The 72,089-nt window shown below is 35.1% G+C and overlaps 1 protein-coding gene, 1 long non-coding RNA gene and 2 pseudogenes across 3 annotated transcripts; all 4 read right to left on the bottom strand.

Moving 5' to 3' along the window:
- Window positions 1-13,304: 13,304 nt before the first annotated feature.
- On the bottom strand, window positions 13,305-13,844 carry LOC143575973 (uncharacterized). Its single transcript, XR_013142866.1, has 2 exons — window positions 13,757-13,844; window positions 13,305-13,416 (listed from the first exon to the last, which is right to left on the bottom strand). It is a non-coding gene; the product is annotated as an uncharacterized LOC143575973 (long non-coding RNA).
- A 17,545-nt stretch (window positions 13,845-31,389) lies between these two features.
- LOC143575962 (uncharacterized) lies at window positions 31,390-33,794 on the bottom strand. Its single transcript, XM_077060196.1, has 2 exons — window positions 33,746-33,794; window positions 31,390-32,516 (listed from the first exon to the last, which is right to left on the bottom strand). The coding sequence occupies exons 1-2, from the start codon at window positions 33,779-33,781 to the stop codon at window positions 31,827-31,829; spliced, it is 726 nt and encodes a 241-aa protein (XP_076916311.1). The 5' UTR covers window positions 33,782-33,794; the 3' UTR covers window positions 31,390-31,826.
- A 19,368-nt stretch (window positions 33,795-53,162) lies between these two features.
- On the bottom strand, window positions 53,163-55,013 carry LOC143575951 (transcription factor MYB48-like; annotated as a pseudogene). The gene is made up of 3 exons (XR_013142862.1): window positions 54,890-55,013; window positions 54,545-54,674; window positions 53,163-53,787 (listed from the first exon to the last, which is right to left on the bottom strand). The product of XR_013142862.1 is annotated as a transcription factor MYB48-like (transcript).
- A 2,980-nt stretch (window positions 55,014-57,993) lies between these two features.
- LOC143576049 (zinc finger BED domain-containing protein RICESLEEPER 1-like) lies at window positions 57,994-60,316 on the bottom strand (annotated as a pseudogene).
- Between the last annotated feature and the right edge of the window lie 11,773 nt (window positions 60,317-72,089).

Below are 72,089 nucleotides of genomic sequence, written 5' to 3'. Positions count from 1 at the left end.
AACTAAAATCCGGTTTGGGTTAAAACCGGTTCGGTTTGGTCAACAAAAGTCAAAACCAGTTTATGATCGGTTTCGGTTCGGGTTGAAACTGGTTTTTACCATGACACAATCGGTTTTCGGTTCGGGTTTTGATTGATTTCGGTTCGGGTTTTGACCAGTTTTTGCTCGGTTTTGGCCGGTTTCGGTTCAGTTAACTGGTTTGAAACGGTTTTGGTGAAGAAAATTACAAACCAGTTACGAACCTACGGTTTCAATCAGTTCTAAACCGGTTTCTACATAATCGGTTTCAAACCGGTTCGGTTCTGGTTCAGTTTTTGAGCCGGTTCGGTTAACCGGTTTATTTACCCACCTCTAGTGCATAGTATGGAAATTGGTGGCATAAGCAATCTCACGATGAATCAAGATGGACACTGAAGGGCACCAAAAGAACTAGGGTATCCGGAAGAGCACACGAATGAATTAACCTCGGCTAAAAAACTAGGGAGATGATAGGAGACTCCATCAAAATTAAAGGAGAAATTTTATAGAGTTGTGTGCCATCGACTATGCTATACGAAAGGGATTACTATTAAGAGCAAAATATAATTACGAATTACTATTTAATTCAACTTCAAAAAATAAACAAAAATGGGTTGTAACCTGTAGGGAATCTCTTGGTCTCTTAAAAATAGAATTAATTAATTAAAAGTTTAAATATGGAATATCATAAGCAATACATTAAATCAAGTTCTATAATAGGAAATTTAAAGGAAAAAATAAAATGATTTTTTTATAACTTTCTTATAAAAGTGTCTATTGATTATTTACAACACTTGAAATAAAAATAGAAAGAATATAAAATTAAAAATTAAAAAACAAAACTTAATATTTTTTATTTTTGGAATCGTTTTGACATTTCCTTCGATAGCTTCATTATGAATACGCGTTTTGAATTTCACATAATAATGAAGTAAAGTAAGTTTTCATATGGATACACAATGTTTCATGTTTTACAAAGTAGTTTTTTTTTTCTTTTTTTATTGTAAAACAAAGCGCAAATTAAATGAATGACGACCAACCTCTTGATGACTCCAAAACGATGTCAGTTCTTCCATTTATTCTCCTTCTGTCTTTGTGTGTTCAAAGAAGGCAAAAGAGGAGGTGAAGAGAGGAGCACTGGAGTATCTTATAGAACACCCTTCAACCAAAAAGACAAATTAAGAGGTAAATAAAATTATGAATTACTATTTAATTCGACTTCAAAAAATAAACAAAAATGGGTTGTAGTAGGCTGAACACGGTTCAGTTCGGTTCGTTTTTAGGTGAACCCGAAACCAAAAAGTTGATTTTTCAAATATACAAACGGATCGATTTTCGATTTTTTGGTTTTCGGTTTTTTCAATTTTTTCGGTTTTGGTTCGGTTATAATCGGTTTTTTTTGTGTGGGTAGACATTGCAAAAAATTCCAAAAAAATGAAAATACATATTAGATTCAAAACACAAAAATAGGCATTTGTAATGTGAAACCAAACGAATACAAACTTAGAAGAGTATTAGAGTTTAAAATTCAACAAAGTTCTTAATAAAAAAACATTAAAAGTTTAGTTCCAATCTCCATTCTTCATCTTATTCATCTTCAAAGTTTACTCCCAATCTTCATCTTCTTCACAATCGTCGTCACCATCAACGTTAGATCCTTTTGATGTTTTGTTTCAGGTCATATCCAAAAAACATATATAATTATAAATATTTAAGTAAAAACACATATTGGTTCTGTTCGGTTTTTTTCGGTTTTATTAAAATGGAAAACCGAACCGAAACCGAAAATTCGGTTTTTCGAAAAAACAAAGAATTAACCGTCGGTTTATGCTTCGGTTCGGTTTTTTCAGTTTGGTTTTTTTGGTTAATTCGGTTTCGGTTCGGTTAATTCGGTTTCCTGCTCACCCTAGGTTGTAGCCTGTAGGGAATCTCTTAGTCTCTTAAATATATAATTAATTAATTAATTAAAAGTTTAAATATAGTATTAATTATTTTTTTATTTTTGATAATATTTCCAGGTTTTTACAAAATAAAAATTTGTTGTTAAACTGTAAAAATTCCAGATTCTTTAGCAAGTAAAATCTAAAACTAAGATTACAAAACACTAAACAATCATCAAATTACAAAACGTTAAACTATCAAATTGGTTAGATAATTGTTATACCACAAACCATCAAATTGTTAATAACTAAGGGTAGCATAATTATGAAACATATGATATAAATATTGTGATATATATATATAATCAATTTTATAATAAGAAATTTAAAGGATAAAACAGCCTTTACACAACTTTCTTACAAAATCTAAAGTTTACGCAATTATTACTGTCTACCGATCATTTACAGCACTTGAAATAAAAAAAGAAAGAATATAAATTAAAAATTAAAAAACAAAAAGCGATATTTTTTTATTGAGTTAAGTGCCATTTTAATACCTGTGGTTTGTTTAAGTACGTAACTTTAGTACCGATTTTGAATTTTTTGCAAATGGCTACTTCACATTTCTAAAACTTGTCATTTTAATACCATTTCTGTCTATTTTTGTTCGTTAAGTCAGGGGTAAACCGGTAATTTCATTTATTTTATTATAAAAGACATTAGGTTGAAGAATATGAAGATTTAAACTCCTTTTAAAGTAGAAGGACCTTTGTGCAATTTTCAAAAAATAATAAATCCCAACCACGTTCCTTACTTCCTTTCCCGTCTTTCCGATCATATCCACCCCCTCCGGCGAGCTTGGTTACCTTTTCCGGCCAACTCCAAACGGTTAGCAAGACCAGCCCACAACATTAGTTCTTTTCTATTTCACGATCAAAACATATAACCACTATCTCCTAACCTTTGGCCCGAACTAATTCGGTTTTAAAAACTGATAATTGGTTTTATTCATGAGCTTGAAACCAACATTAAAACCATAACCAAATTAGGCATGCTATCTGTTGATTTAGCCAAATAAATACACCCAGGCTCACTCACTCGATGATTGCGAACACACTCGTACGCCTAATTCCCTCAAACATCAGCTTTGTGATCATCTTGAAACTCGCCACTGACCGGAACCTTGAACTAGTAAACCGACATCAATTCGTCCACTTATCAGGTCATTGATTCGTGCTTCCCGCACGTCCTTATGTAGAGAACAAAAGCCCTCTTCCAAATCACATTTACAGCAGACAATTATCGATCAATTTGGGGATTTCATTTCTAGGGTTTTTAGGGTATGGTGTTCTTTCAACTTAGTACTATACAAATATTCAGAACCAGTTCAGAAACAAGCTTGTTACTTGCTTGTGTGGTTTGTGCATCCTTTGTTAAGACTTTGGTTCTCCCTTAGGCACGGGTTCGAGTCCCGGCACCCCCACTTTTTATGATTATGATTTCATGATAAAAAAATTGAAATTACCGGTTTACCCCTGACTTAACGAACAAAAATAGACAGGGTTAGAAAATAGTACTAAAATGGCAAGTTTTAGAAACGTGAAGTAACCACAGGTACTAAAATGACACTTAACTCTTTTTTTTATTTTTGGAGTCGTTTTGACATTTCCTTCTATAGCTTTATTATGAATACGCGTTTTGAATTTCACATAATAATGCTTTATCTTTGGACAAGAAAATTTGTATATGAATTCTTTTTTTTTCTTTTTTACCTCTAGCCGGTAAAAGAGTATTTAACAAAAATTTTGACGAAGGGTAACATAATTATGAAACATACGATATAAATATTGAGATAGATATATATAAAATAATCAATTTTATAATAGGAAATTTAAAGAATAAAACAGCATTTTCATAACTTTCTTACAAAATCTAAAGTTTGCTTGGTTATTAGTGTCTACTGATCATTTACAGCACTTGAAAATAAAAATAGAAAGAATATAAAATAAAAATTAAAAAACAAAATGTGAATATTTTTTATTGTGGAATCGTTTTGACATTTCCTTCTATAGCTTCATTATGAATACGTTTTGAATTTCACATAATAATGCTTTATCTTTGGACAAGAAAATTTGCGTATGAATTCTTTTTTTTTTTACCTCTGACCGGTAAAAGAGTATTTAACAAAAATTTTGACAGAGGGTAACATAATTATGAAACATACGATATAAATATTGAGAGATAAATATATATATAATAATCAATTTTATAATAGGAAATTTAAAGGATAAAACAGCCTTTTCACAACTTTCTTATAAAATCTAACACTACATTCTCGAGTTTAAACTACAAGGAAAATAAATGATAAGACTAGATAAGGAAAGAAAAGAAAAGAAATTATATGCTTAAAAGGCATTTTCAAGTTAAAATAAAAAAAAAGTGTTAATTACATTCTTGAGTTAGATAGAAAGGAAAAGATAAGAAAAAAATTTGTAATTTTACAATTATGCCCTCATTCTTGAGTTAAATAGGAAGAAAAGATGGGTAAATTAGTAATAAATAAACTTTTCCTTCACAATCCGGCCATATTTGGCAAGAAAGTTTTGAAGGAAAAAAGACCTAACTTTTCTTTCCATTCTCTTACTTTACATTTAATAAAAAAAACTCAAAAATAAAACAAGAAAAATTTTCTTATCTTTTCTTTTCTAAACTCTTAAATAAAAAACTCAAGAATGCAGTGTAAAGTTTACACGGTTATTACTTTCTATTGATCATTTACAGCTCTTAAAAATAAAAACAAAAAGAATATAAAACCTAAAAAGGATGAAAGCCACTTAATTATCCAATTTAAACCCTAAAAATTTGATTCATCATGTACCACCCATCATCCGTCAAAACACATCAAACTCATTTACAAAAAGAGAAGAAAAAAAGTGCAAAAAGGGGGAAGGAAAAAACAACCTTTTTCATGACCTTATCTAAACCGTTGCCTCTTTTCAACCGGTTCAAACTTACTAGCCACCCTCCCTTGACAGTTGCTTGAATTCACATAATTAAACCTCAAAATGCCATCATCACCAATCATCTCAGAAAAACTACCAGAAGAATCCCCCCATCTGGGAAGAGGGTTTGTCACAAGTAGTGTTTCCAAAAGCGGACAGGCTTCTATAACAGTTTTTAACAAATTTCCCTTTTGTGGCAAGGCTTTTCCTTTGATCATATTCTCCATCATCAAAGTCGCGTGATCGCTATTCATTATTGGCGCGCTATGCATTGCATGAAAACCGCTGGGCAACATCTGGTAGTTTGTGTTGATGTTAATGAACTCCGGGGATGTTATGGGATCAAAAAGTGAATTGACAGGCGACAAACCGTGATTGTATGCATCTGGAAGAGTGTATGATTCTGCAATATTTGAGCTGGCTATTGAAGGTTTGATTAAAGGATACTGATGATGTTGATGACCTTGATCAATCAAAAACTTGTTGTGTAGTTTCTGTATTTGATCTCTTGCTTCATCTCTTTCGTGGCAAACGAGTTTTAAGAGCTGTAACAATTGTTTAACTGATTCAGTGTTCTTAATCATTTCTTCATTTGCTTTTGCTCTTACAGCCTCGAGTTCTAGTGCAGTGTAGTGAATCTTGAGCTTCAGTTCATCATTGTTCTACAATTTTTAATAAACACAAAGGAATTAATACATGATTGTAAGAATGGTATCTTCTGACCTATTTATAGGTTACCAAAAATCTAACTTTGGTAAATAGTTTGATCACCAAAACAGTAAGTTGAGCTTGATCAAATTACAGGAGAATGAGTACAATGAATTATGATGGTGCATAATTAATATAAGTAGACAATCAGAAAACATCACCCTTCATAAGAGCATCCACAATGCGAGACTCCAAAACCGGCTTCATTTGATCCATGCTCATCCTGGCAGGGCTTTGCCCTTTTTACAGTCAAAACCAGCTCTAAAATGGTCTAAATACGGTTCTCGCCTCACATCTCACAAAACCAGTTTTAAGCGCGCGGGGGGGGGGGGGGGGGGGGGGGGGGGTGGGGGGGGGGGGGGGGGGTTGTTCTTCAACGACCATCCTTCTCTCTTCTTCTCTATGTCATCCCTCTCCTCAAAAGCGCATATGCAGTGAAGAGAGGGATGATGTGGAGAAGAGAGAACGCATAGATTTTCTTGTTCAACAACGTTTTAAGGGTTTTGTGAGGGGCAGGAAAGAGGAGTTTAGGGAACACTTTTCCGACGTTTTAGAGCTACTTTTGACAATGAAAGAAACAAAGCCCGAGACAAGGATAGCGTGAAGTCGATTTTAAATCCTCCTACGTACGTACTGCAGATGCTCTTGTATATTACTTTACCACAATGCTTCAAACTACATTACTGTTTTCTGATTATTCAATCAATATCGGTGCCATTTAAAAAAGAAATTAACGATCAATAACAGCAGATTGAAATTGAGATAATCTTGAAAATCAGGAAGACTGATAGCACGTAGAAAGAAAAGCAAATTAAAATATTCACACACAAACAAAAGAAATTCAAGATCTTCACATATAGAGTAATCCAACAGCCATCAGAAAATAAACAGAAAAGCAAATTTGTAATTAGAAACAATATAGTGCATAATAAAGATGATGATTAGCAAACAACAAAAACAGACTAACACAAATTTGATCTTTTTATATGTGGTTTTCAACTCGCTGAAATAAAAATAGAAAACGAAAGCGTTGAGGAAACCGTATTAAAAAAACACTCCAGCCAGAAGCTGGAAGAACGAACAACAAAATAGAAAAGCAAACACCCGAAAGGATCAACCCAAAAAGCATATAGATTCTTCTTGCTACAATGAAGTAAAGCAAGTTTTCATATGGGCACACAACGTTTCATGTTTTAATAAATTTTTTTTTCATTTTTTTATTGTAACACAAAGAGCAAATTAAATGAATGATGACCAACCTCTTGATGACTCCAAAACGATGTCAGTTCGTCCATTTATTCTCCTTCCGTCTTTGTGTGTACAAAGAAGGCAAAAGAGGAGGTGAAGGGAGGAGCACTGGAGTATCTTATAGAACGCCCTTCAACTAAAAAGACAAATTAAGAGCTAAATATAGTAAAACTTGGTAATTGTATATTGTATTTGAATGTCTATGTACAAGATGAATATAGGGATATATAAGGGATTACAACTGAAACCTACATACCATCCATATCCCTTGACTCTACATATTCAGATCCCTTATGACTAAACATATTCTGTCTAATATTCCCCCGCAAGCTAAGGCCGGGAAGCGACCTGTAGCTTGGATCGTAATAGAAGAAATCTTTGTGAAGGCAGCGGCTTTGTGAATACATCAGCGATCTGATCATGTGTAGAAATAAACTGAACTGAGAGTTTCCCTTGTGCTACCTTTTCTCGAACAAAATGGAAATCAACTTCCACATGTTTGGTACGTGCATGAAAAACAGGATTCGCCGATAAGTAAGTAGCACCCAAATTATCACACCACAAAGTGGGGGCCGAGGCAACAGGAACACACAATTCCTGCAAGAGGGTTTCAAGCCAAGTGAGCTCAGCAACCGTATCTGCTAGGGCTTTATATTCGGATTCTGTTGATGACCGAGAGACAGTCTTTTGTTTTCTAGCAGACCAGGACACTAGATTGGAGCCAAGATATATTGCAAATCCCCCAGTGGATCGACGGTCATCTGGACAACCTGCCCAATCAGCATCAGAAAAGGCGCTGAGGGAGTGAAAAGTAGCATCCGTGTAAGCATGCAAGCGAGAACCAGACTTGTGTTGTAACAGAAGACCATAGTCGGTTGTGCCCTGAAGGTAACGAAGGATTCGTTTAACTGCAGACCAGTGGTTATCAGTAGGCGAGTGCATAAACTGGCAGACTTTGTTGACTGCAAATGCGATATCCGGGCATGAAAGAGTCACATATTGAAGTGCCCCAACTATCTGCCGGTATTTAACCGGATTATCAAATGGTAGACTATCACCAAGAGCCAAGTTAGCGGTGGTTGTGATGGGAGAGGGCACAGGTTTGGCATTAGATTGGCCCGCTCGATCGAGGAGTTCCATAATGTACTTCTTTTGGGAAAGAAGCATGTCAGCACCTTTGGGGCTGATTTCAATACCCAAAAAATAGGAAAGAGGGCCCATATCTTGAACAGCAAAAGACTTGCTAAGGCTGTGCACAACATTATCAATGGCTGTAGTGTTGTTACCTGTTAGAATAATGTCATCAACATACACCAGCACATATAAGAGGGTGCCTCGTGCCGAGTAAATAAAAACAGATGGGTCAGTTTTGGACCCTTTAAAACCGAGGGCATGTAAAGCCGTGGAGAGGCGATGAAACCAAGCTCTCGGGGCCTGTTTGAGCCCGTACAAAGATTTATGAAGTAGGCATACATGATCTGGTTTGTGTGGATCAACAAAACCAGGTGGTTGCTGCAAGTAAACCTTTTCTTTGAGATCACCATGAAGAAACGCATTTTGCACATCTAACTGTCGGAGTGGCCATCGTCTGGTGACAGCGAGTGAAAAAACGACATGTATAGTTGTGGATTTCACAACTGGACTAAAGGTCTCGTGATAATCAATACCCGGTTGTTGGTGAAACCCCTTGGCAACAAGACGTGCTTTGTAGCGCTTAATGGCTCCAGTTTGGTCACGTTTTAATTTGTACACCCATTTGCAAGCAACTACATTAACATTGTGACCCCGAGGAACTAAGGTCCAGGTACCATTCCTGATTAGGGCTGAGTACTCTTCAACCATAGCATGACGCCATTTAGGATCTTTGTTAGCAATGGTAAATGAGGTGGGTTCGGTAACAGAACCAATAGTGGTATAGGTGTGAAAGGAATGAGCATTATATTTGGTGGTTTGTTTAGGGTTAGACTGAAGGTTTTTAGGACGAACACGAGGTTGAGAGTGCTGGCAGAAGAGCAAACGGGAGCAGCAGGCTGCTGGTCGGAAGAGGAGACAGGGGCTGCTGGCTTGGGACGCCTGCTGTATGTGCGAAACGGCGGAGATTGGGCTGTAAGAGATGGGTTTGCAGCTTCTGGTTGTATTTGGGCTTGAGGAGAGGGTGGTGGTGTGGAAGGGGCTGAAGTAGATTGGGTTGTTGGTGTGTGAGGAGGAGTTGTTTGGGCTGGAATGAATTGATTTGTAGGTATTGCAGCTAATGGAGAAAAATCAGTTGGGTAGGACGAAACATAGGGAGATTGAGTTGGTGTAGTTGGAGGGTCGGTGTGGGTGTGGGAAGTATGGAAAGGAAAGTTTGATTCGTTAAAACGAACATGGCGAGCGACGTAGATGCGATCAGAAGTAGGATTAAAGCATCTATAGCCATGATGAGAGGTGCTATACCCAAGAAACACACAAGATGTGGAGCGGAAATCCATTTTGTGTTTGTTGTAAGGACGAAGATGAGGGTAACATTGACACCCAAAAACCCGTAGGAAAGAGAAATCAGGTTTATGATTGAACACTTGTTCAAAAGGAGAGGTGTTTGAGTTTGTACGGGATGGCATTCGATTAATTAAGTAAACAGCGGTGTCGAAAGCGTAATGCCAAAAACGTTGTGAAACATTTGATTGGGCAAGTAAGGTTAAACCGGTTTCAACCACATGTCGATGACGACGCTCTACAAAACCGTTTTGTTCACTCGTATGTGGACAAGATAATCGATGGATGATACCGAGACAGGAGAAAAACTGTGAAAGATTCCGAAATTCTCCTCCCCAATCGGTTTGAACGGATTTTAACTTAGTGTGGAATTGCCATTCAACCATCGCTAGAAAACATTTAAAGGTGGCATACACATCAGATTTAAGTTTTAACGGGAAAATCCACATAAACCGGGAAAAATGATCAGCACACAATAAAAAATAACGATGCCCATCAGAAGAGGTAACGGGAGCAGGTCCCCACACATCACAAAAAACTAAATCCAAAATACCATTGCTTTTATAAGTAGATGGTGATAGATGAAGTTTGGAAGATTTTCCAACTGGACATGAATTACAAAAAGAAACAGAACTCTTATTAGAAAGAGGTAAACAGTACTTAGAAAGCATTAATTGTAAAAGGTCTTTATGTGGATGACCAAGTCTTTGATGCCATGTGGTGGAGGAAGCACGTGTGGTTGAAAAGGCAACTTTGTGAACATGCTCAACCCTAGGAAGACAAAAGGAGTATAGCCCACCATTACTTGGACCCGTGAGGAGGGTGGTGCGTGTAAATATGTCCTTCACAGCAAAAGAAGTAGAGTGAAATCCAAAAAACACATTATTATCATGGCAGAATTTTTGAACCGAAAGAAGTTTTTGTTTAATTTCGGGAACATGAAGAATATTTGTGAGAGAAAAAGTTTTGGTTGGTGAGTAAAAACAAGAGGAACCAATATGTAGAATGGGTAACCCCTTACCATTGCCAACATGAAGATTGTCTTCGCCATGATACGGTTGTGCACCATCAAAGTCGGAGAGATCTGGTGCAACATGATTGGTGGAACCCGTGTCAGGAAGCCAAGAGGATGATGCTTGTGAGCGGTAATCAGCAAAGTTGGCTGAAGGTTGTCTTCCCCTTAGTGTGGCAGGGTCACGGTTGGGGCATAGTGAAGGAACATGAGCAATACCACACCTGGTACATGTACCATAAACGGTGTTTTGGTTTGAAGCCCAAGAGAACTGGCTACGATTTCCTCCTCCCTGGTTACGGTTGGTGTTGTAATTACCCCTACCGCGGCGATTGTATTGACCACGACCCCTATTTCCACCAGACCGATTAGAGTAAAAGACCTGTGGGGATGGTGAAACCTGCTGAGTTGCGGGTTGTAGTGTAAGGCCAAGCTGACCAACTAGTTGTTGTAGTTGTTGAAGTGCTGGTTGAGAGCGAGAGACACTAGTAGTGGAGGAGGCAGTAGATTCATGGCTGTTTGTAACAGCAGTGAACACCTGAGCAGGAGAGATCAGGTAGGGATTTCTTGACCATGTGATCATGGTCAGATAAAAGACCATGAAGTTCGGTAAATGCAGTTGGAAATTGACGAGTCAGAATAGTTGTTTTGAAACTGTTGTATTCTTCTCGAAGTCCTGATATCACAAGCAGGACAAGATCCTTTTCTTTCACAGGTTCTCCAATATTGGCCAAAGCATCTGCATATCCCTAGGCTCGGGTGAGATAGGCTGAGGAAGTTTCATCACCTTGCATCTGGATCTTAAGCAGCTGTGTTTTAAGAGTAAATTCTCTTGAGGAAGTATGAGGAGCATACGCACGTTCAAGAGAGAGCCAAAGATCTCATGAAGTACGTCCCTAAACATGCTGGAAGGACGCCTCAGAGATGGTAGATATGATCAGCATCCGAACGTGGGCATCATTGGCAGTCCATGTCGAGATATTAGGGTTTGGATTGGAAGTTGGTTCATCTTTGTCTTTTCCAGAACTAGTGGCAGAACCTATATTTTCTAGTGGACACGGTATGGTTCCGTCCACATAACCAAACAGATTATTGGTAACCAAAAAGGGTTGGATCATGGTCTTCCAATAGCCATAGTTTGTTGGTGATAAGGTGAAACCAAACTTATGAGAATTATGGGCTGTTTTCTCAGTTGTGGTAAACGCAGCAAGGAGAGCCATTGTTTGGCTGTGTCAGAAAACAAGATGAGCCGGACTGTTGTGTCGGCGATGGCGGCAGAGAGACTAGGCTCTGATACCAAGTAAAACTTGGTAATTGTATATTGTATTTGAATGTCTATGTACAAGATGAATATAGGGATATATAAAGGGATTACAACTGAAACCTACAGACCGTCCATATCCCTTGACTCTACATATTCAGATCCCTTATGACTAAACATATTCTGTCTAATAAATATAATTATGAATTACTATTTAATTCAACTTCAAAAAATAAACAAAAATGGGTTGTAGCCTGTAGGGAATCTCTTAGTCTCTTGAAAATATAATTAATTAAAAGTTTAAATATGGAATATCATAAGCCATACATTAAATCAAGTTTTATAATAGGAAATTTAAAGGATAAAACAGCCTTTTCACAACTTTCTTACAAAATCTTACTGTCTACTGATCATTTACTGCAGTTGAAAATAAAAATAGAAAGAATATAAAATTAAAAATTAAAAAACAAAAAGTGAATATTTTTTATTTTTGGAATCGTTTTGACATTTCCTTCTATAGCTTCATCATGAATACGCGTTTTCACATAATAATGAAGTAAAGCAAGTTTTCATATGGATACACAACGTTTCATGTTTTAGTAAGTAGTTTTTTTTTCTTTTTTTTATTGTAACACAAAGAGCAAATTAAATGAATGATGACCAACCTCTTGATGACTCCAAAACGATGTCAGTTCTTCCATTTATTCTCCTTCTTCTGTCTTTGTGTGTTCAAAGAAGGCAAAAGAGGAGGTGAAGGAAGGAGCACTGGAGTATCTTATAGAATACCCTTCAACCAAAAAGACAAATTAAGAGCTAAATATAATTATGAATTACTATTTAATTCAACTTCAAGAAATAAACAAAAATGGGTTGTAGCCTGTAGGGAATCTCTTAGTCTCTTAAAAATATAATTAATTAATTAAAAGTTTAAATATAATATTAATTATTTTTTTATATTTTTTTTATTTTTGATAATATTTCCAGGTTTTTACAAAATAAAAATTTGTTGTTAAACTGTAAGAATTCCAGATTCTTTTAGCAAGTAAAATCATAAACTGAAATTACAAAACGCCAAACAATCACCAATTACAAAACGTTAAACTATCAAATTGTTTAGATAATTGTTATACCACAAACCATCAAATTGTTAATAACTAATCGGTCACTACCTTCATTTTCAGCATCCATATCTTCATTATCAGCATCAATATCATCATTTTCAACATCTTTACTCAATCATCAATATTATCATTTTCAACATCTTTACTCAATTGACCTTTGTTCTTATCAATTCGATCAACATCGGCACGCAATTGACTCACCTGTTGCATGATGTTCCAATGTGATGGATCATGGCGTTGGTTCGTACATGGTCGCCACATTGGTGGACGTATTTTTCACCTATCACCCAATACCTAGTTCCCAACCACTATGTGAACCAAGTGCCCGTCTAAGACACTTGACCTCATCATCCGGCTTATCATCAGCCACACACTTTGCATCCTATTAAACTCATCTTAAATGTTGTCCTATATTAAAGAATATAAAAAAACATGTGATATATATGGCTGACATAAAAGATTGACAAGAAATGAAACATTGTACTTCTCATTTATATATACTTTCATCTATCCATATTTTTCATGCATATTTCTACAATATGTAGGTTCAGTTAAATTTGCATATGCCTTTAATACTTACAAAATATAAGGGTGACCTGGGTAGTTAGAGTTCTGCCAACCGGTCATATTCATCGGTTTTCGAATTTGAAATGGAAGCCTTGATCATGATGCTCTGGATAAATGCTATCATCTGCAAATGAACAAATTTGAAAATCTTGATACTTAATGAAGCAGTTTCAACTCATTTAGTTATAGTTAAGTTATAATTATTATTATCAATTTTTTTTTTGAATGCCATAATTCAGTCATTATTAGTGATATTTTATGGATAAATAACAAAAATGAAGTACCACGGTGAAATGGAGATAATACCAGGAAAGTCAAATGGAGTATGATCAGATAGAAATAAAGCTGCAGAAATAAAAATGTTTAGTGGATGCATTTAAATTTAAATAATTAACTATAAGAATGTGTATACTTGAGTGTTTCTTGACCTGTTAAGAGGACTGAAATCAATGGGGAGATGATACCAGCAAATGAGCATAAGCCTGTAATGCACCCTTGCGCCTTGCCCTACAAGATACAGTTAAAATAACCCAATAAGAACTTATAATGCCAAAACGCGTTGGGTCAGGTTGAACCGAAACACTTATTGTTAGAAATCACCTGCTCGCTAGGGCCAACTTGTTTGGATACAGTGCTCCGTAACTGAAACAGAGTAGAAAAATATAAAAACGATAAAATAAAATTGTCACTAGTATATAAACTAATGTAGACATGCACTCACATTTGGTCCCGCAAAAATGGATTGGATAGAATCTGCAATATTGATGCAAAATAAACAACCTATTTTCACAAAAATTTGCCGGCAAAACCGAGACATATTAGAGAATATTTTATAAATTTAAGCTTAGTAAAGATTCTATTGCTTGCTAATTGAGCATAACTGTAAGCATGTCCATGATCTCCAAGCTACAGCAAGAAGAGAAATCTGAATTTCAATCCAAATTACATATTAGATTTTATTTTTTTATGCTTAAAAAGTTGAGATAAAAATTCAGTATGTAATTAGTTGCTTACATGTATACAGTTGAAAGCAAGCCCCATTGCAAGAAGTTTTTCTTCTTTGAATTGATTATTCTAGTCAACATTGGCATGAGAATCATCTGCTGCATGTTGTAAATACAATGTATGTTAACACGGGGGTCTTGTTCGGGACAACACATACACACACGCATATACATATACATAGTGAGCCTTCTACAGATACACAGCCTATGCATGTCTACATCAGTTTTTGGCTCTTCTTAGAACAGGGTCGTGAACTCAGACCATCCGAGTAAGGGAGCGAGTATTCAGGCAAACAATTTTTCTTTAAATTTTGGTTCAAAACGAGTAAAACAAATTTTTTTAAAACCTAAAAATAACAAAATTATGCACACACAGATAAAAATTACAAAATAAAAATCCAAAAAAATAACTAAATTAAGCAGGTCAAACACTTCAAATACAAACAGTATACAAATGCATGATCTATAACTAAATTCAAATGTACTTCAAATTCACCTAGAAGTAGCCTAATTATCATTAACTTAAACCCAATTTAGACTAAATATCACTAATTTGGGAACAATAGCTCAAACAAAGAGCATTACCCAGAAATAAGGTGGCGAAGGCAGGAGGCTACGGTGGTGAAGGCGGGCGGCGACGGAGGCAGGCGGCTACGGTGGCGGGGGCATGGATGGAGCCGGCAGCGGAGGAAGGGTTTGTGAATTGTGAGACTCCCGTCGGAATTGATCAGCCAAGAGATTTGTGAAAATTGATTTATTTTATGGTCCTTAGACAAAAATAATAAAATCAGAACACAAATCATTGTAAGAAGAAAACATATTAATCTATCTATTTATTCTAATAAAAGTAAAATAAACGTAAACACTTGTCATATTTTAGTTAATTCTTATAATTTTTTCCCTCCAAAACTAATATACCCTAATAAATATAATAAATCAATAAGTATTCATTTTCTTTTTACACTATATTTATATAATATATATATATTTTTATAAATACAAATATTAACATATTATTTTACTATATACTCAAAATATGTAACATCCTAAAATTTTTATAATGTTAAATAAAAGAAAGTTATGTTTAGTGATTTCACGTTTTAGTTATTTAATGTCGAGTAAGGAACGGGTCATGGGCTTAGATTACGTAAGATGGGTTAAATGAGAATGGGCCTTGGGTCCGTGGGCTTGAGAGATATAAATACCCATCCCAAGCCCAAGATATCATTTTATTTCCATCTTTCTCTTTTACACACTCAAAAACACACACATAACCGACCGAGATCCAAAGTCGAGACCCGAGATTTTGCTGGTAGATCTGAGTTGGAAAGGTAAGAACTAATCCCGCAAAGCTAATATTACTGAAAATGGTTAGGATTTGACGGGTTAATCGGACCCGAAACACAACTGCCCAAATCGGACCCCTAAAACGTCGATTTTAGGCCGATTTGATGGTTGGGATTTGTAGGCGCCGATCATACGATTCCGTGGGTACCAAAATCGAGTTATTTGGCTAAGAAACGAAGGAGTTATGGGCAAACAGATCTGCAGCGCGACAACTTCGCCTTCATCTGGGCAACTTCGCCTTCAAGCGATGAACTTCGCCTGCAAGCTAAGTTCGCCTGATGAACTTCGCCTGCAAGCCAAGTTCGCCTGATAAGTTCGCCTGAAGCCAAGTTCGCCTGATGGCAACTTCGCCTAAATGGTAACTTCGCCTAAAAGCCAAGTTCGCCTAAGGTTTAACTTCGCCTGAAGCCAAGTTCGCCTGAGGTTTAACTTCGCCTGAAGCCAAGTTCGCCTGAGGTTTAACTTCGCCTGAAGCCAAGTTCGCCTGAGGTTTAACTTCGCCTAAAAGCCAAGTTCGCCTGAGGTTTAACTTCGCCTGAAGCCAAGTTCGCCTAAGGTTTAACTTCGCCTGAAGCCAAGTTCGCCTAAGGTTTAACTTCGCCTGAAGCTAAGTTCGCCCGAAGGGTTAACTTCGCCTAAAGCCAAGTTTGATTAGAAAATAAATTATAAAGCGATAAGTTAAAGTAAGCTAATACTAGGCCACCAGATTAGGTCAGGCGAGTATTGATACGTGTAACTTGTACAGTTAGCCGAGCTCAGTTAAAGAAGGGATTTACAGCTCTCAGAAAAAGAAGCAGTATTCAGGTGAGTTTCTAGCCCCATTCCTTGTTATGTTTTCGGGGCTGTGTGCATACTCGATGTGTTGTTAATACATTTATCCTAAGTGATAAGTGTATGTCATATGTGATATGTGTGATAGATATGAATGATTGTTTGTCGGTACGCGAACGATCTTCGGATATTGCGCGTAATGTCAGGTTAAAAATAAAGGTACGAATATTATATGTCGTAGATGTATGAATATTCAAATGAATACTTGTCGGGGCGTGAACGATCTTCGGATATTGCACGTAACGACAAGGGGTATGGTTGTTAATGGATGAGGTAAAGAATGCCTAGAGTGTTCTTATGATATAATGTAAGTATGTGTGTATAGGTACACGAATGGTATGTGATATGTGTGATATGTATGAATGATTGCTTGATGGTACGTGAACGATCTTCGGATATTGTACGTACTGTCAGGTTGTAACGTTATAAATATGGTAAGTATGATATGTATGTTTATGTATATGAACGTAATAAAGTTAATAAAAGAAGGAAATGACGGTTGTATGGTTGTATAGTCACGAAAAGGGTACCGAGCCCTAATAATACTCGAGGTAGGATGTATGGTTGTATGGTAATGAAGAGGGAATCGAACCCTACTAATATTCGAAAACCAAGGGACCAGACCCTTATAATATCTGTGATGTTAAGGACCAGACCCTTATAATATCTGTGATGTTAGGGACCAGACCCTTATAATATCTGTGATGTTAGGGACCAGACCCTTATAATATCTGTGATGTTAGGGACCAGACCCTTATAATATCTGTGATGATAGGGACCAGACCCTTATAATATCTGTGATGTTAGGGACCAGACCCTTATAATATCTGTGATGATAGGGACCAGACCCTTATAATATCTGTGATGTTAGGGAATCGAACCCTTCTAATATTCGAAAACTAGGGACCAGACCCTTATAATATCTGTGAGGTTATAGGGCGAAAGGCTCTTTAAAACGTATGATTATGAATGTAAAGAAAGTATGTAAGTAAGAAAGAAAGTATGTAAGTAAGAATGATGGTATGAGTACTTATGTGTGTATGAAAGAAAGTTATGAGGTTAAGTACGTATGTATGTAAGAAGGTATTGCATGATATTGTATGATTAACTAGAACTCACTCAGCGTAGCTGACTTTTAGTATGCACGCAGGTGAGCTGATTATAGAGTTAGCATGAGGATGACACACGGCATGGATTGAACGGCTGGCATCTGAAGAAAGAAGTAAAGATGTTTTAAATATAAAGTTTTGTGTTATGGTATCAAAGAAAAGATTTAATGTTTGGTAACAAATGATTGATGTTTTATTTTCCGCGAAAAGTTTTAATAAACTCTTATTTGAAGAACTGTGTTTATGAGTAAATCCGACGCTAAAGTAGGGTCACCGGGTTCGGGGCCTTACAAGTTGGTATCAGAGCATAAGTTCGAGAGATTTAAGCATCCTACATGCTTAGACTCGAACAGAGAATGGGATTTAAGTAAGAAAAGAAAGAAGATGCCAGTTCAAGAATGCCATGTGTCGCTCAAGCAAGATCAGTAAAGGTGAAAGGTATGATTAAATGATATACGTTAATGAGAAAGAAAAGATATGAGAATGGTACGGATAGGAATAATTGATTGTTTTGAATTGACTAACTACTTAAGTAGAACCAGCACAAATAGACTCATAAAAGGAAGTGTATAGGACGCGGAAAGTAACGTGATCAGCTAATCACAACTGGCCACTGTTATTACCTGTTAGCCTTACTATCCTTGTACTAGATAGTTCCTTGAGTGATGATGTTTGTGTTTTCCCCTTTAGAATACTAATGGCTGGAGCTGGAGAATTTGTTGAAACTGGGGGTCGCACTGGGCGTCGTGGCAGGCCTCGTCTTGTCCGGCAACCCTCGGTGGAAGAAGCTTCCCACACCGAAGATGAAGGAAGCGCAGCTGGAGGAGACCAGAACAACAACGAAGAAGTTCAACTTAGCCCCGCAGTTCAAGCAGCCATCGTTCAGGCTGTAGTTGCTGCTGTGAAGAACCTGAATCCCGAAGGATCTGCTGGAAGCCGTGAGCGAACTGCTGAAGGGGCGGGTGGTGATGGTAGAAAGGATGGGGAAGGTGAAAGAGGGGCCTCGAGTGGGGATAAGTCTGTGAAAGTCGATGATAGGAGAGGAGGACAAGGTGGGTGCAGCTATAAGTCCTTCAAAGGTTGTGACCCGCCTAAGCTGACTGGTTTAGGAGACGCAATCGCTACTCTCCAGTGGATAACCGCTATGGACAAGGTTATCCGCATTAGCGAATGCCGTCCCGACCAAGCTGTGGGTTATGCTACTCAGTCATTCGTAGATGAGGCTATGTATTGGTGGGAGAGTGTGGAGCAGAGGAAGACCCGTGAAGATATCAAAGAGATGAAGTGGGAAGATTTGAAAGAGTTGGTAATGAAGAAGTTCTGTGCAGATGCCGAGGTTGAAAGAACGGAGATGAAGTTCCAGAATTTAATAGCCGGTATGATGACGCATCGTGAGTATACCACGGAGTTCAACCGACTATCTAGGTTGGTGCCTGACATGGTTGACACTGAGGTCAAGAGAATCAAATGTTATGTGAGGGGGTTGCCACAAAAGGTCCGCATGTTAGTCAGGGCGATTCAACCTGCTACTTTTGATTCGGCTGTTGGACTCGCGGAAATGGTCTATGCTGACGTGGCCGCGGATGATAGGGTGGAAAGGGACGAAGAGAAAGAGAAGAAAGGGGTCACTCCTGCTAAACGACCCGGTACTCAGTTATGGAACTCCAAGGATAAGAAACAGAAAGTGTGGGAGAAGAGATCGTGTAAGACCTGCGGGAAGAGGCATGATGGTGAGTGCAAGTGGGGTAAAAGTTCTAATGTTTGTCTCAAATGTGGAAAGGCTCATGGTGGAGAATGCAGAATGGGGTCGAATGCCTGTTATAAGTGCGGGAAGGTAGGGCATTATGCCAATGAGTGCAGTGCGAAGCCAGCATGTTACAAATGTGGCAAGACAGGCCATATGTCAAGGGAGTGCACTGAAGGTGTAGCTGGAGGTACTGGAAAGAAGGATGCCGATCAAGCTAGGCCCAGAACTAGAGCCTACATGCTGACCCAGGAACAAGCCAGGCAGATTCCGGATGTCGTCACAGGTACGTTTCTAGTGAACGATGTTTCCGCTTCTGTATTATTTGATTCTGGTGCGAATAGAAGTTTTGTAGCTACGACGTTTAGTAAACTAGCTAAAATGAAAGGCTGCCGAGTGTCGGAAACTTTTGTAGTAGAAACCGCAAGTGATACTTCGGTGAAAATAACAAAAATGGTTAAGAATTGTAAGATAGAGTTAGAGGGACATGAGTTCCCTGTTACTTTGTATGTTATGGCCTTAGGAGGGTTCGATGTAGTCTTGGGTATGGATTGGTTGTCTGAGTTTGAGGCTCAGATAGTATGTAAAAGTAAGATGATAAGGTTAAAGTCATTGGATGGTAGTGCGGTGACGGTTTATGGTGATAAGGAGAGTTATGGGCTTAATGTCATTTCGATGATAAAAGCCGAGGGTTTGTTAAGGCGAGGGTGCGGTGCCTACCTGGCGTATGTTGTCAACGCTACGGCCGAGACGAAAGAAATGAAGAATGTTCCTATTGTGCGCGACTACCCAGAAGTATTCCCTGAGGATCTTCCGGGGTTGCCACCTGAGCGAGAGATAGAATTTCAGATAGATCTAGTACCAGGAGCCCAGCCCGTCGCGAAAGCGCCTTACCGTCTAGCACCGTCCGAGATGAAGGAATTGATGTCCCAACTGCAAGAACTCCTCGACAAGGGTTTTATCAGACCGAGTGTTTCTCCGTGGGGCGCACCGGTTTTGTTTGTGAAAAAGAAGGATGGAAGTATGAGAATGTGCATAGACTATCGTGAGTTGAATAAGCTTACGGTCAAGAATAGATATCCTTTGCCAAGGATTGATGATCTGTTTGACCAACTGCAAGGTGCAAGTTGGTTCTCACGAATAGATCTCAGATCAGGCTACCATCAGCTGAAGGTGAAAGAGGTAGACATCCCTAAGACAGCGTTCCGAACGCGGTATGGACACTACGAGTTCCTTGTAATGTCATTCGGTCTAACAAATGCTCCTGCAGCATTTATGGACATGATGAATAGGGTGTGTCGACCGATGTTGGATAAGTCGGTTATCGTCTTCATCGATGATATATTGATTTATTCAAAGAGTGAGTCTGACCATGCCGAGCATCTGAGAGAGGTATTGGAAGTTCTGAAGAAAGAAAGGTTGTACGCCAAGTTTTCGAAGTGCGCATTCTGGTTAAGAGAAGTGCAATTTTTAGGTCATGTGGTTAATCCGGAGGGGATTACCGTGGACCCAGCTAAGATTGAAGCAATAACGAATTGGAAGACTCCGCAGAATCCGACTGATATACGAAGCTTCCTAGGGTTAGCTGGCTACTATAGGAGATTCATCGAAGGTTTCTCCAAGATAGCCGCACCGCTGACCGGTATGACCCGAAAGACGATAGTATTCAATTGGGGAAAGTTTCAGGAGGAAGCCTTTGAAGAATTGAAGAAGAGACTCACGCAAGCTCCAATCCTTACTTTACCCGATGGTGATGAGGATTTTGTTGTTTGTGCTGATGCCTCGCATCAAGGGTTAGGTTGCGTGTTGATGCAACGAGGGAAGGTGATAGCCTACGCGTCTAGACAGTTGAAGGTCCATGAGAGTACTTATCCGACGCATGATTTGGAGTTAGCAGCTGTAGTGCATGCTCTTAAGATATGGAGGCATTATCTATACGGCACTAATTGTACTATCTATACCGATCATAAGAGTTTAAAGTACTTCTTCGAGCAGAAAGAACTGAACATGAGACAGAGAAGATGGTTAGAATTGATAAAGGATTACGACTGTGAGATTAAGTATTACCCCGGTAAGGCTAACGTGGTCGCTGATGCGTTAAGTCGTAAGAATGAGGAAGTCCTTGTAACCGTGAAGTCATATAAGTTGATCATGAACTCAAGTATTTTTGAAGGAATCATCAAAGTGCAGTCAGAAGTGTTAGTAGACGAAGGGTTAATAAAGAAAGAAAGGATTTATGGCCAGCAAGATGAGTTGATGGAAAACACTCATGGAGTTAAAACTAGATTTGACCGTATGTGGATTCCACGCCATGGTGATCTTAGAAGTCGAATCTTAGATGAAGCTCATAAGTCAAGGTACTCAATCCATCCTGGAGCTACAAAGATGTACCAAGACTTGAAAAGAGATTACTGGTGGCCAGGAATGAAGAATGATGTAGTGGATTATGTTAGTAAGTGCTTAACTTGCTTACAAGTCAAGGCCGAGCACCAAAAGCCTTATGGGAAGATGCAACCGCTAGTGATACCTGAGTGGAAATGGGAACACATCACCATGGATTTCATAACTAAGCTACCTCGTACAGCTAAGCATCATGATACCATCTGGGTGATTGTGGACCGTTTGACCAAGAGTGCTCACTTTCTGCCCATACGAGAGGCCATCTCGTCAGAAACGTTAGCAAGCTTGTTCATCAAGGAAGTGGTAACCAAGCATGGAGTACCGTTATCGATCGTGTCTGATAGGGATACACGGTTTACTTCGAGGTTCTGGAAGAAATTTCATGAAGCTATGGGGACGAGGTTGAACATCAGTACGGCGTATCATCCTCAAACCGATGGACAGTCTGAAAGGACGATCCAAACCCTTGAGGATATGCTACGTGCTTGCGTTTTAGATTTTGGTGGAAGTTGGGATGATCATCTGCATCTGGCAGAGTTCTCCTATAACAACAGTTACCATTCGAGTATTGGTATGCCACCGTTTGAGATGCTGTACGGTAGACGATGTAGAACCCCGGTGTGTTGGGGTGAGATTGGTCAGGAGGAAATGGGAAGTATAGAAGTGGTTCAAGAAACGTCTTCAAAGTTCGATCAGATCAAAGCAAGAATGAAAGCCGCTCAAGACAGACAAAAGTCTTATGCGGATAAGCGGCGACGACCAATTGAGTTTAACGTTGGCGACTATGTGATGCTTAAGGTCTCGCCTTGGAAAGGAATTATCCGTTTTAGAAAGAGAGGGAAGCTAAGTCCGAGGTACATTGGACCATTTAAAATTTTGTATCGTGTGGGGGAAGTAGCTTATAAGCTGGATTTACCAGATGAGTTAGAAGGAATTCATTCAACCTTCCATGTTTCTCATCTGAGGAAGTGTCTAGCTGATGACACGTCTCACGTGCCATTGATGGACATTGAGGTTGATGAACAATTGAACTACATCGAGCAACCGATAGAGATCGTTGATCGCAAGGAGAAGCAGCTTCGTCACAAGATTATACCCTTGGTAAAAGTGATATGGAAACACCGCAAGGGATCAGATGCTACTTGGGAAGTCGAGGATGAGATGCGCAAGTTTTACCCTAGTTTGTTTATGTAATAGTTAGGTTTCGGGGACGAAACCTCCTTAAGGGGGGAAGACTTGTAACATCCTAAAATTTTTATAATGTTAAATAAAAGAAAGTTATGTTTAGTGATTTCACGTTTTAGTTATTTAATGTCGAGTAAGGAACGGGTCATGGGCTTAGATTACGTAAGATGGGTTAAATGAGAATGGGCCTTGGGTCCGTGGGCTTGAGAGATATAAATACCCATCCCAAGCCCAAGATATCATTTTATTTCCATCTTTCTCTTTTACACACTCAAAAACACACACATAACCGACCGAGATCCGAAGTCGAGACCCGAGATTTTGCTGGTAGATCTGAGTTGGAAAGGTAAGAACTAATCCCGCAAAGCTAATATTACTGAAAATGGTTAGGATTTGACGGGTTAATCGGACCCGAAACACAACTGCCCAAATCGGACCCCTAAAACGTCGATTTTAGGCCGATTTGATGGTTGGGATTTATAGGCGCCGATCATACGATTCCGTGGGTACCAAAATCGAGTTATTTGGCTAAGAAACGAAGGAGTTTTGGGCAAACAGATCTGCAGCGCGACAACTTCGCCTTCATCTGGGCAACTTCGCCTTCAAGCGATGAACTTCGCCTGCAAGCTAAGTTCGCCTGATGAACTTCGCCTGCAAGCCAAGTTCGCCTGATAAGTTCGCCTGAAGCCAAGTTCGCCTGATGGCAACTTCGCCTAAATGGTAACTTCGCCTAAAAGCCAAGTTCGCCTAAGGTTTAACTTCGCCTGAAGCCAAGTTCGCCTGAGGTTTAACTTCGCCTGAAGCCAAGTTCGCCTGAGGTTTAACTTCGCCTAAAAGCCAAGTTCGCCTGAGGTTTAACTTCGCCTGAAGCCAAGTTCGCCTAAGGTTTAACTTCGCCTGAAGCCAAGTTCGCCTAAGGTTTAACTTCGCCTGAAGCTAAGTTCGCCCGAAGGGTTAACTTCGCCTAAAGCCAAGTTTGATTAGAAAATAAATTATAAAGCGATAAGTTAAAGTAAGCTAATACTAGGCCACCAGATTAGGTCAGGCGAGTATTGATACGTGTAACTTGTACAGTTAGCCGAGCTCAGTTAAAGAAGGGATTTACAGCTCTCAGAAAAAGAAGCAGTATTCAGGTGAGTTTCTAGCCCCATTCCTTGTTATGTTTTCGGGGCTGTGTGCATACTCGATGTGTTGTTAATACATTTATCCTAAGTGATAAGTGTATGTCATATGTGATATGTGTGATAGATATGAATGATTGTTTGTCGGTACGCGAACGATCTTCGGATATTGCGCGTAATGTCAGGTTAAAAATAAAGGTACGAATATTATATGTCGTAGATGTATGAATATTCAAATGAATACTTGTCGGGGCGTGAACGATCTTCGGATATTGCACGTAACGACAAGGGGTATGGTTGTTAATGGATGAGGTAAAGAATGCCTAGAGTGTTCTTATGATATAATGTAAGTATGTGTGTATAGGTACACGAATGGTATGTGATATGTGTGATATGTATGAATGATTGCTTGATGGTACGTGAACGATCTTCGGATATTGTACGTACTGTCAGGTTGTAACGTTATAAATATGGTAAGTATGATATGTATGTTTATGTATATGAACGTAATAAAGTTAATAAAAGAAGGAAATGACGGTTGTATGGTTGTATAGTCACGAAAAGGGTACCGAGCCCTAATAATACTCGAGGTAGGATGTATGGTTGTATGGTAATGAAGAGGGAATCGAACCCTACTAATATTCGAAAACCAAGGGACCAGACCCTTATAATATCTGTGATGTTAAGGACCAGACCCTTATAATATCTGTGATGTTAGGGACCAGACCCTTATAATATCTGTGATGTTAGGGACCAGACCCTTATAATATCTGTGATGTTAGGGACCAGACCCTTATAATATCTGTGATGTTAGGGACCAGACCCTTATAATATCTGTGATGATAGGGACCAGACCCTTATAATATCTGTGATGTTAGGGACCAGACCCTTATAATATCTGTGATGATAGGGACCAGACCCTTATAATATCTGTGATGTTAGGGAATCGAACCCTTCTAATATTCGAAAACTAGGGACCAGACCCTTATAATATCTGTGAGGTTATAGGGCGAAAGGCTCTTTAAAACGTATGATTATGAATGTAAAGAAAGTATGTAAGTAAGAAAGAAAGTATGTAAGTAAGAATGATGGTATGAGTACTTATGTGTGTATGAAAGAAAGTTATGAGGTTAAGTACGTATGTATGTAAGAAGGTATTGCATGATATTGTATGATTAACTAGAACTCACTCAGCGTAGCTGACTTTTAGTATGCACGCAGGTGAGCTGATTATAGAGTTAGCATGAGGATGACACACGGCATGGATTGAACGGCTGGCATCTGAAGAAAGAAGTAAAGATGTTTTAAATATAAAGTTTTGTGTTATGGTATCAAAGAAAAGATTTAATGTTTGGTAACAAATGATTGATGTTTTATTTTCCGCGAAAAGTTTTAATAAACTCTGATTTGAAGAACTGTGTTTATGAGTAAATCCGACGCTAAAGTAGGGTCACCGGGTTCGGGGCCTTACAAAATATTTGGTGAATTCCAAAAATCAACAACAAATCATGTGTCTCAAATGAAAATTGTTTCGGGTTTTTTTGTGGAACTTAAATTTGATTTTATGGGTCAAAAAGTTGGTAAATAAATTGTTTGGTACAAGTTAAACTACATTTTGGTCAAAATTTGTTAGGATCAAAAATTAAAATTTTGAATATTTTTAAAGGTTTGAGAATGTAAAATAGATTTATCGTCAAATTTGTTATCGGTTCAAAGTGTTGACTTTAAAATGTTAAAAGTATGAAAGTTAAAATTTTAAACATGATTCGGGTTTCAAATTTATTTTTAGGGGCAATTTTTGAAATAATCAAAAGGTTCGGGATTTGACAAACTGACTATTTTTCCCTCAACTATTAAAATTTAAGAAAACATTGTGAACACTTTTAACATGCCACCCCCATGCCTATCAATGCTTAACCTTTACCAAATTTGAAATATTTATGTCAACATTAATTTTTATTTCAATGGTGATCAGAACATTGTACGGGAAGCATGCCATGCTAAACTATGCTCAAATGAAACAAAATATTCACAAAATTGAATAGGTTAACATGTTGTTTTTTTATGTTGTCATTATGAGAATGTCGAGAAGTCCTCTGAAACTTATCAAAATATTTTTTATGGTGTAGCTCAGAAAAACATAGTTCTTGAAGAACATTCATTGTTACAATTTAATGTTCTACGTTTCTTTGATGGGTGGTAAATTGATAAATATATCAATAAATCTAACGCTTCTTTTGTATTTAGGCTGAGTGGTTAGAACTACTATCGTATGAGAAGTCTTATTTCCAAAATTAGTTCATAACCAAAATTCTTTCAATTATACATATATGATACCGAGAATGAATTTTTCAATAGAAAGAAGCATTCTCGGGTACGTTTTTGCACAGACATTTTTTTATTAAGTTCATTTAAAAAAATCATTTTGTGATATAAATAAAATCAATTTATGTACACATTGTATAGATACAAACATAGATGTAATGCTTTTTTTTTCATATACGCTATGTAATTATTTGTTTTACTTATAATTTTATAATTTGAATTATCCGTGTGTGACACGGGCTCTAAAACTAGTTTTGTAAATAAAAGAAAAGTGAAACTAAAAAATAAAATTGCCTATCGTCGTCACTATAAGGTTTTCAACCAGCGGCAATATTTTTGTTTTCCCACTCAACCCTATTTAAACGATTTGTCGTCGCTATATGATGCATTATGGAAAAAAATTGTCAACCTCTTTTGCAACGAAACCTTGTCACTTTATGTTATCTATATCACAACCAGGGTTCGTCATACTAGACAATATTTCTTGTAGTGCATAAGCAATACATTAAATCAAGTTTTATAATAGGAAATTTAAAGGATAAAACAGTCTTTTCACAACTTTATTACAAAATCTAAAGTTTACGTAGCTATTGCTGTCTACTAATCATTTATAGCACTTGAAAATTAAATAAGAAAGAATATAAATTAAAAATTAAAAAACAAAAGGCGAATATTTTTTATTTTTGGAACCGTTTTGACATTTACTTCTATAGCTTCATTATGAATAAGCGTTTTGAATTTCACACAATAATGCTTTATCTTTGGACAAGAAAATTTGTATATGAATTCTTTTTTTTTTTACAAAAATTTTAACAAAGGGTAACATAATTATGAAACATACGATATAAATATTGAGATAAATATAAAATAATCAATTTTATAATAGGAAATTTAAAGGATAAAACAGCATTTTCACAACTTTCTTACAAAATCTAAAGTTTACGCAGTTATTACTGTCTACTGATCATTTACAACACTTGAAAATAAAAATAGAAAGAATATAAAATAAAAATTAAAAAACAAAATGTGAATATTTTTTATTGTGGAATCGTTTTGACATTTCCTTCTATAGCTTCATTATGAATACGTTTTGAATTTCACATAATAATGCTTTATCTTTGGACAAGAAAATTTGCGTATGAATTCTTTTTTTTTAACCTCTGGCCGGTAAAAGAGTTTTCAACAAAAATTTTGACGAAGGCCCTAACATATGTAACATCCCGAAATTTCCAAAATGATATTAATTATATTACTTAATAATAGAGGGAAAGTTGACTCGGGTTCGGGAAATAAATAATGGAGTAGGAGTTGGTATGAGTCGGGCTAGTGTTAGATTAATTGAGATGGGTTAAATGAGAATGGGCCTTAGGTCCATGGGCTTTAAGGGATATAAATATCCCCTAAACCACCATAAAACCCTAAACCTCATCTCTTTCCATTCTAATCTCTACACATTCAAAACACACACACCATAAACGAGCAGGATCCGAGAGAGAGTAAACGTTAGTTGGTGCTAGATCGTCGTGACGAACCAAAGCAACAAGACCAGCTCGTGTTCGTAAGTTCGACTCGTTCAAGGTACGTTTATGGTTAGAAATCGTTCGTATAGGTTCGGTTTGATTTGAGAAATGGTAGATCTGAGTTTGTATGGTAAGAACGAATCCAACAAAGCTAAACTTACTGAAAATGGTTATGATTTGATGGGTTAATCGATTGATAAAAAGGACCCGTAACCTATATGCCTAAATCGCACCCTCTAAACATCGATGTTAGGTCGATTTGATAGTTGGGGTTTGTAGGCGCTGGTTAGACGAATCCATGGGTACCTAAATCGAGTTATTTGGTTAAGGAACGAATGATTTAAGAGCGAACAGAACCTGCAGACGACAACTTCGCCTGCAAGCTAAGTTCGCCTGATGAACTTCGCCTGCAAGCTAAGTTCGCCTGATGAACTTCGCCTAAAGCTAAGTTCGCCTAAGGTTTAACTTCGCATAAAGCTAAGTTCGCCTAAGGTTTAACTTCGCATAAAGCTAAGTTCGCCTAAGGTTTAACTTCGCCTAAAGCTAAGTTCGCCTATGGTTTAACTTCGCCTAAAGCTAAGTTCGCCTAAGGTTTAACTTCGCCTAAAGCTAAGTTCGCCTAAGGTTTAACTTCGCCTAAAGCTAAGTTCGCTTAAGGTTTAACTTCGCCTAAAGTTAAGTTCGCTTAGAAAATAAATTAAAAACCTAATGGAAAATGTGTTAAGACAGTTAATGTAAATAAAATTTTTCCAAGCTGACCTGGCAGCTCGACCCCAGCCAGGGGCTCTGCCCCTTGGACCCTGCTAGGGGCTGCCGCCCCTAGACCCCGCTGCCAGGGGCGCTGCCCCCGGACCCCCGTTCGTTGTGGGTAGTAGTTAAGACTGGAAAGATGATATGAGTAGTGATAGTTGTTTGATACGTGTACTTGTTATACAGTCAGCCGTGCACAGCTGAAGAAAGGGATTACGATTAACGGTGAACGTAACCGTGTTCAGGTGAGTTTCTAGCCCCATTCCTTGTTATGTTTTCGGGGCTGTGTGCATACTCGATGTGTTGTTAATACATTTATCCTAAGTGATAAGTGTATGTCATATGTGATATGTGTGATAGATGTGAATGATTGTTTGTCGGTACGCGAACGATCTTCGGATATTGCGCGTACTGTCAGGTTAAAAATAAAGGTACGAATATTATATATCGAAGATGTATGAATATTTCAAATGAATACTTGTCGGGGCGTGAACGATCTTCGGATATTGCACGTAACGTCAAGGGGTATGGTTGTTAAATGAATGAGGTAAAGAATGCCTAGAGTGTTCTTATGTTATAATGTAAGTATGTGTATTTAGGTACACGAATGGCATGTGAGTTCTACGTTCGACATAGTAAGTTAGGATGGCAAATCCCTCTAGCTTCTGTCGGACATAGACTCGGCTGGTGATGGCGTAGTTAAGGACTGCGAGCCTTATACGTGAAGTAGATGATATATGTAAACGTATATAAGGACTGCGAACCTTATACGTAATGTAGATAGGCGTCAGCATAGGAAAGGACTGTGAACCTTATACTTGCTGTATTTGTAGCATAGGGGAGGACTGCGAACCTCGTACGTGCTATGAATTAGGTTGCAACATAGGGAAGGACTGCGAACCTTGTACGTGTTGTGGATGTATTTCAGCATAGGAAAGGACTGTGAACCTTATACGTGCTGATTTTGTAGCATAGGGGAGGACTGCGAACCTCGTACGTGCTATGAATTAGGTTGCAACATAGGGAAGGACTGTGAACCTTGTACGTGTTGTGGATGTACTATGGTATAGGGAAGGACCGCGATCCTTGTACGTACCATAAATGGTGAACATAGGTAAGGACTGCGAACCTTGTACGTGTTCACGACCTTGAGTACAGGTATAGACGGTGAACTATGAACGTACTCTCGGTAGACTGAGGTTAGTGATTGTAGATATGTATGTATGTATGGTAGCAAGTTTGTATGTAGAACAGAAGGGTAACTAGTGAAGTATGGATATGTATCTACAGATATGTATGTATGTGTATGTATTGTATGGCGTTCGATTAACTGGAACTCACTCAGCGTAGCTGACTTTTAGTATGCACGCATGTGAGCTGATTATAGAGTTAGCATGAGGATGACACACGGCATGGATTGAACGGCTGGCATCTGAAGAAAGAAGTAAAGATGTTTTAAATATAAAGTTTTGTGTTATGGTATCAAAGAAAAGATTTAATGTTTTGTAACAAATGATTGATGTTTTATATTCCGCGAAAAGTTTTAATAAACTCTGATTTGAAGAACTGTGTTTATGAGTAAATCCGGCGCTAAAGTAGGGTCACCGGGTTCGGGGCCTTACAACATAATTATGAAACATATGATATAAATATTGAGACTCGGGGATACATCTGAAGGGAAGGAGAAGTAGACGCAAGCCTAAACTTAAATGAGATGAGCAGATCGATTAGGCTTGATTAGATTAACTTGCATCTAGGCGATGTCATATTAGGGTTATGGACTATGTGTATATGGTATAGTGTTGGCTTAGTTTTGTCACGAGGGTCTTACCTCGCTTTTCATACACTTTGCTTTGCCGTATCTTTAGATCAAAACTTGTCTTACTGTTTCTTGGGAGTACAGACTTGTTTAGGGATGTTCATAGGTTATAGGTATTGGGTTAGTGCTCCTTTCACTTCTCTATATGCATTTTATCTATAGCTACAATAGTTTACTATTCAATGCATGTTACTGGTACGTATTTTGCATCTTGCATATTAGTGTTTTTCTATGATTATCGCCTATGGTTTTCTTTGCTTTGTGTGTGTGTAGCGATTATTCCATAACCTGTTATGCTTTTTTTGGGGGATATATTCTATTTAATGCCATGGTGATAATGATAATAAATAGGCAATTAGACATCCGGCGCAACGTCGACTGATGGCGTAGCCAGAAAAAAAATAACTTCGTCAATGCCCAAATACAACAAATTATTAACTTATAAAAAAAACCCGTGTGTTGCGGTTGCGAGTTGACGTGATTTGTGCCAATATCGATAATGATGGCGTTAAAACATCATTTGTTGCGGCCGTAAACCGTCGCAAATTAGAGCTAAAATTAACATATTTTAAAAAAAATCACGAGGAACCAAAAAAAACAAAACCAAACACAAAAAAAATATAGAACTGTCGCGCTCCGGCCGAGAATGGACGGGTATGGACGATGTGGTGTGAAAAGTTGAAAGCATTGACCAGTGGGATGAGTGCTTGCTATTTTGTTTTAAGGTTAGGATAGAATGAAAAAAAACTAAGTGAAAACCAAAGCAAACATTGTTATGGTGATCATAATTCTAATTAAGATATCAAACATTTGTTCTCACATTATGGAAATAGCAACTAAAGAGAGGTCACGTCATAAATGAGTTACGCCGAGTCAGATTGGGTCCGGTCTCCAGCTCAAAGTTAAAAGAGGTGGCTCGGCTCGTTTAAAAAAACACTTTTACATATATATAATTGAAAAGTTATAAATATTATATATAAAAATTGGGATTATAGTTTAAACAAGTCAAACGAGCAAGTCAATGAACCGAATAAGAGTGAGCCATCGAACAAACTTACCTTTGCTATGGGTCGGCTCGTTTTATTAATCAGTTCAGTCCTCGAGCCACGAGCTTCTTGAATATATTATATCACAAAATCAAATTGTTTTACTTTTAGTCACATACACACTAATAGAAAATAAACAAAATTATACGTCAATAATTCGTCATATAAAACCTAAAAAGGATGAAAACCACTTAATATATTATCCAATTCAAACCCTAAAAATGGGATTCATCATGTACACCCATCATCCGTCAAAACACATCAAACTCCTTTACAAAAAGAGAAGGAAAAAAGTGCAAAAAGGGGAAGGAAAAAACAACCTGTTTCATGACCTTATCTAAACCGTTGCCTCTTTTCAACCGGTTCAAAGTTACTAGCCACCCTCCCTTGACAGTTGCTTGAATTCACATAATTAAAACTCAAAATGCCATCATCACCAATCATCTCAGAAAAACTACCAGAAGAATCCCCCCATCTGGGAAGAGGGTTTGTCACAATTAGTGTTTCCAAAAGCGGACCGGCTTCTATAACAGTTTTTAATAAATTTCCCTTTTGTGGCAAGGCCTTTCCTTTGATCATATTCTCCATCATCAAAGTCGCGTGATCGCTATTCATTATTGGCGCGCTATGCATTGCATGAAAACCGTTGGGCAACATCTGGTAGTTTGTGTTGATGTTAATGAACTCCGGGGATGTTATGGGATCAAAAAGTGAATTGGCAGGCGACGAACCGTGATTGTATGCATCTGGAAGAGTGTATGATTCTGCAATATTTGAGTTGACTATTGAAGGTTTGATTAAAGGATACTGATGATGTTGATGAGCTTGATCAATCAAAAACTTGTTGTGTAGCTTCTGTATCTGATCTCTTGCTTCATCTCTTTCATGACAAACAAGTTTTAAGAGCTGTAACAATTGTTTAACTGATTCAGTGTTCTTAATCATTTCTTCATTTGCTTTTGCTCTTACAGCCTCGAGTTCTAGTGCAGTGTAGTGAATCTTGAGCTTCAGTTCATCATTGTTCTACAATTTTTAATAAACACAAAGGAATCAATACATGATTGCAAGAATGGTATCTTCGGACCTATTTATAGGCTACCAAAATTTTAACTTTGGTAAATAGTTTGATAACCAATACAGTTAGTTGAGCTTGATCAAATTACGGGAGAATGAGTTCAATGAATTATGATGGATGCATTAATAAAATAGACAATCAGAAAACATCACCCTTCGTGAGAGCATCCACAATACGAGACTCAAAACCGTTCATTTGATCCATGCTCATCCCGGCAGGGCTTTGCTCTTTTTACAGTCAAAACGTGCTCTAAAATGGTCTAAATACGCCTCTCTCCGCCCATCTCACAAAACTAGTTTTAAGCGGGAGTTTTTTTTTCCATCAACGTCCATCCTCATCGCTTCTCTATGCCATCCCCTCTCTCCTCAAAACGCATATGTTATGAAGAGAGGGATGATGTGGAGAAGAGAGAATGCGTAGATTTCCTTGTTCAACGTTTAAGGGTTTTGTGAGGGGGAGGACAAAGAGGAGTTTAAGGAACACTTTTCCGACGTTTTTTGAGCTGGTTTTGACAATGAAAGAATCAAAGCCCGAGACAAGGATAGCGTGAACTCGGTTTTAAATCCTCCTACCATGGATGCTCTCGGATATTACTTTACCACGATACTTCAAACATTACTGTCTTTTGACTATTCAATCAATATCGGTGCCATTTAAAAAAAATTGATGTTAAATAACAGTAGATTGAAATTGAGATAATCTTGAAAATCAGGAAGACTGATGGAACGTAGAAAGAAAATATTCACACACAAACAAAAGAAATTCAAGATCTTCACATAGAGTAATCCAACAGCCATCAGAAATTAATAAACAGAAAGGCAAAGTTGTAATTTGAAACAATATAGTGCATCATAAAGATGATGATTTGCAAACAACAAAAACAGACATCACGAATTTGATCTTTTTAGATGTGGTTTTCAACTCGCTAAAATAAAAATAGAACGAAAACGTTAGAGGAAACAGTATTAAAAAAAACTCCAGCTAGAATCTGGAAAGAGAACAACAAAATAGAAAAGCAAACACCCGAAAGGATCAACCCAAAAAGCATATAGATTCTTCTTGCTGCAATGAAGTAAAGAAAGTTTTCATATGGATACACAACGTTTCATGTTTTAATAAGTTTTTTTTTCTTTTTTTATTGTAACACAAAGAGCAAATTAAATGAATGACGACCAACCTCTTGATGACTCCAAAACGATGTCAGTTCTTCCATTTATTCTCCTTCTTCTGTCTTTGTGTGTTCAAAGAAGGCAAAAGAGGAGGTGAAGGGAGGAGCACTGGAGTATCTTATAGAACACCCTTCAACCAAAAAGACAAATTAAGAGCTAAATGTAATTATGAATTACTATTTAATTCAACTTCAAAAAATAAACAAAAATGGGCTGTCGCCTGTAGGGAATCTCTCTGTCTCTTAAAAATAGAATTAACTAATTTAAAGTTTAAATATGGAATATCATAAGCAATACATTAAATCAAGTTTTATAATAGGAAATTTAAAGGATAAAACAACCTTTTTATAACTTTCTTACAGCACTTGAAAATAAAAATAGAAAGAATATAAAATTAAAAATAAAAAACAAAAAAGTGAATATTTTTTATTTTTGGAATCGTTTTGACATTTCCTTCTATAGCTTCATTAAGAATACAAGTTTTGAATTTCACATACCTTGGACAAGAAAATTTATATATGAATTCTTTTTTTTGTTACCTCTGGCCGGTAAAAGAGTATTTAACAAAACTTTTTGACGAAGGGTAGCATAATTATGAAACATACGATATAAATACTGTGATATATAAAAAATAATCAATTTTAAAACGAAATAATTATGAAACATTACGAAAAAACAAAAAAAATGACTCTCATTTAATCAATTTTGGATGTCTGACAATGAAATCACTTTCGTTGTTCTCGACTAAAGATTGATCAATCATCTATTTCACGTTGGTCTGTGTTTTTTGTCTGGTACTTCTTGGTTAGTAAAGTGTGAATTCTTGATCCTTGTTCTGCATGTGTTCGGTCTCTACGATTTCTTGCCAGCTACTAAAAGCCTAAAAGTGTGATTTCTCATTTTTACGATCTTGACGTACTCCTTGATTTTGTTATTTGGTCTTTACTACAATAAGTTTGTTATTTATGATTTGATGCAATTATCTGTTTTTAGGTTAATGTTTAATATGATAAAATTTTTAATTTTTATTTGACAAAGCAAAAAATGAAATGGTTTTTAACGGTAAGGTGTTCGCGTTACGTTAAGAAGTATATAGAATATATTAAAGCTCTTAGTTATCTTTGAGTTAAAATAGGTCGAGCGAAAAGTCGATTATATAGAAAGATTGGCGTGCTTTTTATAATATTATGTGTAATTGGCTGGTTATTGGAGTTGTAAAAGGGTGGTTGTAACTTGCTAGGCAAGTATGCTTGTTTAACAAAAAATATTTTAAAAAAAGTTGATTTGGGGTTTTAATTCCGAGTCTAAAAGTTGGGTCAAATATAATCATAATGTTTAATAGTTCATTTAACTTGAACAACCTTCATGTGTTATATGGTACTTTAATAATAAAAAAATCTTGTTTTTTCTTGACCATTTATTTAAGCCAAAAAAGAAACCGTCCACATTATGCATCTGAACATAAACGAAAAAAACTTTATTCCATTTATTCTATAATCATGGGTGAGATAATATTACATAATCCTCTCTAGCTAGCTTGGGCACTTGAGTTGTCAGTTAAAAATATAAATTATAAGATAAGAATTATTAATATATTTTTATGGTGTATATTATTATATTAGTTTTATCTATTTAAAAGGTAACTGATTTTACATACATCATATATATATATACTAAAAGACTAGCCATAAGTGAATTTGACTAAAATAAAACAAATGTGGAATTGAAGTTTGTTTACTAGATAGTAAAGACAGCTCTCGTATGTATATGGCTGAGTTGGTTCGAGTTGTATGTTGTTTTTCTAGATGCATGCTTGGTTTGTGAGATTTTATAGGATTTGCAGTCGAATCCAAAGAATTCCTATCTGATTACCTAAAGACAAAGTATTTGGATATATCAAAGCCCCTAGTCGATCTATGAGAATTGGTTATTCGTACACTGTGTTGCAATCTCTTTACACGACTTAAATGTGTGCTAAAATTGATTGGTTGTTGTCACGCTTTTAATATAAATGCATATATAGGTGATGGTTTTACATAAGGTGCAAACGCGCGAGTGACATGCTTATTTTTATCTGTGTTTTCAAATAAGTTTTTCTAAACCGATTTGGCGCAACACCCATGTGATACCCACTAGTTTTTTTTTTAAACAATTGTTATATATCAGTTATAAACTGGCTATTAAACTGTTTAGAATGTTATGAAAGACGTTAAAATATAATTTTAGTTTTTCATTCTATTATGACTACAAACTAAAGTTTTGACACACTAAACCCATAAAAAAAATACATAATTGCCAATGATCAAGATTTTTTTAACGCCGTTTTAAATTAATTTTTTTCTTAAATGATTGTGTTTGCCTTTTGTTAAGAGAGATGATTAAACATATGAAAACATACATCAGTAAAAATTACCAACAATCAACATCTATTTTCTGTGACATTATCGGTTAATAGTCGTGCGACAGAAGTGGTAGGGTTTGATCTTGAAAGACAGTTTGGAAGAGATAACCAGAAAAAAGGTTAAAAGAAATTAAAAATCAATGGCTTAAAGGCTAGGTTATTTTTATTTTTTTGGTATTTGATTTTGTTTCCATTTAGTCCTACTTTTTATAAATTACTTGTTGCTTAAGTTTGGGGGTGTCCATATAAGTAGATAACCTTGTATGCTTTGTTTTTATTTATGAAGTTAATAATAAACAAAAAAGAGTCAATCAAGTTTGATAAAACTCGAGCGTGTTATAGGTTTTCGTGTACGTGCTCCCAATTTAACATTCTCAACAAGAAGTTTTAATTTCAGGCTTGCGGATCACTACACATTGTTTAATTCATTATACTCTAAGGTTTTGTTCGTTTCAAGGATTTGAAAGGAATTCTAAGGTATTGGATTTTAAATCTCATGAATTGATATGTTCGTTTCATTAAATGAAAGAATGGGAACGGAAACTAAATCCCATCAAATCCCACATTTCATGGGATTTTAAAATCCCACCTATTTTAAAGGATTGTTATGGAAAACAAAGGATTTTCTTATTAACAATAAAAACCCCTCCAAAAAATTCAAAAAAATTAATAAAAAAACCATAACTCAAAATATAAATAAAAACGAAAAATGTAAAAAAACTAAAACGTTTCCGCCTTTGCCCTCATTCTTAAAAAAACCCGAGAAATGAACCGAAACCGAAAGTCGACGAAAACGAAACACAAATCAAAACTGAACCGAATTGATGAAAACCGAAAAAATCAATCAAAACGAAACAAAAAAATTGACACCGAACAGAAATGAAACTGAAAAAACCGACCGCAACAAAACAAAAGGCCGAAAACGAATTCGTAACCGACCAAAAACAAACAAAAGAAAATGAAACCCAACCCGTCCAGTGCTCCGAAACCGACCAAAAAGAAACAAAGGAAACTGAAACCCAACCCATCCAGTGCGAAAACTCGTGTCAGCTCGAAACCAATTCCAATTCCAATACATATTAACCAACCAAACATATGATAATGATTCTCAAACATTCCATTCCATTCCAATTCCAGATCCTTTAAAAAAAGTCCGTAAAACGAACGCGCCCTAAAAGACATGGTTGCATGCAGTTTTAAATAACCTCTTTCGTCATCCTATTTTTTTTTCTTTCTTTTATCTGTTTTTCCACTTATATATTTCATTCATAACATAATATTATAATTTGTTTCTCTGTCATAATTTGATATTATTAGTGCGGTAAAGTTAAAATGCAAATGAGGACAAATAAGAAGTGTGAGAAAGATTTGTTGTCACACAAAAAACCCTTAAAAAATTCTAAAAAATAATTAAAAAAATTATAACTCAATATATGAATAAAAAACGAAAAAATTTAAAAAACCAAAATATTCCCCCCGTCATTCCCGTTCCAAAAAAAAAAGACAACTCTGAAAATAAACAAACAACACAATGATAAACAAAAAAAAACACAATAGATCGCAAAATATAACACAATGTTGAGTAATATCTTACAATTCTAATAAAAGAAAATGTTAAAGCTTAAATGTCAAGCCCATATTTCACATAATTTCTAATCTCTTATCTTATTCATTCTAGCTATTTATGGGTCATGGGTCAAAACCATTTTGTCAAATGGGTTATAACATAGTGTGGATTATATTCATTATTGAATCAAGTGTCATTTTCATACCTAAGGTTTGACCAACTACACAACTTTAGTACCTTTTTTTTAAATTTCTAGTAAATCAACACATGGTGTTTTCAAAATCATGCTATTTTAGTACATTTCGTTAGCCCTGTTTGTTTTTTTCATTAAGTCTACATTAAATTAATTCACAAGTATTTTGAGAATCACAACTGAAATAACATATCTTATTTATCTCTATCATTTGACAAAACCAGTGTAATACACGGGTTCAAAAGCTAGTAACACAATATAAAGAAAAAAAAGCACAATTAATGACGAAAATAAACACAAAACATAATGATAAACAAAAAGAACAATGATATTTTTCACTCAACATTGTGTCTTTTTTTCTCTTTCTTCTTTTTTTATTTTTATTTTTTTGGAGAACGAGGAAAACGGTGAAAACATTTTTGTGTTTTTACATTTTTTTTGTTTTATTATTAAAATTTGAGTTATGATTTTTTTTAATTAATTTTTCATTACTTTTTTTAGGGGTTTTATTATTATCATATTTTTACTATAAATCCTTTTTGTCCTTCTCATTTTTGCCCCTTTTTATAGAATTTTATGTCCCTTATATGTTTTTAAGGGTCGGGAATTTGGGATGCCTGACGTGATGAACGCTAGTAGATATATGTTTTAAAATACTAAGATCTTTAATATTGGACTTTTATAATTAAAATTAAAACGGATTTGAGAAAAGGCATGCTATATTTGAACACCAAGGTAGTTTATCCAGACTCATATACAGTGGCGAACCCTGGACTTTTTACCAATAGGGTCCCATTTATTCGGTTTTCAAAATTTTTGGATCGGTCATTGTTCGGGACGGGTCGAGGCAAAGAACATAATAAAACATAGAACTAAATTGTCATTCGAAACAAGAAAGAAGAAAGAATCCAGATTAGAAACTAGATAGAACATATAGACTTTCTAATTCATTTTATTCATACCCGGAAAACATAAACATAAGCTATATATATAGTCTTACATACGGGACCAAAACATAAAAAAACTAATAGACCTTTTAATATATTTTTATTCATATACCCGGAAAACATATACGTAACCTGTCACACCCCGACCAAAGGCGGCGGAACATGTCGAGGTGTAACGATTGTCCATAAGCACATGACACTAATTAAAGTGACAGTATTTAATAAACTCATTTCATTTCACAACATCGAAAATGTCACATAACAATTATCCATAAAATAACCATAAACAAGATATCACAAAATATGGCAAATTTGACATTGTTCATTTTTACTAATATCCTAAGGTCTTTGATGTCGTTTTCTTCACAATCATAAATCAACCAAGATGCAAACCTGCAACATTTCATAAAATAAAGTTTGTCAACACAAATGTTGGTGAGCAATTCATAAGTTTAATCACATTAGTATATAATAAAGATAGCCACAAAACTTGCATACGAAACGATAAATAAAAGTGGTAATTTGGATAAATAGATATCGCTAAACACATTAGCGACACCTAGCTATAAGGGGATGCCAAATAGTCTAGGATTTTATAGTTATCGTTAATTGCATTACGTTAACGACACCTTGCTATAAGGGGATGCCAAATAGTCTAGGATTTTATAGTTCCACCAACCAAAAGCGATAAACACATAGGCATATAAGCATAGAACACCAAATCAAGCAATTATTTAGGTAAAGTATACAACTACGTTTGTGGTTTAAGATTCAAATATAAAGCATTTTGTTGAATAAGTTTGAAATGTCACCCCCAAAATAAAAGATGGAAAATGGGGTATGAAGTACTCACCTTCAAGTAGTAAACTTGAAAGATGATAATTTGGAGATTTGTCGGAACGACGAGTTTAACGCACAATGCCTAAAAAGAAAAGAAGTCTTGAATTTAGAAAGGTTGTCTTGAAGGTCTTTAAACAAAATAAATGTTAAGAAATGTAAATAATTAAAGTTCAAGGTTTTAAAATATAACTATTTAAGAATTTATAATAATAACCCTTTAAAAATGTAAGTTTGCTCGAAACCGGGTTAAAGTATCTAACCTTAATATTTACTCAACCTATGTTAAGTAATAAGGTGGGTAAAATGCAAGAATGCAAATCCCTTTGGAATAAAGATACTAAAACGGTTTTTTTTTTGTCGAGTGTTCGGGTTGTCGGTTCGGGTCTTGATAATTGGTCAAACCCAAAGTCAACTTTCCAAAATATTGAATGTTATGAGATAACTCAATAAAATTTAATAAGACTTAACCAAGTATGCAGTTCCATTGTTTTAGAACTAACAACGCACGTTAAGCGCGTGTTCGGTTTTGTCGGTCCAAACTTTGTTATGAGATCAAGTTGGATCCAACATTTCCAAGTACTTAAGAAAAAATTTAAAAATCAATTTGTAACTATTTTTAAAGAAATATACAAGTCTTGATGGCTAAAAAAAACAAACTTGTGTGTCTTAAGCGAGTAAAAATCGGTTTGGTTCGGTTTCCAGCTCACAACAAGTTCATAGATGGTTTCCACATGTCCAAACCCTAAAGAACTTGTATAATAATGTACAAATAAAAAATACTTTAAGTTTTACAACCAAAAGTTAACAATAAAGTCTTTAAACAAAAGTTCGGTTTTCGGTTCGGATCGTGTTTCGGGTTAAGACCGAGGTAAGATTCTACAAACCCATAAGCATAGAATTTGTAAAAATGATTTTAGAAACTTAGATCTAACAATAAGTATGTTTAAACAATTATTTAACAAAACTAGTAACAAAGTTCGGTTTACGGTTTAGAGCTATTTACGGTTAAACCGAAGCATAGACTCTTAAAAACCCATAACAATGGAACTTGTAAACATGACCAACAAACTAAAATAAGCAAGATTAATATGTATGAACAAGTTATATAGATGTATATATATCAAGGACACGAAGTCCTCCATGAAGCCTTGCCTTATGAGGTCCGAAACCTAACCGACCGGAATCGGAGAAGTAACTACCAAAGGTAAACAAGGGGTGTATATTATATATATGTTGCACAACCATAAACAAGTATTAATAAGGCTACATAAACTAATTAAGATGAAAGACTAAAAAACTTCAACAACACTTAAAAAGATAACCTTGAATCTTTAATATTTGAGAGAGTTTTTTTTTTGGAGTTGTAGCAAGGGAAAATGAAGAGGAAAGGTGGTGTATATATAGGGTAATGTTGATGGTCAAATATGGGTGTGAGACACAAGAGTTTTCATGCAAAATGGATCAAAACAAAAACACAAAACAAAAAAAAAATAAATAATAAATAAATAAATAAAAATAAAAATAAAAATAGTATGTTTTCAAGACCCAACAAGTGTGAAACAATATTGTAACATAAATCCATCATTTTGATTATAACATAAGCTTCGGTTTACAAATCGGGTCGGTTTACATAATAAACAAATACAAAAACGAATACAAACAAGACCTGAAATTGACGAATGTCACATAACCCATATATAGTTTACATACAGGACGACCAACACATGAAAAACTAACTCTTAACACAGAGAAATGATTAATAATGATATACATAAGCAGAATAAATAATAAAAGAACATGCAAAACCCACATTGCCATTATATCTATTGAACGTACACCCTAACTAAATAATTAATATTGACTAAGATATAAAAAATCAAAAAAACAACAAAAACAAAGCTTGGTAAGGCTTGAACCTGCAACCTCTCAAAGGTAAAACAAAAGTTTTTACAAGACCGGTTTAGTTTTAACTTTTAATAGTATGGATTCCAAGTATCTATTCTTATGGGGTGTTTACAAAATTTAATATACCGCCTTTAAAGAGTTTAAAAAAAACATTAAGGTCTCGAGATCCTGATCGAACATATGTGAGTTCGCCCCTACTCATATAAACCTATATGAGTCGTATAGGCCATGTGTTTTGTCAATTTGTATAGGTTTTCTAACATATATGTTTATATGCCTCATATAGTAAAGGTTTATATGACTCGTATATACCTTATAGACACCACAGGTAGGGGCATTAATCAGGTCAACCAATCAGGTTTCGGGTTACGAGTTAATCGGGTTTTTTTAAAAAAAGAAACTAACACGCAACCCAACCCTATTAATGTTCGGGTTAGTCGAGTCTGGGTTAATCAGGTTTCAGGTTAGTCGGGTCGGGTTAACCGGATTGTAATAAATATTAGGCTGCAAGTTATTTTTTTAACTGATGGGTTGCTTTAATGGAGCCATGTAAAACTGTTGAGTTTATGAAAGATCAAAAGTAAAGTTTATGTAACAATGTAAAAATGTTAATATAAAAAGTGCATGAGTTATCGTAAACGACTGTCCATTGTTATGTATGACTAGAGGATTATTTTTAATTACCAGATAATATTCTTCAAAATATAATAAATCAAAGTTAAAACTGCGTGAGACGTAGTTATAGTATAAATTTTGATATGTTATACAATTTTTTATTAATAGCAATTCGAGATGAAGAACCAAGATGGGATCAGGGCTTGCAAATTTTAAACAAATTTTATAATTTAAAAGACAAAATAAGCTTTAACCTTTCTGTAACTAAAAGAAAATGATAGCATCACATGCATCAAAACAATTCATTGCAAAATAATTAATTAAATAAATAAAAATAAAACTTATGTTGGTCTTTGGACATAATGCAGCATCACACTAAGACTGTTCACGAGCCGAGTCAAATGAAGGCTTACTTGTTGCTTGGCTCGTTTACAACCGAACCAAACCGAACGGCTGAAAGTTGAACAGAGCGAAAAATGAAATGAGCCAAAATCGAATCGAGCATTTTTCGATCGAACATCGAGCGATTTCGAGCATTTTTTATTTCTTTTTCATTTTAAAATTTTTAATAAGAGACAAGTTTGAAGACTGTAAATAATATGTTTTATAAACAAATTAGTAGGTTTTAGACAAACGTATAATATGTCGTAAATTTTTAGAATAAATAAGTTTGAAATAAACACGTAAATAAACTTTTAGTATTCTGAAAACTTGAATCGAATTAATAAAACTATAAAATTGACGGAATAGGAAAAATTTAAAAATGTTTAAAAAATTGTATAACTTATATTTTATGTGTGTTGTCTGTATATTTATATATTTGTTCATATATAATTATATATAAAATAAATTAAAAATATTCGAGCCGAACTGAACCGAGCATACCTTTGCTCGTTGTTTGGCTCGTTTACAAACCGAACCGAGCAGAGCGGCTCGTTTACCATCGAGTAAAAAAACGAGCGAGCATTTTCCAAGCAGTTTCCGAGCAAATGGCGAGCGAGTTCAAGCAGCGAGCGGTTTTGACGACCCTACATCACACACATATGGATATAGGTTGGGCTGCTTAAGTTAACCATATTAATCGGGTGGCTCGGTTTAACCTGGAAACCGATTTTTCCACAAACAAACCCGAAATCGGCCCTAATAACAATGCAGGTTAATCGGGTTAACCCGAATAACCTGATTTTTAATTTTTGACCCTAATTAACCTGACCCTAACTAGCTTATTCGATTCGTATCGGGTCGGGTTAATCGGATTCGGGCATTTCGGACACTCCTAAAGTCCATCGGGGTGGTGTCAGTGTATAGCATCCCAAAGAAAATTGTTTATTATTGCAAATTGGAATAGCATTTTTCAAATTTTATTAGAAAATAATAACAAAATAGTTCGAAACCAATCATTCCGTTATTATTATATTAATAATGAATGGTTGCATAAAAAAATTTTAGAGGTTAATCTCAACTTCATTAGTTGACAAACATCAAACTTATTAATTAATTAGCATAGCATTTAGCTAAAGACAAAGCTGTTGGATTTATTAAGAATATCCTGGTGATACATTGAATTTAGCTGACTTCATAAATGCTTAAATATTTAAATCATAAAATTTAAATATTAACGACCACGTCCTAGATTTGCTTCAATAAGTCATCCAACCCATGTTTCTTCATCCAAATAATCTTTTGTGTAGCACCTGGAACTATCTGGACATGATTTAGTAACTACTTGTTTATATTGGTTAATTAAAGGTTTTTATTGCATTTGGATAAAAATAATTAAAAAAAAACACGGATTAGCATATGAAGATGAAGTCGTCAACGTTACAACAAAAATTATGTTAATACGTATTATATTATAATGACCGTATAAGGTCCTTAAACACCAAGTCAATTAGCCGATGAAGTTCAAAGAAAAAAGCCGTGAGACGCGAAGTATAGGATCATACACTATATAAAAAGCCAATCCATACAAAGTTGTTTTGAAGTTTTGTTTTCTTAGCCGTTAAACCCTTTGCTTCTGACTAACAGGTCTCAAGCGATGTGAAATCCGCCTTCACAAATAACAAGCCACAAACCAGACAACTTAATTCTCTTCAAGATTTATCGGGTTATAACCCATGTGACTCCAACAATTACCACCAAACGGGTCACGAAACATGTGACTCCTTATATATCCATCTGTTGTATCTTGATTTCCTTTATTGGTTCATTGATCTCCTTAAGTTAGACCATCAAAAGTTGATTTAACAACGAAAGGCTTAAAATGCTTCTTTATAAGCTCAGACTGATCAAATACATTTATAGCCTCTTTAATCAATATAAGTCAAGGTGTGGAGATTATGCAAATATATATATGTAACTCATATTGCCATCGAAAATAGAATACTTATCCCCGTCTACCATTCATGCTTCTTGGCTCATTAAGAGTTTTTTAACCGTAACCCGCCAATGAAGACATCAACATCAAAGTTCACATTGCACACGATAAATGAGTGTTTGGTCATCATTCCCTTCATTTGCAATGAATTAAACCGCCCTTAGCACAAAACCATCAATTTCATGTAAAATAGTTAAATTTTTCTAACCTTAACAACTACTCATGTCTTTGACCTATTCCACCATCATTAATCAATTTCAACAATTTATTTACATCTATAGAGATGCTAATAACTCATTTTTATAACCTTATATCAATAGAATTTAGTGCACACCATTAACCCATTAGATTGCCCACCAACACGTAAAATGCAAAATGAAGCTTTTGGTTCTAAAATGGTGTTTTGATATTTATAGCATGGTTTTACAAGAAGGTAAACATAAATTTCAAATTATAACACCATTTTGATCATAAACTCTGAAAACTCTAAACTTCTAGGTCGAAGAATACTTACCAGTAATCTTTCTTTAACTAGAGGAAATAGTTTGATTTCCATCCTCGATTGCTTGCTTCAATTTTTAAAAAAATATTGAGTATCAAACTATTCCCTCTATCTTCCATTGTTTCCCCATAAGTACACAACTACATATAGGGACAATTTGATAGTCTCTTAATTATTCAATTAAGATGTTATCTCTTAAATCTTAATTAGTCAGAGGTAAAGTGTATTTGGTTTACTTAAAAAACACATCTTAAAAGTTCATTGAGCCACTTAATGGGTAAATTTTAGAAATATATTGATCGATTCACAGACTACTTCTTAATCGGTCAGGCTTCTCTACGGCTCCATGCAAAATTGCCAAATAGACCCTACACACCCACAATTTTGACTAAGGCAGTCTGATATGAGTTTCCTAAAATAACGTCATACATTAAGTTTGATGAGTTAATAACCTAAATCCTTGTAGTTATTTGTGAGATAGGAGACATCATCTAGAAAATCAAATCATTCCGAAGTCTCATACTTTGCGTAAATTCATATAAACCCAAGTCATATGATAAAACGAATGACTAGGATATTTCACCACATTCCATAACATAACAAACTTAAAAATTTAACACGATAATAAAAGATGCCGTTCCAAAAAATAAATAAATAAACAAAATTAACACAATAAATAAGATTCTATAAATAGAATGTTATAGGTTAGAACCCTAGGCTCTCATAACATACATAGTGAATAATGAAAACCTCATATCCAATCGACGGGCACCTACAAAAACACTAAAAACAATTCCCAATAGACGTTGTTCCACCAAAACAAGTGCCGCACAAAATAATATGATATGTATATGATAAATGCATTATATGTAGTAAAAACTGAATGTTTAAAGATTATAAAGTGTACATGAAAATGTAACTAACGGAAATTGAACGCTTACACAGAGTAAAACCAATCAATCTATAGAATACATGAACTTGTTCCGAAAATAAAAAATATGTTGATTTAAACAAATGGAGTCAAAGCCTACTAACTTACTTTTATAGGGTTGTCGTCGAGTTCATTTGTTTTAACTTTGCAAAAGACTTGTTTAATGTAAATGGCCTCTACTTTAAGGAGTAAAATGATTATTCCTGCGAAAGACTTGTTTAATATAAATAGCCTCCACTTTGAAGAGTTTTCCAAAGGGTTAATGAACCAGAGTATTGATTAGTATAAAGAATGTGGCCTGTAACATAATCTTTAAACTCATGTCACATGTTTAAACAAGTCGTTCACTCAAAATGTTGGTTGAACTTATAAACCAGATCGAGGCTATGGATTCGTGACATTAGATTAAATAATTTCATATGAGACAAACAACAATAACACTTAGATAGTGTTTGGTATGCAGCAATGACAGAGGGAATAGAATGATTCATTACGTGAAATGAAAAATGTGATATTTGGTTGCTCAATGGAATGAAATAATGGAATCATCCATTACACATGGAATTCCATTCCATCAAAACCATTCCTTCCCACCCTCCCCCCCCCCCCTTTTTCATTTCATTCCCTCTTTACCCTACTTTCTCAACACCGCCACCACTTAACAACAACAACAACCACCACCATCACCGGCATCACTACCAATGCTATCACTGCTTGACCACCGCCACCCCTACCACTACCGTCGCCATCGCCACCACCATTTTCGTCACCGGAGCTACTGCCACCACCGTCGCCAATGTAGTTTTTTTTTGGGGGGGTAAAGAAAAAAATAATTTGAGATTGGAGTGTTTTTATTATTTCTATTTCATTCCTGTATGTTAACCAAACAAGACAAAGGAATGTAATGATCTATTTCATTCTCTTGTTCATTCCATTCCCCATTCATTCCATTATCTCCAACCAAACATACTCTTAATTAGATGGTAGTCAACTAAGCATGGTACTAGAAATTAAAGTATTGGTGAACTTACAAACCTTCAATTACTTGGTGAAATTTCGTGGAAGAAACCCGTAGTAAGTTAAGTTTTACGATGGAAATTTAGCAATGGATTACGTCGCTAGGATATTTAGTGACAAATCAGTTTACAATGATTTGTCCGTGTAGTAGTTGATTACCAAATGTTAGCAGCGAATTATGGCACATATATTGTTACGGATCATCGACGAATTAGCAACAAATCATTGACAAATAATTTAGCGGTCGCAAATTTGTTCTTTTTAAAAATAATGCCTTGGATTTTCAATCGCATATTTGTCGCTAAAATTCTTGTTGGATTAAAAAAGAAATATGTTCTTTTTTTTTTCTTAACTTTATTCTATCATATGAATAGATGAAAAATCTCTCTGACAACAGAACACACAAATATATGTTACATATGGGCCGGCCCCGGTGTTTTGACTGTTAAAAGCCCAAATTCTTAGCTTTACTTTTTTAAACATATGGACCGACCTGGATGATTGATGATTTTATTTACACATTATATGGCATTATAGCTGTATACTTGTATTAGTATATGCACCTATGTTATAAATAATTAAATACCTTACATATATAAGAGCACTCCGCCATTCTCCTATCTACAAATTAAAAATTACACTAAAAAATTATGTTTTTTTTATCTCCTGCTCAATTAAATAATACTTTTCTATATCTTAATCATTATATTTTTCCTCCCATCTACTTACAACCACTTTTAAAAAATATTAAAACAAAATTATGGTGCTAGCTACAAGCACTTTTCAAATATATAGAAAAATCACAAAATTTTCTTTCGCTTTCACTTACAACACCCTAAACCACTATCTATATTATAAAAACTCACTCACATAATTTGATGGATGGATTGAGAATGCTCTAACTAAATAATATGCATGCCTAACATTGTCTTATTTATGAAAACAATAAAAATCCAACTAAAGATGAACAAAATGAGATAGTTATTAAACAGTAACCAAGACATTTTCATCCTTTCTCATATCAATATATCATCAAATCCAAAATTCCATCAAAAAACACTACAATTTATTTCTACGTTTTATTTAAATAATTTATTGTTATACTTTTATCGTTATCTTTTCTCTCTTATTCACTCACAGCTCACAGAATATGTTGGATAGAATGTGAATGCTCTCACAAATTAACTTATTAAAGTTAGTTGTTGAACTCACAAGACTAAATATTGTTCTCCGAAAAGGCCAGGAAAGAGAGAATTAATTGGGCTATAGCATCAAAGAAAATACATATGGGCTTAAAATAAAAGGCACTTAACCCCGTTAAATAAACTTACATGGCCAACAAATATTATCATTTTCTTATTGAAAAGCATTACAAAGACTCATAAATGATTGTTAGGAACCATAAACAACAGTAAAAAGCATCAACAGTAGTAGATTGGTAACAACCATCATTCGTAGTAACCGAATTCCTTGCGGTAACGACACTTGTAGGAACCAAAGTACCATTACTAGTATTATGACCACTGAACCAACCTTCACAAATACATAGAATTTGATCACGCGTGCGTGTGAAATACAAATGCACTATCAAAACACTACATACATTACGCCTATAATATCATGGCGTATACTTGCACGTAAGGGTGCCTCACACCCTTTTGGCTCCTTCCATCTTCAATATTGCTATGGGAGTAATACCCAAGAAACACTCCTACGTATACACCAATCTTAGGTTTACTCACTCACCTATGTTGGACAAGTTTTTTTCATTACCTCCTTTCATGTTTCATATCAAAGTCACTACTTTGAACATCGATCTCATCATATTAGCTCAAGTTGGACACATTTTAGCTCGTTACAATGCTCTTATTACAAAAGAGTCCATTACCAAAAAAAAAAAAATTGATTATATATCATGTGTGTATACACACACATAGGATTGGAGTCGTGTGCGAATCATTTGAAAATTAAGAACTTTAAAAATCATTTTGGATCATAAACAAAACCCCTTCATGAAAAAAAAATTATAAAGCCAACAAAATAAGAAATGTAAAAAAAAACAAAAACAAAAAGTTTATCTAATATCCCGGGTTCAAAAAAAATCATGGTTTAGGTAAATGATATATATATATATATATGTATAATACTTATTTTCAATTTTAAACACGTATGTACAGATATGTACATACATGTTATTTTTTAAACACATATATACAATTAAGATATAAATGATAATGTATATATGTGTATATTATGTAACTATAAATTAAATTATAATATACACATATCTACAATTAAGATTTTTTTTTTGAAACCGGAATGCTAGATAAATATTTTGATTTTTTTTACTTTTTCTAATTCTCATTTTTTTTTGCTTTATAATTTTTTTTAATGTTCTTTTAAAGGGGTTTTTAATGGTTGAAAATTGATCTCAAAATTCTCAATTTTAAAAAGTTCTTTTAAGATCCTCACCATATATATATATATACATGTGTGTGTGTCCAAAATTAACGAAAAAAAATATTTTTTCAACTAATTTTTCCAACAATTCTCACAAGAATGGAAATTAATTAAAACACCCAAAATTCCTAATGAAACCTTGAAGGTTAATCTTGAATTATGCAAACTGTTATTAAATTTGAACCTTCCTTTGTAAAAACATACTTAGTCTCTAAACTATTATTGGACTTAATTTATTGTTGGGTGTGAAAGCCTTATTGGACCTGTTTTAATAATAGTTCAAATTAGATGCATATGCCATATGGGCAGGGTCTGATAATTTAACTAGGGCCCAATTATATTTTCTTGAGGAACAAGTTAGTTCTCATAGTTTTCTCTTATATATATTCATGTCGTGTAATTGTAAGACTCCAATTAGCAATGTAAACTAGAAGAGTTAACTCATATATTATATATAGTATAGATTTGTCATGTCCATCATGGACATGTAAACTAGCATGGTTTTGCAAGACTCCACAATTCCCGGTCCCCCTCTCCCCACCACACATACACACATTTTTATTCGAGGCTACCTTATTTTTCTCTCACATTGGTGATTTACCTTGAATCATAAAAGTTGTATGCTTAAACTCTTCTTATTGACATTGTTATGGGAATGAATGAGGAAGTATTTAACTCCTTTTAGAGTTTGAGTTAACTAGCACTAACCTTAGTCTATACATGTTAATACAAATAGGTTGTCCTATTAAACATATATCATGCCACTTCCAATCTTCTAGTTAGCTTTTCCATATATTAACTTGCTACATGAACTTTAGTCACATCTTGCACTCTTATCAAATCTCTAGCAGTCGGTTTCAAATCCATATATTTGGCTTTGCCAAATCAATAAAGATAAACTGCAATTAAGACATTTTTACGGCATATTCTAAATTCGTTAATAATGATTTTTTTTTTTTGAAAAGGGGGCCAAATACAATAGCTAATCACTTAGGGGGGATGAAAATTTTATTTTTTCAAAAGGGGTTACCTCCCTTTGTAATAGCAAGGAGTTTTGAAAATATAGGGTGCCAGTCAGTTTTCAGAGATTGTAAGCGCTTTTGCAGGTACGAGGTATCTCTCATCCATTTGTAATGGCGGGGACTGCAAAAAGTAACTCCTCACCATTTGTAATGGTGGAGAGTAAGAAAAAGTTATCTTCTCTCCATTTGTAATGGTGGGCCGTTTGAAAAAGATGGAGAAGACTTTGCATATGCTGAAAAATGGTGTTTTTGAACTCTCTGTATCCAAAACCAGTGTCCTCTTTAATTTTTTCTCTCCAAAAGACATTTAATTTTGGTTTCCATGCAATATACCTAACACGCATTATAAAATCACATGTATTATTTCCTTTTTATCATTAAAACCATTTGCAAATTCAAACAACACATAAAAAATGTATTATTATGATCCCAACCGCCATTAACCATAAACATACTTCGGCTATGCCTACAACCGGCCCTCTAGGTGAGTATAACTACACAGAAACTAGAGTGTGGTTTAAAAAAAAGAATATTATTGAAATAATGATTAGAAGAATTTACTTGATGTACAATTTAACAACATTCAAGTGGTGTTTGTTTTTGTTTAAAATATTTACAGGAGGCTTATGTCTGCGGGCGCGCAGACATAAGCTTCTGAAGACTGTTTATTTTTTTTTAAATAAGATCTGCAAACTGTTTTTATGGTCTTAAAAAAGAATCTATTGTTTAACATCTTCACACATCTTCACACTTCTTAACATCCTACCAACACTCAATGTTCACCCCCACCACCACCCATCGTGCGTCGCCACCACCACCACCCACCGTCTGCCACCACCACCACCCATCGTCCGCCACCACCACCGTCCACCACCACCACCACCCACCGTCCGCCACAACCACCGTCCACTACCACCACCACCACCCACCACCCACCACCACCCACCACCACCGTCCATCACCACCACCACCACCACCCTCCTGTCGGCCACAACCATCGTCCACTACCACCACCCACCGTCCGCCACCACCACCGTCCACCGCCCACCACCAACTATTTTACTAGTCTACAGACGTTAAATGACTTATATCTACTGTGATACGTATGATAGGTAACTAATTTTCAGCATATGCAGACGATACCCAGTTTATAAAACAAACAGTATTATATTTTCAGATTGCAAACCTTCAGACCACATCTTCGGTTTCAAACATGAAATCAGATTGCAGACAGTTTTTGTCTTCAAAAACAAACAGCACCTCAGACTCCCCATCATTACAAATGGAGGGGGATAACCTTTTCATACTTCCCGCCATTACAAATGGAGGGGAGTTACTTTTTGCAGTCCCCATCATTACAAATGGAGGGGAGATACCTCGTACATACAAAGGTTATTGCAATATCTGAACACTACCTGACACCCCTATATTTTCAAAACTCCTCGTCATTACAAAGGGAGGTAACCTCCATTTTGAAAAAAAAAAAAAAATTCCAACCTTCAAGTGATTAGCTATTGTAACTTGGTCCCCCCTTTCAAAAAAAAAAATTCGTTAATAATTTGTGTATATTGTCTCCGACGACTTTAACCTTAGATCTCAACTTGAATCTAATCCTATTGTTTGTCTTCGAATGACACAATTATCAGTTCACAATAAACACATATTCATTATGCCTTTAGCATGTTATCTATCATATATCTCACCAAATTATGAATTTACCAAATTGGCATTAGTCTTACTAACTAAACTCCTCGATACCATTATGTACTCTGTTAGTCTGTGTCTTGTAATATTAATTTGGATTTACCAAATCTAATATTGTCAACATTTCCCAATCCTTTCTTAAATGTAGATAAACATGAACATGTCGCAATTGTATTTTTTTTTTAAGAAAAAATCATATTTTAAATGTTTTAAGAGAAAAAGAAAATGTTTGTGAGTGTGTCAAGAGTGGTTGAACAAAAAAAAACAAATAGTAACGTGTAGGGTCTAAAGCCATAAACTAATTATTAAATTTCAGGAAGCCATGTTGAAAAGTTAATGACGGCCGGTACTCATATATAATAACAAAAACGTCCATGCATTAAGATGTTGTTTCATAGACTTAAAATATTATAGAAAGGAAATAGTAAATTTGTGAAGCAACTATCATAGCCTTTTATATGTATTTAGTGTGGATTCATGTTAAGTTTTGAGTTCATTATTAATTTGGTTTGGTTAAATTAGCAAATTTAGATTTTGTCATACTTTTAAGAATATAAATTCAGTCATCTTTATGCGAGAGATTATTCTATATTTCATCACTTGTATCAAGAGAAGAGGCATTCATAGGTATTATCTATACGCCGGTCAATCATGCAATCCTGCAATACACCGGTCAATACTTTTTTGTTTTTTGTTTTTAATTTAGTTGTTGGAAGTAAAAAGGAAAATGGTGTGGGTTTATGTGGCAAAGGTTTACCACATGGATTTGAAGCCATGTATCGGTACATAGGTGGCAACGGTGTTACCACATGGGTTCGAAGCTTGCCATAGGGTGTCACGTCCCCTCCTGTAAGTTCATTAAATTCTTTTGATCTTAATTTGTAATTTCGATTACATTAAAGTTTACACCAAAATTCAACATAATAATGTAACATTGAGGTAATTTTCAACATATGTTTTTGGTTTGTTGCTTTACTTCCGTAATATAGCATAATACATAATCTAGGGATTTATTTGTATTTACAAGCATTAAACATGTAACTTAAAGAACTACGTAAGCCGGTTAACCTTGTGCTAAATTGCTCGCTTGTTGTCGGGAAAAAACACATTGCTTCCTATCGTCTCTTCACCGTCAATCATCCACAATGTGTTGAGAGAATAATCCCATATGGGAGAAGTTGCAATATCATTGTATGTACCAATAACACTTTTACACCATCATCTTCTAATAAATCCATATCTTGCCATATCTCATCCATTGAATTATACCCGTCTTGTCCTTCACTAGTGCTATTTACGCTAGTAGCAGTACACTTCGACTTATGGTTGATGGTCACCATTTCTAAGCCCCCAGTGTCATAAAAGCTTCTTTCTTTAGTTTCGATAATTGGCATGGAATCAACAGTTGGATTGCAAGTAATTGAAGAATAGGTAGATGAATTTGACACTGACGGAGATGAAGATAATGCCCTTATCTTCTCTTGTGCCTTTTTCCTCATATGCGTCCTCCAATAATTTTTAATCTCGTTATCAGTTCGCCCAGGCAATTTTCGAGCAATCCTAGACCATCTACACATTAATATTTTAATCACATACATATATATAAGCGAACAACGGTTTATAAACACTAGAAAAACGGATATAATTAAGTACAACTTGTTTTTTTTATCATTTCTTGTCAACAATCCATAAAGGCCACTATATGATGAGTCTTGAATCCCAGATAAAAACATTGGCCTCCAAGTTATTAAATTATTATCAATTATTTATTATCATATAAATTAGTTATTGTTTAAAAATCAGGAAGTGATATATCCAATTACTTTAACTTAAAATTAATCTATAATTACAATATTCACCCTCAAACTGCTTCAAGGCATATATATTCGAGCTACACCAAGACCATTCAAAGAATCAAAGATGCAAACATGCCGAGCATATTAATCCAAAAATAATGGAAGAATAATTCGGGTCTACTTTATAAGTTCATGAACTAAATGAAAAGTAGTAACAGAGAATATAGAATAAATACTAAGTTCTGTATACTTGTTCCAAATCAATATCATAGATTAGAAAGATATTTATAAACTAAAAAATAAAGAAATATCAATTAAAAATAGACTAGTTGGATTTTAATGATTCAAACTATAAGCCATTATCCGATAATAACTACTCATACAGTCGATGTTAAAAGTAACACTTCTAACTTAAACTTTGAAGGTGAAAGAGAAAATCTCTACAAAATTCATGATTAATCTTTAGAAAACAAAATGCCTAAAATAATTATAATTATAAAATAATAAATAAAGAGAGAAAAAATTTAAACCTATTTCCCCATTTAGCATGAAGCTCAACAATTTTCAGTTCTTCTTGAGGAGTCATCTTGCCTCTTTTCAAACCAGGGTGTAGATAATTCACCCATCTCAATCTACAACTCTTGCCACTTCTTTTTAAACCTAAAAGAATTAAAATTTCAAGAAAAATAATCCCCAAAAATACATATTTGGGTAGGTTAGACAGAAAAGAGATTAATAGGGTCTGTAAGAATAATATAACTGTTTACTTTTTTTGTTTACACATAACTTTTTTAACCAACAAAATCTTTAATCTTATCATTAATCAAATATTACTACCTATTTTTTCATTTTTGTATCTCCCGCCACCTTCAAACCTGAAACTTTTGCTATGAAATCCCATCTTCGATCTCCAAACATGTTTACAAAAGAAACCAACTGAACATCTTCTTGTTCCGTCCATGGTCCTTTCCTCATCATCATCTCATCTTGTTGCATCATTTTCTATCTTTTTTGTATATATGTTCTTGTGTTGGAGGTGAAGTGAGTGGGACTAAATTAGAGTTCTTATTTATATATACTGATGTTCTTATCATGTTGTTTAGTTAGTGGAGAGATAAATCTTGTGATAGGGTTTTGAGTATGACTCAAGACTTAATCATTACCGTCCATTTGTTGGTGGAGGTCTTCTGATAAGGGAACCCTACAAGGTCACAAACTTGGTAACGTCAGCCCATTTATAAAAGTTTTTTTATGGGGGTGGTGGGGTGGGGTGGGGTGAGGTTTGATTTGGCCTCTCCTCCTTTCACCCGTATGGCTTGATAAGTGGATGTAGTTTTCATTATGCTCCTACGAATCACTATTTGCCCTTACTTTTACTCTTAGAACCCTGGTTAATGATGGTGTTTCTGTTCGAGATGGGTATGAATTAAATCAAAATTTCGGTTTTTGAGATTTTGAAAACCGTTTTGTTTCAGTTCTTTCGCTATTCGGTTTTCACAACTGGTTCATTTTGGTTTTGATTGTTTTGGTTTTACAATTTAGCTTGAGAATTTTGGACTGATAGAGAAACAACCAATTATAGTTTTCTTTTTATGTTAGAATAGTAAATTCACACACTTTCTGATTCTACTTCTAAATCTGCATCATTTTGTTCATCATAGAACTTGAACCTTCACCCCTTGAGTAGTGGGCACATTTATCAAACATCTTGGTACCACCAGTATAACAGCCATACCCAGTAAAATATTACACATAGCAAAACTGTAGGTAGAATATGAGAAGAATAGGATATAGGCAAACCATATCCCAATCATAAATGATAAATGGGCAACTTCTGGATAGACCTCCAGGTTCCAAAACCATATATAAGAAGCACAATGTGATAATATCATAAATCTAACGAAAAAGTATAATACAAACATATAAAATATCATAGAGATACCGAGGCGAGTAAAAGGAACCATGCAAAAAGTTATTAGAATTAAAGAAAAAACTAAGCCCTAAAGATAAAGCTAAGCAAAACGTTACAATCCCCTAAAGTCTTTAACTTGATCCTATGTCTCCACGAAGTTTTACTTTCTACCATGTCTTCATAAAGGTTCAAGTCTAGCAAATCTTGCAGTATCCGCTCATTGCAAGTTAGTTTGGGTCTACCTATACTCGTATCTCCATAGTGAGGGCTTACACAACTCTAAATGGCGTCATTGTATATCTCCTCTTCGCATGTCCGAACCTCCTTAATGGACCAACCCTTATCTGATCTTATCCGATATACTAGTCAGCCAAATCTTTTCCGAAAAAAACCCATATCTTATTCGGTCCAACATGTGTGTCTACACATCCACCATAGCATCATCATCTCAGCTGCGTCCAACTTTCGCGCTTGAGTCTTTTTGATGCCAACAATCCATATCGTATAACACAGTTAATTGGTCAAACAACCTTGTAAAATTTCTCCTTTAATGTAGTCGAGAACCTTCTATTACATAAAACCACTATGATTGCTCACCAACCTACTTGAACGTGGTGGGCTATGTATCTATCTATCCTTATCGCTCTGTACAAACGATCTTAAATTATTAAACTTGGTTGGCTATGGAACCACTTAGCCTTTGATGGTGACCAAGGCATCCTCTTTGTTGTTTGTACCACTGAAGTCACATTTAGGTACTCAGTCTTAAAACGACTAATCCTTAAATATGTCATCTCGAAATCTATTTTCCAATAATCTACCCTCACAGTCAGGCTTTGTTACTCTCTGCGACAAACATATATCATCAGCGAAGATCATGCCCCGCAACACAACTTCATGAATTGAGTTGGAAAACTCATCAAGTACTACTACATAGAAAAAGAAAAATGGACTCAATATGGGCCCTTGGTGAAGGCCTACCTCTCATGAGGAAGATGAAAAAAATCCCCCTTATAATTCTAGCACGCATATCCTTAATTAGTTAATAATTAATTGATTATTAAACGCATGGATCTTTTTTTTGGGGGTTACACCTTTAATTATTTTCTTTTAAATTATTTAAAATCATTTTTTTCATTTTCAATCGGTTCAGTTCGGTTCCTCAGGTTTTAGTTGATAGCAAAACCAAAACCATGTCGGGAAACTAGTTATAAAGGCCGTCGATTTCTTATTAGGTTTGGTTAATTATATCGGTTTGATTACGGTTTGTATATATATTTGGTTTCGTGCAAACTTTCTATAAACTTGTATTTATTGGTCTTTGTTTTTAAAGAATGTAACAATTTTAATCTCTGAATTAAATTTTATACTAATACATAATATATTTTTAACAACTAAATATTATTTAGCCTCTTATGGGGATCAAACACCCACCCTCCAATTTATTATTAAACCACATTTACCACTAGGCCTGTAAACGATCCGATCGATCACGAACATGGGCATGTTCGTGTTCGTTCGTTTAACTTTAGACGAACACGAACCGAACTCGAACATTTAAACGAACATAAAATATATGTTCGTGTTCGTTTGTTTAAAATGTGGGCCTGTTCATGTTCGTTCATTTAAAACCTCAACGAACAGTTCGTGAACGTAAACGAACACTTAAACAAACATAAACAAGCACTTATACGAACATAAACGAACATATATGAACACTAAATGAACATATATGAATACTAAATGAACACAAACGAACACTAAATGAATACAAACGAACACAAAAGAACAATCATTAACAGCAGTTATTAACAGCATCTGATCATCCAAAAATTACATCCAAATTGTTTTTTATGAGTACATGAAAAGAATCCATCAAGATTCTATCAAAAAGTTCATCATTCCAACAAAAAATCAACCGTTCATCCTTGTTTCATCCAAAACGTGTTATCCAAAGTCTTCCATGCTAACCTATAATAAAAAGAGATATATGCTATTAGTGGTCCTAATGTACATATTATATTTGCGAAACCAATAACACAATAATTTTATACTTCACCGTGTTTTTCATTCAAGCATGATGTATGCAATATCGCCATTTTCCTACAGTTGGCAATGAAAAAATATGTTAGTTGTTGAATAGTAATGAGATTATAATTGAAAGAATAAGCAAATCACCTTGGTTTTCTTTTTATGTAATCCATAATAATGATGATACCAATCAGCTCCACAAACAAGTGTATCTAACATCTTCGTTCCTAAACATGAACGATGCGGGTCGATAACCCTCCCACCAACGCTAAAAGCTGATTCAGAAGCAACAGTTGTTATCAGAACGGATAAGATATCAGCCGCCATTTTAGACAAAATTCTATACTTATGCCTATTCTCCTTCCACCATTTTAATGCATCAAAATTTGTATCAGCCTCACACAAGTATATTCCTTCATCCAAATAAGTGGCTAACTCTGACTTCGCGCGTTCAACAGTATTAACACTTCTAATATGTTGGGCGAACTTAGCACTACCTGTGTTCATACTAAATCGAGAAGTAGTGAAGCTAGCGCTGTTAGAAGTACTAGCTCTGATCCCGGTTCCACTGTTGGATTGAACAGTATTGGATTCTTTATGCGCCACAACATATTCTTCAAACAAATCCTCTAAAGCATCACGAACAAGTTGAGCTTCTACTTCCCACAAACCTTCAGAATATATTATCTTGAAAGAAAAACTAATTAACTCCATTTTATATCTAGGGTCCAAAATAGCACCAAAAGAAATCAACATATTAAAAGAACCCTAATACTTATCAAATTTTCCTTTCATCTAAAGGGCCATTAAATTCATGCAATCACCCTCCTTTAAAGCTACTTTATCCAATGCTTCCTTTATAACATATAACTCGCTGAGAAATAAATTAGAAGTTGGATACTCGGAACCTACAATATTAAAGAATAATTAAAATAAAATATCTAGATTAAATATTGATTAACCATCACATCAGTCATTATATTGACATGTTAAAAAAAATGATGATATTATCTGTAATTGAGAACGCTTACCTGAAATTATTTTGGTAGCCTCATTGAAGAGTGAAAGGAACGAGCACACACTTTCGACTTTATCCCAGTTATCACTACTTGGCAATGTCTTGTATGTACTTTCTCGGTCAGCATAATTAACAAAAACTTTTTTAAATTCCAAGGCCGTGGATAACATAGCATAAGTTGCATTCCACCAAGTAGTAGCTCCAAGATAAGATGTTTTTTTTTCAGTTGCAATTGTTTGGTGAGCTCAGTAAAGAGATGCAATCGTCCTGGAGAGGCACCCACATGTTTCACGCTCTCACGAACTTTGTGAATTATATGCTGAATTTTTGATATACCGTCTTGAACTAACAAGTTGAGAATGTGTGCACAACAACGAACGTGGAACAATTTCCCATCGAGAGGAAGTTTCTTTTGATGATTTAAATTTTCCAACAACATTCGAGCTATCACATCATTAGTCTTGGCATTGTCAACAGTCAACGTAGCCACCTTCATCTCAATATTCCAATCTTTTAAACACTTAAATAAGCAATCATAGATGTTTACTCCGGTATACGACGGAGGCACATCTACAAAACTTAATATGTATTTGTGAAGCTCAAAATCCGAGTCTACAAAATGCATGTAACTACCATGTAATGTATAGTCTGAAGAGATGTCCACATGTCAGTTGTGATACTCACACGCTTGGCATTGTTCAACAATTTTTGAATTCTTTTCTTTCCAAGATCGTAACTAGAAATACAATCTTGTCGAGATGCTGCACGTGAGATCTTTTCAAATTCTGGATTAGCTTCCTTCATCAACACGTTAAACAACTTATACTCAACAAAATTAAATGGTAGTTCATGCACCATAACCATATGGGATGATATCTCCCGTATCTTAGCATTGCTAAATTTCCAGTTTTTGACCATTGATGAAGAACCCGATGCATTTGCAGAAGATGCATTTAACTTTAACTGTCCTTTAACATCAGCTTTAAATTTCGGAAAATTATTGTCCATATGCCTAATTAACGGTGTAGTGGAGCTATCCTTAGGCACCTTCAGTTTCTCATTACAATGCATACATTGAAGGAGTTTAGTTCCATCAGCAGCAGTTATTTTACGAAAATGATCCCAAGCGCGTGATGTCAACTTTCTTTTCCGTTTAGTGTAATGAATTTCATCTTTATCATTGTTTCCTTCCTCTTCTACCACGTTATTTTCTTCAGTGTCATTCGCCTTCTCATCTTCATCATTAACTATTATGACATCATCGCTACTAGGCGCCTTTTCCGACATTGGAGTATCCGCACTTGCTTGAAATTCTGCATCATTTGAACCAAGTCTAGACATCACTCAAGTCTCAATTAATAACCTAAAACATAAAAAAAAAATAACAAAGTGACGTGAAGTCGAAGGCTCATGCAAACTTAAACCAAATACAATTAAATTAGATAGCAGTAAGTGGGTATCGAACACGAAGAGTTTGTGGAAAATGTGTAACCAAGTAGTTTAACGATTAAACTAAGATAAATGTAAATGACACAAAGTAATTTCCAAGTTGGTTTTGATCTGATTTTTTATACTAAATTAAACTAAATGAAAGTTGTAAACGAATAATTAAACAAGTATTTTTCTCGGGGTTCGGGTTATTATTCAACACTTTTGTTAACGGTCAATGGATAAACCGTAATATCTCGGTTTTGTGTGTATGCAATTGTTGTGATTAATCAAGCACTAAGTACTCGGATTTCTAGAATGCGAGGTTGCTACTTAATCAATCAATCAATACTATTCTCCCTAGTTCTTTCCACTCAATCTCGATTGCCAATGACACCAAGAACATATGGCTAAAAGCTAGATGGAAACAATATGGACAAGCTACAAACAATCACACAAGCACAAGATCATACTAACATAGCATTTAGATAATCAATCCAAGTTCAAGAACAAGAAACAAAAGTGTTTTGCAAATAACCTTACATCTCGAGAGAAATACCGAAGTAACTAGCCACTCATGGTTCGGGAGATCATCTTTGCATCAAGTAACTTGTTTCTCACAATACCAGACATAAAACAAATCAATACAAGACCCAAAATAATGTTTTTGTTCTCCAAAATCGCCTCTAGGCCGGCCAAGGTGAAAAAGTAGTTCAAAAGACACTAAAAAAGGCCTAAAAAGTGGCCCAAACTCGGAAATTACGAGTCGGACCGTGGGCCACGGTCAACACCGTGGACCACGGTTCAGTTACGGTGCCCGGAATGCCATGATACGGTGCTTTCTGTTTATTTTGGTGCCCGTTTGACGATGGCCCACGGTCAACACCGTGGACCACGGTGGAGCTCTTCCTTAATTTCTTGTTTTCTTTATATCTTTCTCGTTTCAACTCCGTTTTCTTCGCCGTTTTCGCCCACATTCTCGTAATTTCATCCTCTACCTCCTCCTACCTGCAAACATATGAGTAACCATAGTCAACTAATTCCATGAAATTAAGTTGGTTAAGCCAATGCATTTATATATTTTAACTCGCTTAACGGCTTCCCTACGAGTCACTCGTCACAAAGGCATATTATGATTCAAATAAGCATAGTTCTTTTAATATACAAAGTCATAATACTTCCAAAATACTATAGAATGAATTAACAGTTTAGGACAGGAACAAGATACTAGTCGTCTTACCAGTCATCGGTTAAATCATGTGACAACTTAAATAGTTTAAACATTTTAAAGTTGCAAATTAAAACAAAATATATAGTATTTTGTCTATTAATATGTGTGTTTGCAAAGTTAGTATCAAAATAAATTAGATATTAAAACCTATTGCAGCATTTAGACGAAACCTAATGCAGCATTTAGATGATGCATTTTATGACAGTGAGCATGTTCGTGTTCACATTAGGAAAAATATTCTAATCTAGTTTGTGAGATAAATGTCAAAAACTTACTTTATGGTGCCGGATCTGGGGAATCGGATGTGCGAGAGCGGATCCGGATCTGGAGAATCAGTTGAGATACATGTGGAGAATCGGAGAATCGGCGCATCAACTGGAGAATCGGATTGGAATTTTTGAGTTGTGGCTTGTGTTTGTGAGAGAAAGGTGGAGAAAAGAAGCCAAAAGCGGCGCAAGTAGGAAATTAGGTTTACTGCCTTACTTGTTTAGATTTACTCTATTAGGGTTATTTAGATATTATAAAGATACACACATTTAAGTAATATAATTTATATTTATAAAATGCAAATGTGTAAAGGTTTAATGTTATGCATTGATGCTATAATTTATATTTCATATTTTTTTATAGCATATGTTATAAACGAACATAAATAAACAAACAATTAAATGAACATAAATGAACGTTCACGAACATAAATGAACGAACGAAAGGCGTGTTCATGTTCGTTCGTTTAATTAAACGAACACAACTTTTTGTTCATGTTCGTTTGTTTAATAAATAAACGAACATAAACGAACTTCCCGCCGAACGGTTCACGAATATTTCACGAACGTTCGGTTCATTTACAGGCCTATTTACCACCGCATCAAATGATGTGGGGTGAAGTTTATATTATTTGGGCTACTGATATTTTGATTAGAAGATTTTTTTTTACAAAATAAATTGACTTGACAGAAAAAATATTGATAGCATGAACAGAACTTGAACTAGAATCTTTCATTCAATGATTAAATATATGCCGGTCGGTTTACAACTTGGCCATTGTTGGAGATTAATCGATAATTATACTTCCACGTTAGCTTAAAAATTCTCAACACTTGAATATATACACTATTTGGTATAGGTGTTCGTGATCAGCCCGTAGCCCCTTACTATTCTTTTCCACGAGCCCAAGGACAGCATCGAATGGGGCATTAAATACTTATGTGATATCTCAAATAACATGTGGGTCCAAGAACCTGCAAAAGCATACGAATACAACACAACAGGCATTAGATTATAAGTTTACTTATAAATATTTTCATACCACCTAAAGTTACTTGTTAGATGCGAGCATAAGCTCGGTCCAGTAATTAGAATGATGACGTGTCTACCACATACTGTTTTAGGGAATTTAGTGGTGGGTTGGTGACTGTCACCTGAACCGTGGTTTCAAGTGCCAAGATCTGATCGATACCAACTCTAGTAATTTTGGCTCGTATCCACATAGTCATAGCTTCGATCGATGTGTGGATGACCAAGCCTGATAGAGATCGTGTCCTAATTAACATGTGTGTCATCATTAATAGAAAGAATAAAAGTGATCCATGCATGTGCGCACACATAAAATTTTACACCCTTTCTAGATAGCGTTGATGTGCCACAAATGTAGAAATCAGAAACAAATATATGTAATACGTGTGTGTATTAAGTATGTCGGTTTGTTAATGAAAAATAATAGTAAACTAGTTAATAAAACAATTGAAATCTAGTGTAGCAATTGCTTATCCTCTTGTTATTTTTTATGATTGTTAAACCATATGCAAATAAATGATTTTTTTTAATCCAAGCATTGATGGATATATGCTACATAAGATATCAACCCACGTCTAATTCCTTCTCTTTTGTCATCAACAAGTTTTTAACACCTTGATCAATCCTTAAATGCAATCGAATACAATACTGGAGAAAGAAAAACATTGAAAATAGCGGTACATAAAGTGAAGTTAACTTAAGCGTTGAAGACTATGTATATAGAGTGGAGTTATCTTAAAACGTAGGTTCGAAACACACCGAAATGGAGTTATCTTATTTATAAAAAGCAAATGGGTTGGAAACATTGGGAATACCTTTATTGGTGGGAAAAGTACAGAAGAAATTGAAAGAGCAAATGATTTTGGTTACATGAGTGGGCAAAATATTTGAAGTTAGTGGTTAGATGTTCTTCTTCAATGGCTCATTTTGGTCAGTGGTGGTCCAAGTTTCCTCATTATGACCTGGTAATCTTTTGTTACATGAGTGAGCATAAGAGAATGAAGCATTGCAATGATTGAATATGAAAGGAATATGTATACAACTACTTTCCTTTTCCTAAAGTGGTTAACTAAGAATAACAATATTCAAATAAAGATTAATCATCCAATTGTTAGACATGTGATATATAAATTCACTTAGTAATAACCAAGTTTTCCAATTTTTTTAACCTAAAGTCACATAATTTTGATTTGTTTTAAAAGTCACAAATTTTATTATTGTTTCAATTTTGCCTAATTATAAGGTTATCATGTTACCACTACTTATTAAAATTTTTAATGTTCATGTGAATTTTATAATTAGTGAAGTGGCTTTTTACTTAAAAAGTGAATTAACCACTAGCTCAATTAATACGTCAAGTGCTGGGTAACCTTTAACCAAATGGTTTTGGGTTCTAGTCTTGTTTGAAACATGAGCTTAATAGGTGAAAAAATATTTGCTGTTCAAAAAAAAGTAATATACTAAATTACTATTTTGACTCATGTGATTAGGGCCCATTTAACCTCTTCAGCCAAAACTCCAAAAGTAATCTTTTACACATCTCAGCCATTGAAATTAAGTTAGATGGTGTTTGTTTTTTGTCTGAAATTTTTCCTGGTCTCTTATGTCTGCGCCGCGCAGACCACGAGCAGATCTTTAGGCTTGAAGGCTGTTTGTTTTTCTGAAGACATTTCATTAAAAATCGTCTTCGCGCCCTCTTATACTAGAAGACATTAACCAACCTCTTTTCACATATTCTGCATCTCTTCTATCTTATACCAAACCCTAGCCCCCTTTCATTCTACCTTCTCCTCCCCTACCATCTCCCTTTCATCTCCTCCCCGACCTCCACCACCGGCGAACTCCACTGCCGCACCGCATCGCCGCTGCTCCCCTGCGACACTGCCACTCCAACAATGATTTAACCATAAAAAGCATGTAGTATCCTATTTATGAGATTTCTTATCTCCACATACAACCAAAAAAGCTCCATGTACAACCAAAGAAAACTGTAAATATGTATAGCCAAAAAAGCTCCATGTATATGTAAATATGTATAGCCAAAGATATGTATATGTATAGCCAAAGACGTTAAATAATATAGTTTAAAGATCAAAAGATATATGTTTACATATACATGGAGCTTATTATAGCAGTCTGCACACGTTAATATATTTACATATACATGGAACTTATTATAGTAGTCAGCAGTAAAACTATATTAACAGTCTTCTTGGTGCGCCTACGCTAGTTTAAACCAAGCTTTGGCTATACATATTTACATATACACGCTCTATTTCAACACATTACCCAAACGTTGATTAAACTAGGCTATATTTTATGCCTAAAAATCAAGTGGATAGAGTAAAATAAATCAATGAAAAAGCGAGGAGAAGTCAAAAGTCAAACAAAGTTTTGATGAAGACGAGGTTGAAACGCATGGCACTGCATCAGATCATGAATATATGAGGCAGTTACGAGATGAAATTACGGAGCAGTTAATGCAAAGTACCGAATAGATTATTTGAAAAAAAAAAGTTCTTGTTGTTTTATGAATATTATTGCACTGTTATTTGACTAATATTTAAATTTCGATGTTGAATGACTCTTTTATTTAAATTTCAGCTTATTTAAAGATTTCTGTTTTATTTTAGTAGTCTGCAGACGTTAAAAAACAAACAATCTTCTTTTTGCAGACTGCAGAGATTTGATCCACCTCTTCTACTGCAGATGTGATTCACAAACTGCAAACATTTTACATCTGAAAAAACAAACAGCACCTTAATTGGATTCATTTTACACATAAGAACTACTTATATAAATTAGTAACATCATTAAACAGAGGGTCATGTTTGTTAGACGCCAAATCCTTCGTGTAGCGGGCCTCCCCTGTGTGTGTGTTATATAATGTCACGATAAGATAAGGTACAAAATTTCAACCATGTCACCTTCTTTTAATTAGTACCAACTTGACAAAGGATAGGCACAAAGGAAAATAATAAACAAAACAAAATAATAATAATAATAATAATAATAATAATAATAATAATAATAATAATAATAATCTGTTTGATTCAATGGTGATGTAGAAATTTGCACCGAACAAATAGTGGTGTCAAAAGTATGCATCATCTCACATCATCTAAGAATGAGTGGATATCAAAGAAATATTTTTTATATCTCATTTCTTTTCAAACAACTAAATTATCTTATCTTGTAAGTTTTCTTTTCTTTTTCTAAATAAGCAAGGTGCAACAAATAGTGTTTTTTTTTTAATTTCCTTGGCGTTTGAAGAATGGGAATGCTACGTATGTACACAAAAAATCATATAGAATGGCTGTCGGCCACTCTTGCAATATAGTCCTTGAGAGGCTTGATTTAACCATTATTCAACGTGTTAATTGAGAACTAGATATTATGCAAAAGGAGATGTCGATTATGGAGTAGGAGAAGTCATTTATCAAGTTTCCAAATGCGCAGTCACGTATAGGGAAGATGAGAAGATGTTGCTTGATTGTAAAACCTATAAAAAAATCGGAAATTAAGTTTAAAGCCGTAAACAGATTATTCGGGTTCACCCTGTAACATCTCGGATTTTCCAAACCCGTATTAGTGTACATCTAACCCGACCCGAAACATTTTTACGTCTTATTATTATTAAAAATGTAATATTTATGAGTTATTAAGTTTCTTCATGTTCACTTTAGGCCCTTACACTTTAGTGAATGTTTAAATCATTATTTATATCATAACAAGTTCAAAAATTCATCAATACATAAACTTCAAGGGCCTAAATCGTCAAAAATCAAACTTCCACCCATGGTGGCCGGAGCACCACGTGATGGAGGTACCTAGGCCGCCCCACGGCACCATGGAGGTGCTGCACAGATTTTGTTATTCGATTTCGTTCCTAGTTCGTTTTTTGGTATAAAATCGATTATATTAGGCATGTTTGAGAGACGTGAGGTCCAAGAAAACATATTATAACTAAAATACAAGTCCTAATCATTACTTACTGATCAAGATCAAATCTTTATGTTTATTTCAGTGATTTTATCATTAAAACGATATTTACTTGCTTAAACGAGTAAATCTTCCAAATATGGTTCGTTTTTGCTATTTCTATATAAACAAGACTCATTCACCTGCCACAAAACTTTACCATAAACCCTAAGAGCCTCCTCCAGCCGTCCTACCCTCTGCTCTTCATCTTCTTCTTTGGTTTTTGATTTATTGTTGAAGACACAAGCTTGTTTGTTTGACTTTGCATGTGTGTGAACCATTGACTAGTTATATATCCTTGTTCTTTTACTTTTCGGGTAAGTTGTAAACATAGAAATCATTCATATACATTCCCTAGTTAATAACCTTCAATCAATTTCGGTGGTTGAAGGTGTTGATTGGTCAAATCGTTTAAAACTCGTTAAAGGGCAAAATAGTCAACTAGTTTGACTTAATGTTTTCTCATACTTTTGGTTGGATTCAACGTTCAGTCCAGAATACTTTTATTCTCGTAACGAAATCTTAAAGCTACTGACCAAAACCCGACTTCTGACTCGCTGTTTGGATTCTGGTCAGTACCAGCTTGCTTAAATCTTAAAACAAACATAACTTGAATTATAAACGTCCGTTTGGATTGATTCCAGCGGAAACGAGTGTTTTTTTTATTTACATTATCATATCCTAAATTCTTAGATTCTGAATTGTTTATATCGTTTGACATGTAGTGGACGACTCACTTATTCGTTAACTCGCTTATTCGTATTTATATTTGTTTGTCATTAATCTACGGTGAGTTTATCATTCCCCTATTTTTACCAAGTTTTATAAACGTTTTGGGGACATATGCGTACATATTCATATTTCATACTATATATATATCAAACAAATGCATACGTGTAATTGTGTGTGACTTAATCAAATATACGTGTTGCATGCTTACTTGTGATTGATATTCATTCATTCGTATATTCGGAGGGGTCCAATGTATTCCCATGTATTGGGTGCTCATGCCATTGACCAATACCCGATTCGCTTGGCAACGGTCTACATACTTGTTTATGGTTTGATTACATTTACCGCATTTATCACGTTATGCTTATTTATATTAACATGCAAAACTGGCGATATTCTCACTCAACTTTATGTTGACAAACTCTGTTTTCTACGCATATGCAGGCAAGGTTGTAAAAGTCGTTAGGCGGTCCTACGCGGTCGACTGGGGAGTTGCAAATACTCGGGAGTAGTCGGGGATTACTCAGAAAACACCTACGGAGTACTCGGCCGAGGCGGGGAGTACTCGACCTAGGTCGGGAGTAATCGGGGAGCACTCTGCCGCCTACTCGGGAGTTTTACAACATTTAATGCAGGTTGCTTGAAGTTGAAGTATGAACATTTAGAAAAACCTTAGGGTTTTAATGAAGACAAATATGGATTTAAACTTATTATATTTATTTACTTGAATTGTTTTGTTGTATTTGGATATTGTTTGTATTCTTTGAATAAAATAATTAATTAGATATTGTCATTTATATTCATGATAGTATCTTCGAGCTGTGAGCAATCGGATCACGCCTCGGCATTTCCGCCTTAGGTTGGGGTGTGACACACCCAATCTCCCTAACCTTTATCCGAAACCTAAACCGTTTTAATCGATTGGGTTCTATTAGAGTATTTATTATAGAACATATTATTAGAGTTTTAATATTATAGTGTTACCATAATTAGGGCTGTCAATTATGACATGGACCTGTTAACACGACATGATACGGGTTTAACAGGTTTGGGTTTGAGTTTAACAGGTTTCGTGTCTTAAACAGATCGATTTGTTTAAGTCTTTTAAGACATGTTAAAATTCGTTTCCTAACATGTTAAAAACATGTTAACCTGTTAGTAACATGTGTAGATTTTTAATTTTAAAAAATAAATAAATATGCACTCCTAAAGTCATACTTATATACGACATTTCACTAATGCCCGCCAGAACCCACTATTATATTTTTAATGGATGTTATGATATGCTTCTAATGGTTTTTGTTTCAAGTATTTATCTACTTGTGGTTTTTTGTTTCATATAAGTTAAGGATTGTGGTTTTTCGTTTCAAATATGTTATGGATTATGTGTTAATTAAGACTTTTATGATTGTTTTGAATATTTTTGTTTCATTGCACATGTATCATTCATTGTATGCTAAAACAAGTCCCTTAACATGTCTTAACATGTTAACCTATTACTAGGCAGGTTCGTGTTCGTGTTCGTGTTTGGAAAAAAATGACACGATTAGTTATCGTGTCGTGTCTTAATGTGTCGTATCCGACATTTATGACAGCTCTAACCATAATTAGAAGATTGTATTTGATTATGTTTCCTTGATGAAACTGCCACAGGGACCCTCGAAGGGACGACTGAAATCTGCCCTCCAAATTAATTTGTTGCCGTCCAACATCTTCAGTTCGGGTTAAATTGGTAACAATTTCGTGTTAGGTTTTGGATTACGGTTAAGAATACTCACCCCAACTAAAACCTGTTACCCATAACCCACTGCCCATCTAAAATCAGAACCTTTTTTTTTATTTTTTTAATCTAACCCACATTTAAGTCCATTACTCTTATTCTAACCCTATATGGCTATATACTTGTCAACTCTTTCAGCTTAATATCTTGAAGATTAAACCCATGTAGCATAGCAAATTGGCTGCTCAATCGTAAGTTTATCATTTATGTTGTCCATTTTGTTGTTTTTACTTGGCAAGTAATTTGGTTTTGATTTCTTTTAGGGCTTTGGTATTGGTACTCAAGCTTTGAGCCCACTGCTTTGTGTCTATTGGGCTGGTTACGGCTTAAAAATATATCTCTGTTTTCAGAAAGCATATAAAAGTTTCATTATGCATGTGTTCTGTTGCCAGTCAAAATAGTAACAGGTCTAATAATAATAATAATAATAATAATAATAATAATAATAATAATAATAATAATAATAATTATATAGTTTATGCTTGGTTATTCTAAATTTCATAAATAGTAATCTTCAACTTCGTATATAGAAAATTGTATGTCCGACCACTTGATTTTAGTCTAGAAAGAAGATAACTCTATTGAAAAATTCTAATTTTGTGACTTTTTGAATCTTATAATATAAGTAGATAAATACGTTATCCTAGTAATTTTAAAGCTTTAACATTTTTAGTTATAAAATAAATCAAATCAATATGTTAGATACTATTATTTTCTTTTTTTCCATTAGTTTAACGGCCGAATATACAAAACCAAAATGGAAACCTTCTAAGATTGTGTGGTGTTGTTGAAACCATCCTTTTAATTCATCCACTACTAGCTATTGTGTCATGTAGTACTGATTGGACGCTAACTAAGGATTCGTTGAAGCCATATGAGCTTGTTGTGGTTCAGATGAATGGTGACTTAAACAAATTTTCTAATTTTTGTATTTTTTTCTAAATTTGGAAACTAACTAATATTACATTAAATTGAAAACATTACAAAGCAATAAATAGCACTAGTATAGTACAAGATCATCGGGACGTCTAGCCCACAAATGCTCGACCAACTCATGACGAAGGTTTCCGTAGACCTCGTGGTTCTTGATATATATGACGTTTTGGAGTTTTTTTCATCAGTGATTGTCGATTCGGGTCGACAATCACCTTATTTTCTCCCCCTAGTCCTCAAGAATCATGTTATGTAGAATCGTACAAGTGCAAACGACGTCCATTATTTTCTCCCTTGACCAAATCTGTAGTGGCCTCGAAATCAAATGAATTTTTTTCTTTAGAACTCCAAACGCCTTTTCAATATCTTTTCGTATCGATTCTTGCTTCTTCGTAAAGTACTTTTGTTTGTCTTCAGCTGAAGATGCATAAGCTTGAACAAGTGTCGACCATTCATTGTAAATGCCATCAACCAGGTAGTAGTCATGCTTAAATTGTTTCCCAATCGCATAAAATGCTTGAGTTGGCTCAACCCGTCAATAATGCCATCGAGTATCATATCGGTGACCGTTCGATAACATTTACGTCGTTATTCGACCCGGCAACACCAAAAAACAAATGTCAAAGCCAAAGATATTGAACCAAAGATCCTGGGTGGCCACCGCTTCAAGTATAATAGTGGGGCCGGAGTGATCACCCCGGTGGAACTGACCTCGCCAGGCCGTACAACACATATCCCATCCAACATGCTTATAGTCGATGCTACCGAGCATTCCGGGGATCCATGTTTTTCACCGTGCACCTCATATGTGCATTGTATACCATACAAATTTGGTTTGCGTAGATATCTCTGTGAGTAAATCGATAAGATCCTTATGTATAAATATTATCAATTAAGCCCCCAAACATTGTAAAAATATAACTTAACTAAACAAATATGAGTGTGTGTATACCTTGACAGAAAAAATAAAGTTAGTCTCGCGTAACTTTTCATACATTTCTAGGCATTCTTCCTTTGTGTTTGACGAAAGTTCATACGCTAGTTGACGAATAGCATCTGTACAGTTTTGCATAGTCGTGAAACCATCTCTACCTCTTGCATCTACTCTTGGTTGGAAAAAAGTATACTGATCCGAAAAATCATTTGTTAAATACATAAATAGTTGTCTACTCATTCAAATATGTCGCCTAAAATGATGTTCGCCATAAAGGGGATCAGGCTAAAATAGAGACGTCCCAAAGTTTCGTAAGCACCCACTCTTTCAAGAAGAAGAGATGATTCTCTTATTAGCTTTTGTCGGCCCTTGAAGCCGATCAACCACCAGGTTAACCGTTATTCTTCCCGCTTCAAAAATAAGGTCGTCTTCCTTGGATGAAGAAAACGAATTCCATTGCATTTTTGGTTGACTATTGGGTGTATCGGAGAAAATTGAGTAGAAAGGGAGAGTTTTTTTTTTGGTATATTATGAGGTATGTAATAATGCGTGTAGAAAGGGAGAGTTTTGATATATATAGGAAGTTAAAAAAAATTAATGTTTCAAGATCAACACCCCCCCCCCCCAAACAAATTCCCCTTGCCAAGGGCTAGTTCAGTAATGCAAGTCGGCTTGCGAATGTATTTCATGGCAGCCGCTAAAGCGTGATCGTTATGGTGTGCGCGATTCAGGTGGCTCGCGGTAGCAGTTCGTGGCTTCGTTGGCTGCTCATAACAGGTAGTCTAACCAAAGACTATGC

This window comes from Bidens hawaiensis, unplaced genomic scaffold (assembly GCF_021521415.1).
Source record: "Bidens hawaiensis isolate Kalapana, Puna unplaced genomic scaffold, B.hawaiensis_p1.1 tig00001433_1, whole genome shotgun sequence".
NCBI lineage: Eukaryota > Viridiplantae > Streptophyta > Magnoliopsida > Asterales > Asteraceae > Bidens > Bidens hawaiensis.
This window is presented reverse-complemented; position numbering and strand designations above follow the sequence as displayed.

Bases quoted from the DNA above. Each gene is read 5' to 3' on its own strand.
- LOC143575962 (XM_077060196.1), bottom strand. From the start codon at position 33,781: ATGGAAGAACTGACATCGTTTTGGAGTCATCAAGAG. The intron at 32,517-33,745 runs GTTGGTCGTCAT...TAAAAATTGTAG, and splicing joins CGTTTTGGAGTCATCAAGAG to AACAATGATGAACTGAAGCT.